At 41.8% G+C, this 67,924-nt stretch overlaps 7 protein-coding genes and 1 pseudogene across 8 annotated transcripts; all 8 read right to left on the bottom strand.

Moving 5' to 3' along the window:
- Window positions 1-1,628: 1,628 nt before the first annotated feature.
- On the bottom strand, window positions 1,629-4,579 carry PCDHB8 (protocadherin beta 8). Its single transcript, XM_059174836.1, has one exon. It carries the CDS (start codon window positions 4,137-4,139, stop codon window positions 1,758-1,760), a length of 2,382 nt encoding a protein of 793 aa, XP_059030819.1. The 5' UTR covers window positions 4,140-4,579; the 3' UTR covers window positions 1,629-1,757.
- A 729-nt stretch (window positions 4,580-5,308) lies between these two features.
- Window positions 5,309-9,984, bottom strand: PCDHB7 (protocadherin beta 7). Its single transcript, XM_059174835.1, has one exon. The coding sequence runs from the start codon at window positions 9,775-9,777 to the stop codon at window positions 7,390-7,392; it is 2,388 nt and encodes a 795-aa protein (XP_059030818.1). The 5' UTR covers window positions 9,778-9,984; the 3' UTR covers window positions 5,309-7,389.
- A 2,773-nt stretch (window positions 9,985-12,757) lies between these two features.
- Window positions 12,758-21,347, bottom strand: PCDHB6 (protocadherin beta 6). Of its 2 annotated transcripts, XM_059174831.1 has the most exons (2): window positions 20,744-21,347; window positions 12,758-15,633 (listed from the first exon to the last, which is right to left on the bottom strand). In XM_059174831.1, the coding sequence occupies exons 1-2, from the start codon at window positions 21,167-21,169 to the stop codon at window positions 13,609-13,611; spliced, it is 2,451 nt and encodes an 816-aa protein (XP_059030814.1). In that variant the 5' UTR covers window positions 21,170-21,347; the 3' UTR covers window positions 12,758-13,608. The 2 variants fall into 2 exon arrangements, with proteins under 2 accessions (XP_059030814.1, XP_059030813.1); XM_059174830.1 differs by lacking the exon at window positions 12,758-15,633 and having other exon boundaries at window positions 18,034-21,340.
- Window positions 21,348-32,588: 11,241 nt separating this feature from the next.
- PCDHB5 (protocadherin beta 5) lies at window positions 32,589-35,561 on the bottom strand. The gene is given in 2 exon segments (XM_059174829.1): window positions 32,589-34,031; window positions 34,034-35,561. Coding segments are annotated over 2 exon segments (2,394 nt in total). The 5' UTR covers window positions 35,348-35,561; the 3' UTR covers window positions 32,589-32,951.
- A 560-nt stretch (window positions 35,562-36,121) lies between these two features.
- Window positions 36,122-37,979, bottom strand: LOC131831146 (small ribosomal subunit protein eS21-like; annotated as a pseudogene).
- A 4,821-nt stretch (window positions 37,980-42,800) lies between these two features.
- On the bottom strand, window positions 42,801-47,644 carry LOC131832165 (protocadherin beta-4). Its single transcript, XM_059174828.1, has one exon. The coding sequence runs from the start codon at window positions 47,444-47,446 to the stop codon at window positions 45,059-45,061; it is 2,388 nt and encodes a 795-aa protein (XP_059030811.1). The 5' UTR covers window positions 47,447-47,644; the 3' UTR covers window positions 42,801-45,058.
- A 4,335-nt stretch (window positions 47,645-51,979) lies between these two features.
- LOC131832164 (protocadherin beta-3) lies at window positions 51,980-60,547 on the bottom strand. Its single transcript, XM_059174827.1, has one exon. It carries the CDS (start codon window positions 60,359-60,361, stop codon window positions 58,019-58,021), a length of 2,343 nt encoding a protein of 780 aa, XP_059030810.1. The 5' UTR covers window positions 60,362-60,547; the 3' UTR covers window positions 51,980-58,018.
- A 2,099-nt stretch (window positions 60,548-62,646) lies between these two features.
- Window positions 62,647-66,417, bottom strand: PCDHB2 (protocadherin beta 2). The gene has a single exon (XM_059174826.1). The coding sequence runs from the start codon at window positions 66,219-66,221 to the stop codon at window positions 63,828-63,830; it is 2,394 nt and encodes a 797-aa protein (XP_059030809.1). The 5' UTR covers window positions 66,222-66,417; the 3' UTR covers window positions 62,647-63,827.
- Between the last annotated feature and the right edge of the window lie 1,507 nt (window positions 66,418-67,924).

Genomic DNA, 67,924 nt, shown 5'->3' with positions numbered 1-67,924 from the left:
GCATTCATATCTGCAATAATGAATGTGATATGCTGAAAAGATAAAAGAAAATGATCAGACTGTTTTGCTCCTAATGAAGATTAATTGTGTTGTCTGACCCAGCATATTTAAGTCAGTGCTTCTATAAGAAGTTTGGATCGACTGGTCCAGAGTAATGTTTTGCTCTAGAGTAAAGGAACAAGTACAAATTGTGCACTCAAAGTTACATTTCTGCATAGGAGTTCAGTTCATGGAATAGATGAATTTCATTTTCCTTAGTTAAAAAGACAATGCTACCTGCCTGCCATTATAACACATGAATTAAGAACTGAAGCGTTATATAAAAATAGAACATATTTCAATTTTTTCCTGTCATTACTTTAGAATTGTTAGCAAGTTACTAATCTTTCTAAACTTCACTTTTCTCATGTGTAAAAGAGGGTACTATGCCAACTCCCCTGGCATAGAATTAAATAATGAAAGTAAAGCACTGTACTCTACTACTTTTTCTGTACTCTACTTTTAACTAATTTAGAAACCAAGAACAAGAGCTTGAAATGATCAGTTTTATCAAACTATACACTTAATATCTGTGGATTTTACTATATTGAATAACATTTTAATTAAAAACCTTACTGTTAAAGCTTTAGGATTGGAATCCACTGGAGGTAGCTCAAAATCTAAAATGATGGTGGGTTAATGAGATAGAAGTTCCTTTATTTCTCAAGTAAAAAAAAAAAAAAAAAGCTCAGAAGTACGTACTCAGGGATGATATGATGACTCCATAATACCAGAGATCCTCAACTCTTTTAAGTTTATTCTATACTGACTTGTCTTTGTACATTATTTCCATCCTTAGTATTGCTTTATGGTCCAATAAGGTTAATTGTGTTCCAGCTACGACTTACACATTCCTGGCTATAAGGGGCAGCTAGAGAAAGACTTCTCTAATTGAATAGCCTTCTTGGAAGTCTCCTACAACATATGTATATACATTCCATTGGCAATAAACTAGTCAAATACTCCATTCCACTGTCAAGGTAAGAAAATGTATTCTTTTGAATAAACATAATAATGCCCTACATGAAATTTGGGACCTGTTATTAAGGAAGAAAGATCAATGGATTTGGGTGGCCACTGCATTTTCTTTCACACATGCTCAATATTTCACAGAAAAAATCAATTTTACTACTATGCTATTTCATGTCACTGGATAAATATAATGTAGATACTTGTCCTATTAACAGCAACGGCACTAAATGGAAAGCAATAAAATAATTACATTAACACTAGTATATTAATAAAAGGAAGCACAATTAGTATATTTTAAAAGAAAACAATTATCAGAGTGAAGAGCTATGAGAGCAGAATAAAGCAAGAACCAGATTCTCACTGTACCAGGTATTTCCTTGCCCATTAGGCACACTTCGTGTTAGTGTCTTACTGCTCTTATTTACCTAACGATTTAAAATAAAAATTTAAGGAAATACAATTGATCACATAGAATTAATTTTCCGCTGCTTTCCTAATCTATTCCAAAGCTATTCCACAAGAATTTGTACAACTACTGACTTCATTAGTGTTTTGAGAGCAAAATTAGGACCATGCATCTTCTTATACTAATGAAAAAAGGATACTTTTTTTTTTTTCAAAAACAAAGGGGTAATATAAGAAAATTTGCAGGCAGTGAGATTTAAAAATTCTTAATAGGTTGCCAGAAAATTCATACCTTGAATTTACCAATTTTAAATATCTGTAATAGGAAAAAAAAAATACAGTCACTGAATACTAAAACCAAAGTTGGGGTTTTCTTCTGCTGGCCCAGGGGAGTGGCTCTGGAAATTGGGCATGATCGGCTTGAGGAACTTGAATTCACCGGTCCCAGAGCCTCCCCTCAGACACACCTCATACTGGTAGCTGTGGGACAGGGTCCCCGCGCCGCTGACGTCCACCAGGTGGCCCGGAAACGGACCCTCGGGCACCGAGCAGCCGCCCCCCGACGCCGCCCGCCTCCTCCTGCACAGCCGCACCGCCACGAACACCAGCACCGAGAACAGGAAGAGCGACGACACGGACGCCAAGGCCACCACCAGGTAGACGGTGAGCGGGTCGGCGCGGGCCTCGGCCGCCGCCGCGTCCGGCAGCGGCAGGTAGGGCTGCGAGAAGCCGTCCACCAGCAGCACGTGCAGCGTGACGCTGGCCGACAGCGGCGGCTCGCCGTGGTCCCGGACCAGCACCAGCAGCCTGTGCTTGACGGCGTCGCGCTCGCTCAGCGGCCGCGCCGTGCGCACCTCGCCGTTGTGCGCCCACACGCCGAACAGCCCGGGCTCCGTGGCCTTGAGCAGCTGGTACGACAGCCAGGCGTTCTGGCCCGAGTCGCCGTCCACCGCCACCACCTTGGCCACCAGGTAGCCCGCCTCGGCCGCCCGCGGCACCAGCTCGGTGCAGGGCGCCGAGCCGTTCTGCAGCGGGTACAGCACGAACGGCGCGTTGTCGTTGGCGTCCGCCACCAGCACGCGCACCAGCGCCTGGCTGCTGAGCGCCGGCGAGCCGCGGTCGGCCGCGCCCACGCGGAACTCGAACGCCTGCAGTGCCTCGAAATCCAGCGACCTGAGCGCGAACAGCTGCCCGTTGTCCGCGTTGATGGACACCAGCGAGCCCAGCGGCAGCTGCGGGTCGTGGGGCGGCAGCAGCGAGTAGGTGACCTGGGCGTTGGCGCCCGAGTCTCTGTCGGTGGCGCTCACGCTGCCGATGTGCAGGGCGGGGCTGTTGTTCTCGCGGACGCGCAGGGTGTAGGTCGTCTGGCTGAAGGTCGGGGCGTTGTCGTTGACGTCGGACACGGTCACCGTGAGGTTGAGCTGGGTTTTCAGCCTGGGGGTCCCCAAGTCAGTGAACGTAATGGTGATGTTGTATTCTGCTCTGCTCTCTCTGTCCAGCGGTCCCTCTGTTACTAGTGTGTAAAAATTTTCCAAGGAAGATTTCAGTAGAAAGGGTAGATCGTCCTGAATAGAGCAATTTATTTTCCCATTTTCTTCTGAATCAAGGTCTGAAACACTGAGAACTGCAACGACAGCTTCAGGAGAGTTCTCAGGTATGTGTCTAGTAAACGCAGACAGGGTGACTTCTGGGACATTGTCGTTCACATCCGTAACTTGAATCAGAACGGTGCATTTTCCAGAAAGGCTGCCGCCATCTCTGGCTTCTATATGGACCTCATAGAACTGTATTCTTTCGAAATCAAGTTGTTTTTTCAATCGAATTTCTCCTGTCTCAGGGTGGATCTCAAAGGTTTCGCAAATCTCCTCAGAAGCTTGGAAAAGTGAATAGAAAATTTCTCCATTGACTCCTGTGTCTACATCTGTAGCAGAGACTGTGACAATCAGGAAGCCAATGGGACTGTCCTCAGGAATCTGCACCCTGTATAGAGGCTGCTCAAATTCAGGGGCATTATCGTTGATGTCCACGACTTCGATGTAGATCTGAGCGATGCCAGACCTGGGTGGAGAGCCACCATCCTGAGCAGTAAGGGTTAACCTGAGCTCAGGTTCCTGCTCCCGATCTAGCACTTTGTCCAGCACCAGTTCAGGATATTTGCTGCCATCGCTGCGATTGCGGGTAAGGACCCGAAAGTAGGAATTGGGGCTAATTACATAGTTCTTAATATTATTTCGGCCCACGTCCACATCCTGAGCGTTCTTCAGTGGAAATGTAGTTCCAGGTAGACTGCTCTCTGGTATTTTTAGCAACATATCTCTGTCTATGAATACTGGGGAATGGTCATTGATATCTATTACTTGTAACTCAGCTTGAAAAAACTCTAAGGGATTTTCTAGCAATACCTGGAAACGCAGCACACACGGGTCTGTGTGACCACACAATTCCTCCCGGTCCAGTTTTTCACCTAGCAACAAATCTCCAGTTTCCAGATCAAGAAGCAAATGTAGTTTGTTCCCTTTGGAAATGACCCTAGCTCCCCGCTTGGAGAGATCCCTCTGACCCAGACCCAGGTCCTTTGCTAAATTGGTTACAAATGACCGCCCTTCAGTTTCCTCCACCACAGAATAGCGCCTAGGTTCCAAACCCGCCTGAGATAAGCCCAAAAGGAGAAAGAATAAAAGGACTTGCCTTTGTCTGCAAATGAACTTCCCGCTGGTCTCCATTGTTCTTGTCCTGTAAAGCCTCCCAGGAGGGTGGTTCTGCAGAACTGTAAAGACTTCAGAATCCAAGATTGTGGCTCTTTCCCAAGATACCTCGGAAATATTCCAGGGAGTGGTCCTATCAGAGGACTCAGTCCTGCCAGCCCTCCTCCCGTGGCCTCCAAGCTTCCCGTGGATTTCCAGGTTCCGCTGCGTAGTTTTGCCTGTTAATGGAGCTTGCAGCTGCAGTGCTGGTTTGTACCTTCTTATCCTGCAGCGCCACCAGGCGTCGTCATAGGATCTTACATTTTCTGGGATGAAAACGGATGCAGTATTCCTAACTCTTGCCTGTGTATATTATATGGAGCCTTACCTTTACTATCCCCATACGTTATGGTGTAGACAATTGTCTGAGGGCCACACAAGAGAAAAAAGCACTACTAGGGACTTTCTACTTTTCTCCTTTCAGCAAAAAGAAAATATCTATGTAACAGCCTACCTGAGAGAATATTTTCAGAAAATTCTTTAAAATATACAGTTAGAGTCATATAAAAAACTTCCAGAGTTACATACTTTTATTGCCATGAACTATGGGAATAATTAGTAGCTATGAACTTTGGACAAATTTTTTAACCTCCGTCTCAATTTCCTTATCTGTAAGGTGGACATATCCACCACATTAGGCTACAGTGAGTTTCCCCACCTTACAGATGAGGAACAGAGACAGATATTAACCTTGCACACACACACACACACACACACACACACACACACACACACACACCAGGCATGTATATTTGATGCCCTCAGGTAGCAGAGTTTACGTGCATCCATTGCCATGACTAGAACACCCAAGATTCATGTGGTAGAATGCATGGGCAGGATTATTCAGATAGAAGTTATCATGTCAAATGATGAAACAAGGAAAGGTTGGAGAGTTTTTTAATAGAGCTATCACCTCTAACTGCAGTGGTGATTCTGTATCTCAGAAGGACGTCCTAATTTTGTTTACTCCTCTTCTTACAGTGTCATTTTAAAAAAATTGTTATTATGAGAAATCCAAAAGAAGAATAGTATGATGAATCTCCAGATACTCATAACTAGCTTCAACAATTACCAATATTATGCCATAATTGCCCACTTTATCTGTCCATCATTTTCCCAACTCAAACTAAGTTTTCACCCATAAATACTTCATTATACATCTCCAACTTTTAATGATTTAAAATCCCAACTACAATGTCATTCCCCAAACCAAGAAATTAGGTTAACATTATTTAATATCCACCTAGATTCAAATTTCTCCAGTTCTTTCAAAGTTGTTATGGTTGTTTGAATAAAGACCCAAACAAGAACCACCAAGCATTGCATTTGCTTAGTATGTGTCTTAATTTCTTTCATCGTGTAAAATTCCCTCCTCACTTTTCCCCTTTCATTGATTTATTGGAAAAACTGGATAATTTTATCTTGACACTATGAAAACAATTTAAGATTTTACTTTAAGATTTTACTATGAGGGTTTTTTCTTTTGCCCTGAGACTATATCCCAATAGTAATTCACAGTAGTAGTACTATTTTAAGAGTTACCAGTACTTTACTTATAATACATTCAGAATACAGTTATATAAAAACTATTTGGATAACTGTTAAAGAAAAAGCAGTGACAGATTATTATAACAAACAAAGCTTCTCCTTAACTCTTCAGAATCTCTAAGCAATTTGATAATTTGTTTCTTTAATATGACATATTTAAACTATTCTTTTCTTATACCTTCCTGATTCAGCACTGCAGTATATTGAATAGGAAAGTTTTTAAAGATAAACTTTACAATTAAGGAAGGAAAGTATATTTTAATAGTAGGTAGGGTCCACTGTAGAATTACTGCAATGTGAGAAAAAAATAAACTAATAAAGCAATCAAAATTATGTATTGTTTCTAATAAGGACCATTAAATTTTCTGTGAAATGAAGGTCATGTGTTCATATAACAAGGAGAAAGCACAGATTGATCTTCCAATAGCTTCTTACTTTAGTTTTGGTCAGATCACAGATTTAATACTAATAGTTGAATAATGGATCCAGAAAAGGTGGGTTGTTGGTTTATAATAACATATAACTACAGACCACTATATACATTATTATTTCAAAAGCAGGAAAGACTGAGCAGGAATATTAACGTGATAAGATTTCCTCTCCTTAATCAGGAAGAAACTTGCCAGGTAATATCTAATGACAGAAAACAATATAGCATCATAGCAAGTTCTCAGAGTCAGACAGATCTAGGAGAGTTGCTTAGCTCTACCATTTATTAGTTGGTGACCCTAATGAATTCACTGGACCTCTCCATAGAAGTCTATTTGTTCATTTCTTTTTTTTTCTTTTTTATTTTTTTTTAAAGATTTTATTTATTTACTTGACAGACAGAGATCACAAGTAGGCAGAGAGGCAGGCAGAGAGAGAGGGAGAGAGGAGGAAGCAGGCTCCCCGATGAGCAGAGAGCCCGATGTGGGGCTTGATTCCAGGACCCTGGGATCATTACCTGGGCTGAAGGCAGAGGTTTTAACCCACTCAGCCACCCAGGTGCCCCTATTTGCTTGTTTCTAAAAATACCCCATAGGTTTACTTCTAGGATTAAAAGAGTTAACAGTGTATGATGCACAAAAGTGCTTTTTAAAAAGCTTTAAAAGCTTTAAAAGATACTTTACAAACTATACTTCTATTTTTAAAAGATTTTTTAAAAATTATTTGTCTGGGAACTCAAGCAGGGGAAACGGCAGGCAGAGAGAGAAGCAGGCTCCCCACTAAGCAAGGAGCCCAATTCCAGGCTCAATTCCAGGACCCTGGGATCATGACCTGAGCCAAAGGCAAACGCTTAACCAACTGAGCCACCCAGGCATCCTAACAACCTATGGTTCTAAAAACTAAGAATAGGTATAGTACAGCATTCCAACTAAAAAAAAAAAAAAAAAAAAAAATGAGTAGCAATAAACTTTAAAGACAAAACCAACTTAAAAGATCTCAAACAATATTTATCATGTAATACATTGCAAACAATGCATAACTGTTTGAGATAAACTACAAAGCATACATTCCATGCTTTGTGGAAGCTTCCTAGGGCTAAGGCAGGATCCGTTTCTCTGCGAAAAAAACTGTTCTAGGGCTTTAACGATGTTAGAAATAATATGAAAGCAATTCTGTACAGGTAACTCAGGATGAATTTCATAATTAAAATATACTTAAAGACACAATACGGGCATTTATTTTTCATCCTTTATCAGAAACCCAAATCATTCTGACGTGACGGATATTCTTCCACTTCCCTTCCTATGCTCTGAAACTGCAGATTAGGGATAATGGGTTTGAGGAACTTGAATTCACCGGTCCCAGAGCCTCCCCTCAGACACACCTCATACTGGTAGCTGTGGGACAGGGTCCCCGCGCCGCTGACGTCCACCAGGTGGCCCGGAAACGGACCCTCGGGCACCGAGCAGCCGCCCCCCGACGCCGCCCGCCTCCTCCTGCACAGCCGCACCGCCACGAACACCAGCACCGAGAACAGGAAGAGCGACGACACGGACGCCAAGGCCACCACCAGGTAGACGGTGAGCGGGTCGGCGCGGGCCTCGGCCGCCGCCGCGTCCGGCAGCGGCAGGTAGGGCTGCGAGAAGCCGTCCACCAGCAGCACGTGCAGCGTGACGCTGGCCGACAGCGGCGGCTCGCCGTGGTCCCGGACCAGCACCAGCAGCCTGTGCTTGACGGCGTCGCGCTCGCTCAGCGGCCGCGCCGTGCGCACCTCGCCGTTGTGCGCCCACACGCCGAACAGCCCGGGCTCCGTGGCCTTGAGCAGCTGGTACGACAGCCAGGCGTTCTGGCCCGAGTCGCCGTCCACCGCCACCACCTTGGCCACCAGGTAGCCCGCCTCGGCCGCCCGCGGCACCAGCTCGGTGCAGGGCGCCGAGCCGTTCTGCAGCGGGTACAGCACGAACGGCGCGTTGTCGTTGGCGTCCGCCACCAGCACGCGCACCAGCGCCTGGCTGCTGAGCGCCGGCGAGCCGCGGTCCGCCGCGCCCACGCGGAACTCGAACGCCTGCAGCGCCTCGAAATCCAGCGACCTGAGCGCAAACAGCTGCCCGTTGTCCGCGTTGATGGACACCAGCGAGCCCAGCGGCAGCTGCGGGTCGTGGGGCGGCAGCAGCGAGTAGGTGACCTGGGCGTTGGCGCCCGAGTCTCTGTCGGTGGCGCTCACGCTGCCGATGTGCAGGGCGGGGCTGTTGTTCTCGCGGACGCGCAGGGTGTAGGTCGTCTGGCTGAAGGTCGGGGCGTTGTCGTTGACGTCGGACACGGTCACCGTGAGGTTGTGCTGGGTTTTCAGCCTGGGGGTCCCCAGGTCGGTGACGGTGATGGTGATGTTGTACTCGGCCTGGCTCTCTCTGTCGAGGGGTCTCTCTGTTACCAAGGTGTAGAAATTCTCTACTGATGGCTTCAGGACAAAGGGGAGATGGTCTTGGATGGAGCACACCATCTTTGCATTGTTCCCTGAATCTCTGTCTCTAATCCTAAAAACAGCGACTACTGTCTCTGGTGAGTTTTCTGCGATTGGGCTAGTAAGTGATGACATGAGCAGTTCTGGTGGATTATCGTTTATATCTGTTACATGGACCACCACAGTACATTTTCCAGAAAGCCCTCCACCATCTTTGGCCTGAATAGTTAATGTATAAGTTTGTATTGCCTCATAGTTCAATTCGGCTTTAAGATGAAGATTGCCAGATGTTGAATTGATTCGAAACGTTTTGAGAGTCCTTTCAGTAGCATAAAAAAATGCATAGACGATTTCTCCATTACTTCCAGTATCTAAATCTCTAGCTGACACAGTGACAATCAGGGAACCAACAGGGCTGTTCTCAGGCACCTGGACCTTGTAAAGCGACTCTACAAATTCAGGGATGTTGTCATTTATGTCCAAAACCAGGATGTGTATGAGGGTGGTTCCGGATCTGGGCGGAGAGCCGCCATCCAAGGCGGTGAGGGTTAAACGCAGCTCAGGAACCTCTTCACGATCCAGCACTTTATCCAGTACCAATTCGGAATAAACATTCCCTTCCCCATCATCATGGACATTAATATGGAAATAAACATTGGAGCTGACGGTGTAGTTTCTCAGGTTGTTGATTCCAACATCTGAATCCTGTGCACTTTCTAGGAGAAATGTTGCCCCTGGAGTGGTACTTTCTAATATGTTCAAGGTAATCTCTCTATCTAGAAATACTGGAGAATGATCGTTGATGTCTCTGACCCATAGTTCAGCACGGAAAATCTGAAAAGGCTTTTCAAGTAACAACTGGAAAGGCAACACACATGGCTCTGTGGGGCCACACAGTTCCTCCCGGTCTAATTTCTCATTTAGAAGTAAATCACCAGTAAGCGGATTGAGGAGTAAAAATCCTGTGGTCTCATCTGAAACAATTCTAGATCCCCGAGCTGACAGTTCCCCTGCCCCTAACCCCAGATCAATTGCTAGGTTGGCCAGAAAGGTCCCTCTCTCCGTTTCCTCTGCCACAAAATACCGAAGAGGTTCTGCGCCAGCCCAAGACACTCCCAGAAACACACAAAGAAGTAACACTTGCCTTTTCTGCAATGCGTGCACCACTCTGGCCTCCATTCTTTGTTTAAGCAATCTTTCAAAACCACGTTCACTCGGCCTCAAGCAGCTCTCAGAAATGGCAGAAACCGAATCCTTAGAAATGAGCTGGATAATAGCAATGGTGGTGGGGAGGAGTCCCACTTTTTCCTAACCCCATCACCAGCGTCTCCTTTCCTCTACTTTTCTCGTCTGGCCAGCTTTTCCTCTGAACATTGTAATTTGTAACGTTCTTTGTGCGGGTGTTTCCCCCTCTTTTTAGCCAGCAGTGCCACCTTGCGTTTTGTGGGTGTTATTCACGTTTTCAAGAATAGAACAAAAAGATGGCCGGTTAAAGGAATTGCAACAGGAGTGATTTTTTTTTTTCTTACCCCCAAGGGTCTTTGCTGTTTTATTACATCTTTTCCCTCAAATGGTCAAGGTAATGTTAGTAGTTTACATTGGTTTTTCCCTCTGAATATTTCACTGCTGCATATTATACAAAGATCCTCTCCATTTTAAGGGATACCCCAGGGCTACACCCACCCACCCACCCACACACACACATATACACACATTTATAAATGTTTATACAGTATATATTAAGAAACATAAAGATGCTCTCTCTCCCCAACTCCAGGAAAATATATAGAAGCCCCCCTGATGTCAAGTAGAGCAAAAGAAAAAGAAAAGATGTCTAAGAAACTGTAGCTACAGATTGGTCCTCATGTGTGTTTACATTTTCGATATGCATATGTTGAGTTGTGAGAAACATCAACCTTAGTTTGCAGTGGTTCCCTACTAATTTATAGCAATTCAAGGGTCCTAGCTGAAACCAATGAAAATACATTATGAAGAATGAAACAAGCAACCTAGGCTTTGAGGACATCCTACAAATAAAAGTTCAAGGGCAGTCAACCATATGAGTCACACAAAGAAACAAAGATAACATGCACGAGAATAATACAGCAGAAACAAACCCACACAAACTTCAGCTTTTAAAACTTCAGATTTAAAAACCAATTATGTTTACCATACATAATTAAATAAATGACATACTTAAACACTTGCATAAACAGACTGAAAAGGTACACTGACTTTAAAACGTAAAAGGTCTAGGGGCTCAGTCCGGTAAGTGTCTGCCTACAGCTAGGGTCATGATCCTGGGATCTTGGGATGGAGCACCCTGTAGGGCTCCCTGCTCAGTGAGGAGCCTGCTTCTCCTTCCCTCTTCCTCTGCCGCTCCCCCTGCTTGTGCTGTCTCTCTCTCAAATTAATAAAAACTTTACAAAAATAAAAGGTCTAAACAATTATGAGGATTATCCTTTAAAATACACTGTAAATACTATAAACATTGATAAAGTATTATATATAACAAAAAGCATAAAGTGAGGTGAAGAGAGGATGGAGGATGTCTAAGAATGTTTCTTTCCTCATTTTTAAAAAAGATTTTTATTTATTTGACAGAGAGAGAGAGATTACAAGTAGGCAGAGAGAGTGGGGGAAGCAGGCTCCCCAGTGAGCAGAGAGCCCAATGCGATGGGGGACTCAATTCCAGAGCTCAATCCCAGGACCCTGAGATCATGACTGGAGCTGAAGGCAGAGGCTTAATCCACTGGGTCACCCAGGGGCCCCTCTTTGCTCATTTTTAAGCAAGCAGTTAACTGATGCTAATATCTTAATATGCATCAATTCTTGTTTTTTTTTTTTTACCTTATAGGAATTATTTATCTAAGCTTAAGCAAGATCTATAGTTTCATATAATTTTGCTTTACTACATTCAAGTAAAACATGACAGTTTTAACTATGAATCTACCAATTTATTACAGATTCATTTTATGAAATCATTTTTCACTTATTAACTTATTCTTGTGGGGCGCCTGGGTGGCTCAGTGGGTTAAGCCGCTGCCTTCGGCTCAGGTCATGATCTCAGGGTCCTGGGATCGAGTCCCGCATCGGGCTCTCTGCTCAGCGGGGAGCCTGCTTCCTCCTCTCTCTCTCTCTGCCTGCCTCTCTGCCTACTTGTAATCTCTGTCAAATAAATAAATAAATCTTTAACTTATTCTTGTATGCATTCATAGAAATATTTTAAGGATATTGACTTAAAAATTATTTGAGTGCTGAAATACTGATGTTAATTTCCCATGTTTTCCAGTATGGAGTTTCCTCAAAAAGTTAAAAATAGAACTACCCTTGGGTCCACCACTGCACTACTGGCATTTACCCAAAGCATACAAAAATATAGTTTTGAAGAGGTACATGCCTGCAGTGTTTGTATCATCAATAGGCAAATTATGGAATGAGCCCAAATGTGCATCAGCTGATGAATGGATAAAGAAGATGTAGGCTATATTTAGAGTGGACTATTACTCAGTCATCAAAAAGAATGAATTCTTGCCATTTGCAACGATGTGGATGGAGCTAGAGTGTATTATTCTAAGTGAAATAAGTCAGAAAAAGACAAATACCATATGATTTCTCTCATATATGGAATTTAAGAAACAAAACAGATGAACATATGAGAGGGGGAAAAGAGAGGGAAACAAACCATAAAAGTCTCGTCATGATAGAGGAGGTGGGTGAGGGATAGGCTAAATGGGAGATGGGCATTAAGGATGGCACTTGTTATGATGAGCACTGGGTGTTATATGTAAGTGATGAATCACTAAATTCTTCAAAAAACAATATTGTATGTTAATTAACTAGACTTAATTTTTTTAAGATTGTATTTATTTATTTGACACAGAGAGAGATCACATGTAGGCAGAGCAGCAGGCAGAGATAGAGGAGGAAGCAGGCTTCCCACTGAGCAAAGAGCCTAATGTAGGGTCTGAGATCATGACCTGAACTGAAGGCAAAGGCTTAACCCACTGAGCCATCCAGGCTCCCCAACTAACTAGACTTTAAATAAAAATTTGAAAAAGAAAAAAAATACTTTGTTTTCTGTTCACATTGAATGTATTTGAATCATGTGACTATATTATATATATATATATATATATATATTAAAAGGATGAGAATCGTAATTTACATACCCAAGCCATTTGTTATGAAAAAGTAATCACCAGTCTACTAATATCTTTTCTACTTTTTCTATTTAACAGGGATTGAATTCTTTTTTTTAATTTTTGAGCACTCCTGAAATGAAACTTTATTTTTTTAAGATTTTATTTTATTTATTTGACAGAGAGAGATCACAAGTAGGCAGAGAGGCAGGCAGAGAGGGGGAAGCAGGCTCCCCACTGAGAAGAGAGCCTGATGTGGGGCTCGATCCTAGGACCCTGAGATCATGACCTGACCCGAAGGCAGAGGCTTAACCGACTGAGCCTCGCAGGCGCCCCTCAAAGATACTAATTTTTAAAGAAAATACTCAACTTAGAAAACATCCACATAAAATACTAGTTCCTTTGAGGAAAGATTATAGTGTTCTCAAAACAACATTAGAGAAATCCAACCATTTCCAAGGTAACAAAAATTGTTGTATAAATGAGAAGTATTTTAAAAACTGAAAGCCACCAGTTACAGGAAATTATGCTGATAATAAAAAAATACAATTCTTGTGGTCCTAAGAAGCTATCAGTGAACAAGCTCAAACATCAGGAATCTGAAAATATTTCCTGACCCCCTAAACTGAGAAACACCATTTCTCCACTATTGTATGAACATGCAAAATGTGACTTGGCTAAAAACTACTACAGCAAAAACAACAAACACCTGGAGATTCAGAATGTAAAATACTTCAACAAGCTGAAATAACTGTAAATACAATAATTATTAATGTATGAAAATGTAGCTCTTTATGTGAATGAACCAGTTAGGAACTAATAATGCATTAGTTAATATTACCATTTATCTCCTCTTAAAGTCAGATGCCTAACTGAACCCAAAATGATTTCTCAAGTGAGAGTTTTCCTCCGTGCCCCTATCAGCCCCTTCACCCACGAAGTTGGGGAAAATGGGTTTGAGGAACTTGAACTCATTGGTCCCAGATCCTCCCCTCAGACACACCTCATACTGGTAGCTGTGGGACAGGGTCCCCGCGCCGCTGACGTCCACCAGGTGGCCCGGAAACGGACCCTCGGGCACCGAGCAGCCGCCCCCCGACGCCGCCCGCCTCCTCCTGCACAGCCGCACCGCCACGAACACCAGCACCGAGAACAGGAAGAGCGACGACACGGACGCCAAGGCCACCACCAGGTAGACGGTGAGCGGGTCGGCGCGGGCCTCGGCCGCCGCCGCGTCCGGCAGCGGCAGGTAGGGCTGCGAGAAGCCGTCCACCAGCAGCACGTGCAGCGTGACGCTGGCCGACAGCGGCGGCTCGCCGTGGTCCCGGACCAGCACCAGCAGCCTGTGCTTGACGGCGTCGCGCTCGCTCAGCGGCCGCGCCGTGCGCACCTCGCCGTTGTGCGCCCACACGCCGAACAGCCCGGGCTCCGTGGCCTTGAGCAGCTGGTACGACAGCCAGGCGTTCTGGCCCGAGTCGCCGTCCACCGCCACCACCTTGGCCACCAGGTAGCCCGCCTCGGCCGCCCGCGGCACCAGCTCGGTGCAGGGCGCCGAGCCGTTCTGCAGCGGGTACAGCACGAACGGCGCGTTGTCGTTGGCGTCCGCCACCAGCACGCGCACCAGCGCCTGGCTGCTGAGCGCCGGCGAGCCGCGGTCGGCCGCGCCCACGCGGAACTCGAACGCCTGCAGCGCCTCGAAATCCAGCGACCTGAGCGCGAACAGCTGCCCGTTGTCCGCGTTGATGGACACCAGCGAGCCCAGCGGCAGCTGCGGGTCGTGGGGCGGCAGCAGCGAGTAGGTGACCTGGGCGTTGGCGCCCGAGTCTCTGTCGGTGGCGCTCACGCTGCCGATGTGCAGGGCGGGGCTGTTGTTCTCGCGGACGCGCAGGGTGTAGGTCGTCTGGCTGAAGGTCGGGGCGTTGTCGTTGACGTCGGACACGGTCACCGTGAGGTTGTGCTGGGTTTTCAGCCTGGGGGTCCCCAGGTCGGTGACGGTGATGGTGATGTTGTACTCGGCCTGGCTCTCTCTATCCAGCGTTCCTTCAGTTACCAAGGTGTAGAAGTTTTCTACAGTAAGTTTCAGAAGGAAGGGGAGATGGTCTTGGATGGAACACTTCGTTTTGCCATTTTCCCCAGAGTCTGGATCTGAAATTCCAAAAATAGCCACCACCATGTCAGGGGTGTTTTCTGGGATATCACTGGTGAATACTGACATAGTCAGTTCCGGAGTGTTGTCGTTTACATCCATCACTTCTAAGACTATAGAGCATTTTCCTGATAGTCCCCCGCCATCTGATGCCTCAATTTCCATATGATAAGATTGAATTTCTTCAAAATCCAACATTTTTTTCAATCGAATTTCCCCTGTGACTGAGTTTATTTCAAAGGCCTGAATCACTTGATTTGAGGATTGGAAAAATGAGTAGGAGAGTTCTCCGTGGGTCCCAGCATCTAAATCTCTAGCAGTCACAGTGATGACAAGGGAGCCTATAGGGCTGTTTTCTGGCAATTGCACCTCATAGAGCAGCTGGGCAAATTCAGGAGCATTATCATTTATGTCCAAGATTAGGATGAGAACCTGAGAAGTCCCAGTCCTAGGCGGTGACCCACCATCCATGGCCGTGAGCGTTAACCTGAGCTCTGACTGCTCCTCCCGGTCCAGCGCTTTGTCCAGCACCAGCTCAGGGTATCTCCTGCCATCGCTGTGATTTCGAGTGAAAAGGTGAAAATGGGAGTTGGTGCTAATGGTGTAGTTCTGAACTGTGTTACTGCCCACGTCTAAATCTTGAGCTATTTTCAAAGGAAATGCAGTCCCTGGATGACTGCTTTCTGAGATTTTCAGGAGGATTTCATTTTCCAGGAATTCTGGAGCATGGTCATTGACATCTTGCAGCTGTAGTTCACCTTGAATAAACTGCACTGGGCTTTTTAGTAATACCTGGAAATGCAGTATACATGGATCTGTGTCACCGCACAACTCTTCCCGGTCCAATTTTTCTTTTAACAGCAAATTCCCACTCTTCTGCTCCAGCTGCAAATACTGTTGATTCCCTTTGGAAAGAATTCGAGCACCCCGCGCGGCCAGCTCCCCTAAGCTAAGCCCCAGATCTTTAGCGAGGTTGGTCACAAAGGAGCCGCTTTCCCTCTCCTCTAGAACTGAATACTTAATGGTCGTACTCCCCACTTCCCACAGTATTAACAGTATTAGGATAATAATGGCGGTCACTTGCCTTTTCTGTGGCGCTTTGGGTAGCGGTGACTCCATTGTTCCTCGGGGTCCAAAAGATGCAGTAGTTAATCACAAAATAATTACTGTGCAGCCAATTCTGCTATCTTGATTCAATAATCTTGAGTTAGCTCCTAACATTGACGGACATGGAGATAGTGGCCTCCCTGTAACCTACTATCCCCCAATAGTGTAAAACGTTTCCTTTTCAAGTAGCTAGAAACCGCTGTTAACCAAGTCTGCAGAGATAGTTTTTCACTTTCTTAGCCTGCAGCGCCACCAAGCGTCCTGCCTTACAACTTCAGTTTTTGTTTTTTTGGTTGGGGGTTTGGTTTTTCATTTCAAAGCATCAAGCAACAGTTAAAACAAATAGAAAGCCTTTTGGATTGTAAACTCTCTTCCACTCCATTGTGCAGTATTCTTCAGGTAACTAACAATATTTGTGAGAGCAACAGTAATACTTACCTATCCATATCTATATTCATCTTCCTTAAAGGTACAAGTTCAGTAAACAAAACTCTGCCCAAGACAAATTCATTTATTCATTTAATCAGTATATCTCTATGCAGGCATTTTTCCAGCTTCTGGGGATAAAATGGTAAGTTAACTAAAATTTCTTGCTCTTGCGTCCCTACACTGAATTACAAAAATACTAATTTGCTGTACTGTGTTAGAAACTAAGAATTTTAAAATCCACTTTCTACTCCCAAATTGCCCATGTGCCTGTAACTCCTGAAAAAAACTTAAAATGTGATTTTTTTGGTCTCTGGGCTAGATAGTCTTTGGCAATTTTTTCTTCATAAGTTCACTCTGTACCATGCTCAGTAAAACTAAGAGGAAATGGCCATTTGTTTGTTAGAAATCAATGTAAGTTCAGAATTCAGACAGTGTCTTTTCTACAAACGTAGAAGATAAAAAATGTACTCAAGATATACTTTCTTGGGAAGGGTTCTACCTCTCAACATTGGACAGTGGCCCATCCTAGTGTACATCTGGCACTATGGAAATGGATATATTGAAAAACACCACAGAACTGACTGAAGTCAAGTGGTTGCAATGACACTAGCAGGAAAATTAGTTTCCCCCAAAGAAGAATGCTTTTCCAAGGTGGGGGTGGGGGGATAAGTATCTAAGAATAAAAAACAGTAAGTAAGTGTCCTCTCTACTCATTATACCAACTGGTAATCATTTATGACAGTTCACTTATTTGGACACAAACCTCAGCCAAATATAATTTAGTTAAGCCTAGTTCCATTTTAATGAAGGATAAAAATAAAACATTCACTCAGCTATCAGTTTATTATAAACTGCCCAACTGATGGAGAGTTGAAATGAGAAATTTTTCTTAAAGTACTACAAATAAAACCAACACAAGACAAATATAACCTAAACTGTGAAAGTGAATGATTTTATGATTAATTTAGTTGATACTTATACAACACTCTATGTTGTTACCTAATAACCTGCCATTAATTACTTACATAGTTCTTGGCAGGTATCACACATGTAAAAGCTTGAGAAACTAGGAGGAAGAGTTTGAAAAAACTGATTTGGATTTTATTAAATAATGCATTTTAAGGACACCTGGGTGGCTCATCTGTTAAGTGTCTGCCTTCAGCTCAGGTCCTAATCACAGGGTACTGGGATCAAAACCTATAGCCTACTTCTCCCTTTCCCTCTTGTTGCTTCTCTCTCGCCCTCTGCCTGCCACTCCCCCCTGCTTGTGCTCTCTCTCCCTCTCAAATAAATAAATAAAATCTTTAAAAAGATACATTTGAATTTTCAGATTGGTAGACAAAGACAAGGAGATAAAATGTACTCTCAACATTTTATATTCTGTAATAGTTTATGATGTGTGAAGGGTAGTTTGTTTAGAAAGAAAGTAAAAGAATGATTTTAATTACACTTATTAACAAAGGTACTCCATTGTGAAGAGAATATTAACATTTTTCTGTATTCCTTGAAAATTAATTTTTAAAATTCACCGTTGAATGTTATTAACATTCATAAAATATTATGCATTTATATTTGGCTAGGAATTATTAAAAATACTATCATACACTTACATGAAGCTCACAAACTGGATTTTAATTTACTGACACTTTGCAAAGTTTATATGTATAGAAAAATGTATTGACTACTGTGGTATATTGAAATACACATACATATAAATGGTTATCTTAGCATTTAGCCTTCTTTAGTATTTTTAACTATTCACATTGTAGCCATTCCCCTAAAATGAGATTTACACTGCAGATTACATAATATCAAACACTCCCATTTTATTCTTTTTTTTTTTTTTTAAGTAGGCTGTATGCCTAGTATGGGGCTTGAATTCACCAATGAGATCAAGAGTCACATTCTCTACCAACTGAGATAGCCAGGCACCCCAAAAATACTCACACTTTAAGAATTTCCCTTCATAGTAATAGTGCTGACAGTTGTCACCAATAGTTAGATACACAATCTTATTTAAGGGCTTTGTATTACAATTTTTCTAAAATGAATAGATGATTGAATTTCAAAATTTTTAAATTATGCAAATAAAATTTACTTTTTATTCAGATTGTCAAATATAGTTGACAGTAATACAAATCTACTAGGCATGATATAGGGAAAGCACTGTGTATAACGAGTATCTGATTTTTTTCAACTTAAAGTGTAGTAAAATAATTAAAGAACTATCATAACATGTAACTAAGTTAAAAGAGATTTTCAAGCTTATTAAGTAAGGCTTAATAGGATAATCCAATACTTAACTGAATAGGAAACTATCCCGAACTGTGGGATTTTCCACCATTTCCTTTCCAGTGCCCTGGAGAGGGAAGTTGGGGATGATGGGCTTGAGGAACTTGAACTCGCCGGTCCCAGATCCTCCCCTCAGACACACCTCATACTGGTAGCTGTGGGACAGGGTCCCCGCGCCGCTGACGTCCACCAGGTGGCCCGGAAACGGACCCTCGGGCACCGAGCAGCCGCCCCCCGACGCCGCCCGCCTCCTCCTGCACAGCCGCACCGCCACGAACACCAGCACCGAGAACAGGAAGAGCGACGACACGGACGCCAAGGCCACCACCAGGTAGACGGTGAGCGGGTCGGCGCGGGCCTCGGCCGCCGCCGCGTCCGGCAGCGGCAGGTAGGGCTGCGAGAAGCCGTCCACCAGCAGCACGTGCAGCGTGACGCTGGCCGACAGCGGCGGCTCGCCGTGGTCCCGGACCAGCACCAGCAGCCTGTGCTTGACGGCGTCGCGCTCGCTCAGCGGCCGCGCCGTGCGCACCTCGCCGTTGTGCGCCCACACGCCGAACAGCCCGGGCTCCGTGGCCTTGAGCAGCTGGTACGACAGCCAGGCGTTCTGGCCCGAGTCGCCGTCCACCGCCACCACCTTGGCCACCAGGTAGCCCGCCTCGGCCGCCCGCGGCACCAGCTCGGTGCAGGGCGCCGAGCCGTTCTGCAGCGGGTACAGCACGAACGGCGCGTTGTCGTTGGCGTCCGCCACCAGCACGCGCACCAGCGCCTGGCTGCTGAGCGCCGGCGAGCCGCGGTCGGCCGCGCCCACGCGGAACTCGAACGCCTGCAGCGCCTCGAAATCCAGCGACCTGAGCGCGAACAGCTGCCCGTTGTCCGCGTTGATGGACACCAGCGAGCCCAGCGGCAGCTGCGGGTCGTGGGGCGGCAGCAGCGAGTAGGTGACCTGGGCGTTGGCGCCCGAGTCTCTGTCGGTGGCGCTCACGCTGCCGATGTGCAGGGCGGGGCTGTTGTTCTCGCGGACGCGCAGGGTGTAGGTCGTCTGGCTGAAGGTCGGGGCGTTGTCGTTGACGTCGGACACGGTCACCGTGAGGTTGTGCTGGGTTTTCAGCCTGGGGGTCCCCAGGTCGGTGACGGTGATGGTGATGTTGTACTCGGCCTGGCTCTCTCTATCCAGCGCTCCTTCAGTTACCAAGGTGTAGAAGTTTTCGACTGATGGTCTTAGAAGAAAGGGCAGATTGTCATCTATAGAACAAATAACCTGCTGATTTTGTCCGGAATCTGCATCTGACACACTGAAAACTGCTACTATGATTTCTGGCAGGTTTTCAGGAATGGGACTAATGAGTGAGGACATGGTCAGTTGAGGAGGGTTGTCATTTACGTCCAGAACCTTGATGACTAAAGAACATTTTCCTGATAGTCCCCCGCCATCTGTAGCCTCAATATCCAAATGATAAGATTGAAATTCCTCAAAATCCAGAGTCTTTCTCAGTCGAATTTCTCCTGTAATTGCGTTTATTTCGAAGGGTTGATTAATGTCATCTACCTGAAATAGGGCATAAGATACCTCCCCAAAGGATCCTGCATCTAAATCTCTTGCTGAGACGGTGATAATCAGAGAGCCCAGGGAATTGTTTTCAGGGATTTGTGCCTCATAGAGCTCCTGAGCAAACTCTGGAGCGTTGTCATTGATGTCCAAGACCAGGATGTGAATCTCCGTGGTCCCAGACCGGGGCGGAGACCCACCATCCAGCGCTGTGAGGGTAAGCCTAAACTCAGGCTGCTCCTCGCGGTCTAGGGCTTTGTCTAGCACCAGCTCCGGGAACTTCCTGCCGTCGCTGCGATTGCGAGTGAGAACGTGGAAATGAGGATTGGAGCTGATTATGTAGCTCTGAAGACTGTTGCTACCCACGTCTAAATCCTGTGCCATTTTCAAAGGAAATAGCTTTCCTGGTGCAGTAATTTCTGATATTTTTAGTAGCATTTCTCTGGCTGGGAACTCTGGGGCGTGGTCATTTATATCTGTGACTCGTAAAGCAGCCTGAAAAAACTGCAAGGGATTTTCCAGTAACACTTGGAAAGGTAGCATGCATGGCTCAGTGGAGCTGCACAGCTCTTCCCGGTCCAGTTTCTCATTTAGCCGTAAATCATAGGTCTTTGGGTCAAGCTGCAAGTACTGTCTGTTCCCCTTGAAAACAACCTGGGCACCCCGTGCAGCCAGTTCTCCTCTCCTGAGTCCCAGGTCCTTTGTCAAATTGGCCACAAATGTGCCAGTTTCTGACTCCTCCAATACAGAATATTGAATCGATTCTGAACCGGCTTCCCACAAAAGCATCCACATAATGAAAATTGCCACTTGCCTTTTCTTGCGATGTACTTTTGTTTGCGCCATCCCCATTATGTCTGATCCCAGAGAAGAAAATCCTTTTCCAGTCCCCATCAGCACGTCCACCATCGACCCTCCAAAATGTCTTTGCTGTTGAATTTCGAATTTGTCCTATAACTTGTGTGGTGACGAGTGCCTTCCTGAATACTTCTGCCTTAGCTTTAGCTGTAAATGTTTTCTTTATTGGGGGGTGGGAGGCTTCTGTGTAAAATGGAGTCCACCGAATCTGCAGAGCTCTTATTCACTCTCTTAGCCTGCACTGCCACCACACGTTCAAATTAGTAACTTCAGGAGGTGCATACAGGCAATACCAGTTTCGAAATCTGAGCCTTAAAAAAGACTTTCAGGTGAAGTCAGTGTTTCTCAAATTGTAGTATGTGAACTATATGCGTAAGTAATTACTTGGGAGTCATGAGTTGTTTTTCAAGGTTGATTCCTGGGTTTCCCTCCAGACCTTGACTGAAATTCTATGGTGGAGCTAAAGGCTGAAAATCTGCACTTGAATCTAAGTGATTCTCATGCATACGAATGTTTAAGAATCATACCCTCAGGTAATGTAAACTTGCTATAATCAATTTTTATTCTTTGGCAGTGAAATTTATCTCTGTTGAGTAGCGTGATTTGTGAATCCAAGAAGTACCCTGTTTAATTGTCCCAGCAAGTCAATAAACTATACAAAATGTAAAATTTGGTTAGCAATACCAATTATAAACAATTACTTCTGTAAGTTATATGGCTCATAAAATGGCATCAACAACAGACTTAATTTATTTTGTGGTTATACCTGCACAGTAAGGGAACAATAAGGCTATTAGGAAGAAATTTGAAGCCAACAAATACTTGTAAGTATCTTATCAGTTACGTTATTTAAAAGAGGAACTAGTGGGGCACCTGGGTGATGCAGTCGGCTAAGCCTGGGACTCAGTTTCAGCTCATGTTATGATCTCGAGGTTGTAAGACAGAGCCCTGAGATGGCTCTGAGCTCCCTGTGAGTCTGCTTAAGACTCTTTCCCTCTTCCACTGTCCCTCACTGCTGCACTCTCTCTCAAATAAATGTGTCTTTTAAAAAAGATTTTTGACAGACAAAGATCACAAGTAGACAGAGAGGCAGGCAGAGGGGGCAGGAGATACAGGCTCCCTGCTCTGCAAGCCCCATGCGGGGCTTGATCCCAGGACCCCAAGATCACCACCTGAGAGGAAGGCAGAGGCTTTAACCCTCTGAGCCACCCAGGCGCCCCATCAAATAAATAAATCTTTAAAAAATAGGAACTAGCAACAATCCATCTGTCATAAGTAGGCATTTTAGGATTTTACTTCATTTAGTATGGGTAGAACTGGTCATGATTTTATTAGGTTCATTTTATTATAACTTTTAAGTCAAATTTCCCTCCTATATTAATCAAGTCCTAAATACATTATTATGTTGTAAAGACATAATGAAATGCAGAGAACATTCAAGAATCACCTCTACTACCCTCTCACAACAAGGTTGACACTAGTTGCTCTAAATAAACACCAAATAGGGTAGTGAATTACATTTGATGGAATTCCACAGAATTCAGTGATGGTTCATCATGGCTACATTCATTTCCATCACCACTTTCTGCTCAGATAAATAGGAAAATATGTCTTTAAATATCAGAATACATGAAATGGGTCAGTGCACAGATAAGAACACAAAATATGCCAAACATAATCTCACTTCAGATTTATTTCATATTTCTTGAAAGGTGAAATCAATTGAATTCAACCAAAGTTCACTTTAGGTAAAAGCCCAAATGGTGGAAGATTAAAAATGAAGATTTTTTAAAAAGACTTTATTTATTTGAGAGAGAGAGAGAGACAGCAAAAGAGAGCAGGAATAGGGGTAGAGGGAGAAGCAGGCTCCCTGCCCAGCTTGATCCCAGGACCCTGAGATCATGACCCCAGCTGAAGGCAGATGCTTAACCAACAGAGCCACCTAGGCTCCCCTAAAAATGAAGATTTTTTCAAGATGTTTCAACTCTAGGTAAAACAAGTAAAGCTAAATAAAGTCTAAACTCTGAACAGGTGAAATAATTTTGCAGTTAAAAAACATCTCTATCAACCCAGAAGGATAAGAATAAGATCACTGTGACCAGCCTGCATGGTTCACTTGATAAATGTTATTGAGAATAGACTTCCTTAAGAGTATAACAAAAATAAACTGATGAAGTAAAACCAGCAATCGTAAACATATTAGATGGATTTAGTTTCTTCTTTGAAACAAAGGTATTTCCAACTCAATCCTAAGTGCTTCCTTCCTTCCGTGGGCATTCCCATTCCCGCTTGATGGCATCCCTGGCATCTGTGTAGTCCTTTGTGCATTCTCTTTGCCTGCAGGGCCACCAGGCATCTTCACATATAGCTTACTGAATTATTTTTCATTTTAAAGCAAATTTTACTAGCAGTACTGTATCGGTGAAACTCAATTTAGATCATTGAAATTTCTTTGAGAACATTGTTTATTATGAGAGAAAAAAAATGATATCTTAATGTATCATCCAAGTATTATTAGTTGGTATGTGAAGACACTGCCTTTGTATGGAAATGGATTACCTTAGATTCTTTCAGGAGAATGCTTCTCTGTTTTATTCTCTTTTGCTTTCCTTTGCTAGAATAGAATTGAATTGACATTTATGAACTTGTCTCACAGGTAATAACTCACTAACATTTGTGGGAAAAGTTCAACACATTCAAAGCAAACAGCGTAAATTCCATGTACACATTACCCAGCTTCATATCTTGCCTTTTTTCATCTATACCTTCCCCTCCACTCTCCACTTCCCACTCAATGTTTGTTTTTGTATAGGTCTTTTCTTAAGGTAATGTTTACACAAATTGAAATGTGCCAATCTTAATAGTACAAATGGATCCATCCATGTAACCCACACCTATTTCAAGATATAGAATATTTCCATCATTCACTGGGAATCTTTAATCATATTTTCCAACTTAATTTTAATAATTAGGTGGCAAAATCTTGGTGTCCTTTGGATACAACATGGAAGGGTAAACAATGTAAAAAAAAAAAAAAAACCCACCATGCCTTATGCTCATTATGCTCATGTATGCTTATGTGAAGTGACAGCTCATTAAGATTAATTTAACTGATTATTATCAGTGAGCTGAAATAATACTTTGATGAAACATTGTAAAGTATATTAACCTCAATTTTATTTAGTTACCTTAAATTATTGCATAGCTGATCAAGCTGGTTCCCATTTTTATGCTACAAATGTTTGTTTTCTTTACATTCCATTATAAATTTTTAAAATTCTTCAAGTTCTGAATGTGAGAATCCATCAAAATCCTAGAGGAGAATACAGGAGGACCTCTTGGACCTCAGCTGCAACAATTTCTTGCAAGACATGTCTCCAACGGTAAGGGAAACAAAAGCAAACTATTGGAACTTCTTCAAGATAAAAAAAACTTTTGCATAGGAAAGGAAATAGTCGACAAAACCAAAAGACAGCCTACACAATGGGAGAAGAAATTTGCAAAGTCTTATCAGATAAAGGGTTAGTATCCAACATCTATAAGGAACTTATCAAACTCAACACCCAAAAAATAAATAATGCAGTCAAGAAATGGGCAGAAGACATGAACAGACATTTATCCAAAGAAAACATACAAATGGCCACCAAACACATAAAAAAATGTTCAACATCCCTCAGCATCAGGGAAATACAGATCAAAACCACAATGAGACACCACATCACACCAGTCAGAATGGCTAAAATTAACAAGTCAGGAAATGACAGATGCTGGCGAGGATGTGAAGAAAGGGGAACCTTTTTACACTGTTGGTGAAAATGCAAGCTGGAGCAGTCACTCTGGAGAACAGTATGGAGGTTCCTCAAAAAGTTGAAAATAGAGCTACCCTATGACACAGCAATTGCACTATCAGGTATTTACCCTGAAGGGGTATCTGCACCCCAAAGTTTATAGCAGCAATGTCCATAACAGCCAAAACTATGGAACATAACAGCCAAATGTCCATAACAGCCAAACTATGGAACTATGGAAAGAGACCAGATGTCCATCGACAAATGAATGGAAGATGTAGAATATATATATATATATATATATATATATATATATATATATATATAATGGAATATTACTCAGCCATCAAAAAATGAAATCTTACCATTTACAATGACGCAAATGGAATTAGAGGGCATTATGCTAAGTGAAATCAGTCAAATTAGAGAAAGAAACTTTCATATGACTTTACTCATATGTGAAATTTAAGAAATAAAACAGAGGATCAATCATAAGGAAGGGAGAGAAAGATAAGATAAAGACAAAATCAGAGAGGGACACGAACCATACAAAACTTTTAACTACAGGAAACAAACTGAGGGTTGCAGATAGGGAGGAGGGTGGGGAGATGGGGTACTAGGTGATGGACATTAAGGAGGGCACATGATGTAATGAGCACTGGGTGTTATAGGCAACTGATAAATAACTGAACTCTACCTATGATACTAATAATACACTACAAGTTAATTAATTGAATTTAAATAAAATAAAATTTAAAACAAAAATGAAAAACATAAAAATTCTTCAAGTTTACTAAAAATGAAAAAGACTAATCTTCAAGAGTAATCTCCCAAATCTTTAATTTTGTTATGCATCTCTTTAAAACCTTATTTAATTTAGCTGTATCCAAAGAAAAACACTAATTCAGGACCAAGATGGAAATATGTAAGGAATCACTTAAAGAACCCTCTGAATTGATGGGAGAAATGATGCAGAAAAGTTTGAAAATATAAAGGATTTGAGGGGCTTCTAGTTGGCTCAGGTAGTTAAGCTTCCAACTCTTGATTTCAGTTGAGCTCATGGACTCAGGGTTGTGAGATCACTGAGCCCTGTGGCTCTGTGCTGGGCATGTAGCCTGCTTAAGATTCTCTCTCTCTCTTTCTCTCTTTCCCCCTCTAAAAAAAAACAACAAAGAACCAGCTTTTTATTTCATTGATTTTCTCTATTTTTATTTTTATTTTGGATTTTGTTGGTTTCTTCTATTATTTTTATTTATTTCCTTCCTTTCTCCTGTTTCCCCTGCTTATTTTGGGTGTATTTTACTGTTCTTTTTCTAGATTTTTGAGGTGGGAGACTAGATAATTGATTTGAGGCTTTTCCTCTTTTCTAATGTATTCATTTAGTGTTATAGATATATAACACTCATAACCCTCTCTGCACTGCTTTAGCTTTGTTGTCTTTTCCTTTTCTTCTCTTAAAAAAAAGATTTTATTTATTTGACAGAGAGCACAAGCAGGGGAGTGGCAGGCAGAGGGAGAGGGAGAAGTAGGCTCCCTACTGAGCAGGAAGCCTGATGTGGGGGCTCAATCCCAGGACTCCAGGATCATGACCTGAGCCAAAGGCGGACACTTAACCACTTAAGCGACTGAGCCACACAGGCGATCCTGTCCTTTCATTTTCTATTCAGCTTGATATAGTTTTTATATCTTTTGAGACTTTGTCTTTGATCCAGGGATTAATTAGAAGTGTGTTGTTTAGTTTCACGTGTTTGAAGATTTTCCTGTATTTTTATGTTATTGCTTTTTTTTAGTTTGATTCCATTATGACTGGAGAACTCACACTGTATGATTTTAATTCTTTTAAATTGGTTGAAGTTTGTGTTATGGCCCTGCTTATGTAGTTTATCTTGTATATTTTCTGGAAGCATTTGGAAAGAATGCACATTCTAGTGTTTTTGGCTAGGAATTTCATAAATACACATTAGATTCTCTTGGTTGATGGTGTTGTTTAGTTGTGAGTTCTTGCTGATTTTCTGTCTAAGTTGTTCTGTCACTTGTTAAGAGAGGGTGCTGAAATATCCAACTTTGATTGTAGATCTATTTTTCCTTCCACTTCTGCCAATTTTTGCTTCACAAAATTTGCAGCTTTGTTACTTGGTGTATACATACTAAATATATATGGAATACCTAGGAATGCTCTGTCTTCTTCTATTGTTATATAATGTCCTAGTTTGTCACTTTCTGGTAATTTTCTTCCCTCTCATGTTTACTTTATCTGACATTATTATGGTCACTCTTGATATATTTTTATTAAGCTTTGCATTATACATTTCCCACCTTTCTCATTCAATCTGCCTATATCATACTTGAAGTGAAGTTTCTTGTAGACAGCATACAGTTGGACAATTTTTAATCAATCTCTTTGCTTTAATTGGTGTGTTTACACCATTTACCTGTAATGTAATAACTGGTGTTAGAGCATAAGCCTAACATTTTTTTTTGTTTTCTATTTGTTCTTTAGGAATTTTTTTGTTTCTCTCTTTTCTTTTTCCTAACTTCCTGTGTGTTATTAGAACATTTTTAGAGTTCCACTTTGATATATCTGTAGTGTTTTTTAAAACTGTTATCACATTGTATAGTTTTTATTGTGGTTGCTCCATACATAACTTATTACAGTTTACTAGTATTGTCAATTTACCAGTTCAAGAGCAGGGTGGAAAACTTACCTCCCTTTACATCCCTTTATCATCCCCATTTATAACTGTCTTAAAATTTTCCTCTCTATATACTTAGAACTATATCAGACATAATCAGATATAATTTGGGATTCAACCATAAAAAGACATAATTTAGAAACTCAAGAGAAGGAAAGCCTATCATATTTACCCCTATTTTTGTTTATTGTGTTTTTCTTCTTTACTGATGTCCCAAGATTCCTTTTTTTTAAAAAGTGGGCTCCATGTCCAACATGGGGTCGAACTTAAAACCCTGAAATCAAGAGTCACATGCTCTCATTGAGTCCCAAGATTCTCTTCATTTTAATTGATTCCTTCCATTTTGAGAACTTCCATCAGCCATTCTTTTAGGGTAGGTGTACTGGAAACAAATTCTCTTCCTGAAGGATATTTCACTGGATATAGGATTCTGAGTTAACATTTCTTTTCTTTCAGCACTTGAAAAATATGTATCCTTCTTTCTGACATCTATGGTTTTTGATGAGAAGTCTACTGTCCTTCAAATTGTTATTGCTCTGTGAATGTGTCATTTCTCTTTCACTGTTTTCAAGATTTTTTCCTTGCCTTTAGTTTTCAAGAACTTTGACTATGATGTCTTTCGATGTGGATTACCAATTACGATGCCATGAGATTTTCCCCCAGGTTTTCAGCATGTTGCTCCTCTGCTGTGAAGTTGCCAGGATCTCCCTGATTCCTGTAGCAACATATATCAACACTTCTCCTAGGGAAGAAATATAAATACTCAAAATAAAGTGAGGCACTCACTTTAAAAAAGGATGGAGAAGAAAACCAAAGATATAAAACAAAAAATTAATATAAGAAACATAGAGAAATAATTGAGAATATTCAATATCTGACAAAGTCACAGAGGAAAAAACAGACAAAATTAGGAATACAGTTATTAAGGCAATAATAGTAGAGATGAAATAGCTCCAGATATGAAAAAGCATAAATTGTTAGAACATAAAAGACATTAAATGACATATAATATAGAACATATCAATGAAGTGTAAGAGAAAACTAAATGCATTTTCAGACATATAGAGACAAGAGTTTATTTTTCATGTACTGTCTCAGGAATCCACTTGAGGATCTACTGTAGCAAAGAGAGGGACTTTTTTTTTAAGGAGATAAGTAATCTATCAATGGACTTAACTAGGAGAGGTATGACAACAAGATGATAGTTTTGTTCACACTTAAGAGATCATTTAGCCCAGGAAGAACCAGAAAGATAGGGGGCTTTAGATAAGAACGATGGGAACCTGAATTATTGATTTAAAGATATTTGAAGATCGGGGCGCCTGGGTGGCTCAGTGGGTAAGCCTCTGCCTTCAGCTCAGGTCATGATCTCAGGGTCCTGGGATCGAGCCCCGCATCAGGCCCTCTGCTCAGTGAAAAACCTGCTGTCTCCTCTCTCTCTGCCTGCTTCTCTGTCTACTTGTAATCTCTGTCTGTCAAATAAATAAATAAATAAGTAAATCTTCAAAAAATATATTTGAAGATATGGTAAAACCAACTGATGGAGTCTGAAATGGTGACTCTATTTGATCTTGATTCTAGGAACACTCTATTTTCAGTGACACAGGAAACACGAGAATAGATCAAAGGAGCAAAAAACACAGTCTTTACCACTAAGTAATATGGTTCTGCAATGAATAATGTATGTTAAAAATATAACATAAAATTTAACATCATAACCATTGTTCAGTGTACAGGTCAGCAGTGTTAAGTATATTCACACTGCTGTGAAACAGATCTTCAGAACGTTTTCATTTTGCAAATCTGAAACTCTATAGCCACTAAACAAAACTCCCGTTTTCCTCCTCCCCCTATCCCTGGTAACCACCATTCTACTTTCTGTTTGTATGAATTTAACAACTTTAGAAACATGATTTAAGTGGAATCATATAGTATTTCCTTTTTGTGACTATCTTATTTCACTTAGAATATTGTCCTCGAAGTTCATCCATGCTATCGCATGTGATAGGCTCGCCTTCCTTTTTTAAGGCTGAATAATAGTCCAATCTTTACACACACACACACACACACACACACACACACACACACAAAATCACATTTTGTTTATTCATTCATCCATATGTGGGTATTTGGGTTGCTTCCATCTCTTATCAGTTGTGAATACTGCTGCTATGAATATGGGTGCACGAATATCTCTTTGAGACCCTGCTTTCAATTCCTGTAGATAAACACCCAGGAATGAAATTGCTGGATCATATAGAAGTTCTCTTTTAAATGTTTTGTCCTGGCTTATTATGAGTGAATACTGGTTTAAAAAAAATATTTACAGGGGTACCTGGGTGGCTCAGTGGGTTAAAGCCTCTGCCCTGGGCTCAGGTCATGATTCCAGGGTCCTGGGATTGAGCCCTACATCAGGCTCTCTGCTCCGCAGGGAGCCTGCTTCCCTTCCTCTCACTCTGCCTGCCTCTCTGCCTGCTTGTGATCTCTGTCTATCAAATAAATAAATAAAATCTTTAAAAAAGTATTTACAGGGGCGCCTGGGTGGCTCAGTGGGTTAAGCTGCTGCCTTCGGCTCAGGTCATGATCCCAGGATCCTGGGGTCGAGCCCCGCATCGGGCTCTCTGCTCAGCGGGGAGCCTGCTTCCTCCTCTCTCTCTGCCTGCTTGTCATCTCTCTCTGTCAAATAAATAAATAAATAAATAATCTTTAAAAAAAAAAAAAAAAAAAAAATAAAAAAGTATTTACAGCTTTAACCTCACTTTCTTTTTCTCATCTCCTAAATAAAATTCAGTAAGAGCTCTAAATGGAATTACTGCCATTCACCAAAAGTATCCAATCCAGGGCTAATTCCTTGAACCCTATGCAAAATCACCTAACACAAGCCCAAAATCTATAACTCCTTAAAAAAAAAAGATTTTAGGGCCACCTGGGTGGCTCAGTGGGTTAAGCCTCTGCCTTCGGCTCAGGTCATGATCTCAGGGTCCTGGGATTGAGCCCCACATCAGGCTCTCTGCTCCATGGGGAGCCTGCTTCCCCATCTCTCTCTGCCTGCCTCTCTGCCTACTTGTGATCTCTCCCTGTCAAATAAATAAATAAAATCTTTGTTAGAAAAAAAGATTAAAAAGATTTTATTTATTCATTTGACAGAAAGAGAAAGAGATTCAGTGAGAGAGGGAACTCAAGCAGGGGGAGTGGGAGAGGGAGAAGAAGTAGGCTTCCCACTGAGCAGGGAGTCCAATGCAGGGCTCTATTCTAGGACCCTGAGAACCAGGACCTGAGCCAAAGGCAGAGGCTTAAAGACTGAGCCACCCAGGTGCCCCTCTATAGCTCCTTTTTAAGGTGCTATTCCTAGGGTGACTCATGCTTTCCCAGAATGTGTAGTTTCCCTCATTACCAGTCAATAAACCCAACTTTGTTCTGAATCAGTGTGTCCCTGGTGATTTCATAATTTATGTGTCATTAAAGGTGAATTTTTTAATGTTGATTTTCAGTAAACAGGTGTACAGACAAAAGGGGGAATTCTTAGCTATGGCTATGGAGTAAAAAATGTCATCAACCTTGACAAAAGTAAAATTTAATCTGACAGAGATCTGAAAGTGCAAGGGAGAAAGAAGGTAAGAGAGAAAAAATAAGAATTATATTCTTCTGTCATACAAATAAATGCAAAGGAACTGTTGTTAGTGGAACAATAAATGTTAGTGGAATAATAAATAAAAGGTTTCAGTTTGTGCAGGGAAGTACTGGAAAACAGTGACACAGCCATATGTGAAGAATGGGTGAGAGAAGTTTTAAATGTGCTAGGTACTAAACAACAGCAGGAAACTGAGGAAATTTTTAAAAGTTTATGAAAAAGTTACAAACACATTCTTTAATAATATAGAAATGAATATAAAAAGAACTAGAAATAAAAGGTTTAAAAGTACTTTCAATGGGATAAAATGAAAAACAAATAATACCAAGCATTGGCAAAAATGTGGAGGAATTGGTACATCCAGACTGTACTGACAGCAGTGTAAACTGGTAGAATCAGTTTGGAAAACTATTTGGAAGTATCTACTAAATGTGACCATGTACTTTGTAAATAAGCAGGAATTTCACTCCTGAGTATATACCAACAGAAAGGCATATACATGTTGGCCAAAGGACATGTATGAGAATGTTCAAAGCATTATTATCCAAACAGTCAAATGTTGCACCAACCCAAATATCCATCTACAGAAGGATGGACAATAAATTGTGGAATATTCACATAATGGAATACTATAGAGAAATGAGAATAAAAAACTAAAATTAAAAGCAGTATCATAGACAAATATAATAAACATAATGTTCAGTGAAAGCAGACAGACACACAAACGGTTCATACTCTACTATTCCATTGATATAAATTCAAAATAGGCAAAAACTAAAACATACTTTTGGCAGTCAGCATATTTGTTATACTTGGGCTGGTAGTGACTTTAAGAGGTGATTTGTGTGACACCTGAAATGCCAGCAATGTTTCATTTCTTCATCAAGATACTAGTACCAAGTATGCTCACTTTCTGAAAACACACTGAGCTGATGTTAGGGTTTGTTCCCTTTTCTGTATGTATAAATCAATAAAAAATGTTTTTTTTTTTTAAGTTTGCCAGTGTGGATCAGAGCTCTGAAAGAAAAGTAGAAGATTGTTGCCTTTAAAAAAAAAAAAAAACATTTACTTACTTAATTTGAGAGAGAGAGAGCAGGTGGGTGGGAAGGGCAGAGAGAGAGAGAGAGAGAATTTCAGGTTGACTCCCTGTTGAGCCCAGAGCCCCACACAGGAGGATTCCTACCCAGAGATCAAGACCTGAGCCAAAATCAAGAGTCTGAATTCTTAACCATAGGAGCTACACAGGTGCCCAGGATATTGTTGCCTTTTGTCAGGTGTTAGAAAACCTGACACATTACACATTCTAACACATTACATTTGTTATCATCTGCATTTATTCCTTTGAAAACAAAATAAAATTATGCAAAAACTTTTATTTTTGCTATTTAGCATCAAAAACACTGGGAGTGTGATGAAACAATGGATAGAATACAGAGAAAAACAATATTTGATTTCATTAAAATAGCGCACCCTGACAAATACCATAAGGAGCAAAAATCTGAGAGAAAAGCATGCATAGATTTCAGGTGGCACTGTGTAAATAGATGCAATGACATGGAATTCAGCTTTTCAAAAACAGACAAGATAAAGTTCAAAGAATAAATTCATTACAAAAGGGAAATCATACCTGAAGGAGGGGTTTTTCTCCATGACGGGCTCAAACTCGGCCTTTGGGGACATTAGAGATAAATGACAAAACACAAGGCATTATGATCACATCCCTAAGTGAATCCAAAGCTATTCCGGAAGGTGGCGTTTCCTTCTATTTCTTCCCCAGCGCCATTCGATGTAAATTTGGGAATAATTGGCTTCAAGAACTTGAAGTCGCTGGTCTCAGATCCTCCTCTCAGACACACCTCATACTGGTAGCTCTGGGACAGGGTCCCCGCGCCGCTGACGTCCACCAGGTGGCCCGGAAACGGACCCTCGGGCACCGAGCAGCCGCCCCCCGACGCCGCCCGCCTCCTCCTGCACAGCCGCACCGCCACGAACACCAGCACCGAGAACAGGAAGAGCGACGACACGGACGCCAAGGCCACCACCAGGTAGACGGTGAGCGGGTCGGCGCGGGCCTCGGCCGCCGCCGCGTCCGGCAGCGGCAGGTAGGGCTGCGAGAAGCCGTCCACCAGCAGCACGTGCAGCGTGACGCTGGCCGACAGCGGCGGCTCGCCGTGGTCCCGGACCAGCACCAGCAGCCTGTGCTTGACGGCGTCGCGCTCGCTCAGCGGCCGCGCCGTGCGCACCTCGCCGTTGTGCGCCCACACGCCGAACAGCCCGGGCTCCGTGGCCTTGAGCAGCTGGTACGACAGCCAGGCGTTCTGGCCCGAGTCGCCGTCCACCGCCACCACCTTGGCCACCAGGTAGCCCGCCTCGGCCGCCCGCGGCACCAGCTCGGTGCAGGGCGCCGAGCCGTTCTGCAGCGGGTACAGCACGAACGGCGCGTTGTCGTTGGCGTCCGCCACCAGCACGCGCACCAGCGCCTGGCTGCTGAGCGCCGGCGAGCCGCGGTCGGCCGCGCCCACGCGGAACTCGAACGCCTGCAGCGCCTCGAAATCCAGCGACCTGAGCGCGAACAGCTGCCCGTTGTCCGCGTTGATGGACACCAGCGAGCCCAGCGGCAGCTGCGGGTCGTGGGGCGGCAGCAGCGAGTAGGTGACCTGGGCGTTGGCGCCCGAGTCTCTGTCGGTGGCGCTCACGCTGCCGATGTGCAGGGCGGGGCTGTTGTTCTCGCGGACGCGCAGGGTGTAGGTCGTCTGGCTGAAGGTCGGGGCGTTGTCGTTGACGTCGTTGGTGTCGTTGACGTCACCGTGAGGTTGTGCTGGGTTTTCAGCCTGGGGGTCCCCAGGTCGGTGACGGTGATGGTGATGTTGTATTCGGCCTGGCTCTCTCTGTCCAGTGGTCTTTCCGTAACTAGTGTGTAGAAGTTCTTGAACGTAGGTTTCAGGAGAAAGGGGAGATCGTTCTGGATGGAGCAAACCACCCTACCGTTGTCCCCCGAGTCTGGATCAGAAACACTGAAAACAGCCACTATGGTCTCTGGTGAGTTTTCTGGGGTAGAGCTTGAGAGCGTCGACATGGTAAGTTCAGGGGCATTGTCATTCACATCCACAACCTCTATAGCTACAGTACACTTTCCTGAAAGCCCCCCGCCATCTGTGCCTGCAATTTCCACAGTATAGTATCGAGTTGCCTCGAAATCCAATGCCTTTTTCAAACGAATTTCTCCTGTAATTTCATCTATTACAAATGGTTGAGTAACTTCATCGCCTTGGAAGAGAGTGTAGACTACATTCCCATATGTTCCTGCATCTAAATCTTGGGCAGAGACAGCGACAACCAAGGAGTTTAGGGGGCTGTTTTCGGGGACCTGTACCTCATAGAGCGACTGTAAAAACTGAGGGGCATTATCATTGATGTCCACGACTTCAATACGGACTGCAGTGGTCCCGGACCTGGGCGGAGTCCCACCATCCAGCGCTGTGAGAGTTAAACTGAGCTCAGACTGCTCCTCCCGATCCAGGGATTTGTCCAGCACGAGCTCTGGGTATTTTCGGCCATCTCCGAGATTACGACTGACAACGTGAAAATGGGAGTTGGGGCTGATTGTGTAGTTCTGCACAGTGTTGATACCTATGTCCAAGTCCTGAGCTATTTTCAAAGGAAATATGGTCCCTGGTTGAACACTTTCCGGGATTTTTAGGAGCATTTCCTTGTCTAGGAATTCTGGGGAATGGTCATTTATATCCGTAAGCTGCAGCTCAGCCTGAAAAAACTGCACTGGGTTTTCCAGTAATAACTGGAAATAGAGTATACACGGATCTGTCACCCCACACAGCACCTCCCGGTCTAGTTTTTCATACAGCAGCAAATTCCCGGTTTCTATATCCAGCTGCAAGACCTGTTTGTTTCCTTTGTAATGGATTCGCGCACCCCGAGTAGCTAGCTCCCCAGCCCTGAGCCCCAGGTCTTTTGCCAAGTTGGCCACAAAGGAGCCACTTTCTGTTTCTTCTGGCATGGAATACCTAACTGCATCAGAACCAGACTCCCACAAAAGCAACAATATAGCAAGAAAGATAACTTGCCTTTTCTGTGGCGTTTTTGCTAGCGCAATCTCCATTGTTCAGATCCAATTCAAGAAGGTGCAGTTTCTTCAGCTCTGTATACAGTCAACCCAGATGATTTGGTTGAATAATCTCGATTTATTTACTTCTGACTTGCCCTAGAATAATGTCCTCTCTGAAAATATCTGCCCCTAGATCTTACTAAAATGCTTCCTTCTTTTAGGAAGCACTTATTGTTCTGATTCCCAGCTTAATGGCGTCCGGGATATCCACAGAGCCTTTCATTCATAGCGCTAGCCTGCAGCGCCACCAGGCGTCCTTATTTACTATAGCTATAGTATTTGCCATTTCATTCCAAATTATAACTGGTATACTATCAAAGCCCTTTTAAGTCCTTTTAAGTGCGCCAAATGGTATCTCCAGTTCTCAGGTATTGGAAATTTTTTAAAAGATTTTATTCATTTATTACACACACACACACACACATACACACACACACACACACCCCACAAAGTAGGCAGAGAGGCAGAAAGAGAGAGGGGGAAGCAGGCTCCGCGTGGAGCAGAGAGCCTGATACGGCCCGGATCCTAGGACCGGGAGATCATGACTGGAGCCGAAGGAAGAGGCTAAACCCACTGAGCCACCCAGGTGCCTCAGGTATTGGAAATTCTAAAGAAACATTTGTTAACACTCAGCGCAATAGTACTTTTCAGAATAAACTAAATGACATATTAGTGTTCTTCATAAAATACATTTTAAGAAACTTTCTCTTGCTGTGTTTCTTATTTGATTACATTCAAGAAATAAGTGATAACTGATGTTTAGAAAAGTACAATTTTACAGAAGTTGTTTTTATTTTGAAATATATCAGAAAGGGTACAAGTGATAAGTGTACAACTCAATACATTTTTCAGGAAGTGAACACACTCCTATAAGTAGAAACTAAACTAAAACTAAAATGTTACCAAACCCCTAGAAGCTCCTTTTTCTCTTTGCTTGGTCATTGCTCTCTCCCCTAAAGGTGAGCACGCTTCTATTATCATAGATTTTCCCCCTTTTTTGAACTTTTATACAAATACTTATGTAGTATTTCTCTTTTATTTTTGGCTTCTTTTACTCAACATTATATTTTAAAAATCCATCTGTTATATATTGTCCTAATTTCTCAGTGCTCTATATTTTTCTATTGTTTGGACTACTATTCATCTGCTTTCCAGCTGATGCACATTGGGGTTTTCCAGTTTGGGGATATTTTGGTTAGTGCTGCTACCAACATTCTTGTACATGTCTTTTTGTGTCTATGTGAGCATTTATGTTGACTATATTCCCAGAAGGTAGACTTCTGTGTGTGAAGATGTGCACATATATTTAGCTTTAATAGATTTTGCAAAAAGTTTACAAATGTGGTTTTACTGAAACCAGCAAAAAATGACAGTTCTAGTTGCTCCATGTCCTTGTCAACATTTAATACTGTCTTTTAATTTTAACCACTCTGATGAGTGTGTAATGGTACCATACTGTAACTTTAATTAGCATCTCCCTGATTAGTCAACTTGAGCACTTTTTTCACATGTTTAATGGCCATTAAGGTACATTCTTGTGAAGTACTTGTCTTTTGTCTCTTTCTATTTATGGCATTTGCCTTTTTTCTTATCAATCATTAGAAGTTCCTTATATATTCTGAGTGTAAGTACTTTTTCAGAAGTATGTATTGCAAATATCTTCTCCCATTCTATGGTTTGTTTTTCAGCTCCTTGTGCTATCTTTGATGAACAAAACTTCTATTAGTCTAATTTAACAATATTTTTCATTTATGGTTAGGACTTGTGTTCCCTTTAAACTTTTGCATATATCCCAAGATCATGAAAATATTCTTGTATATTTTTTAAAATCAACTGCTTTATTTTTCACATTTAGAGAAATAATCTTCCTGAATTTGATTTTTTTTCATATAAATGAGATTAGGGTTACATATTTTTTTCAGAAAAATAGCCAAATGGCTTTGCACTATCTATTGAAAAGAAGATCTATTCCCTACTGTTTCTGAAGTGTCATTTTGTTATAAATCAGGTGACCATAGGTCTGTTCAAGACTCTTTCCATTTTTCTCTTCATTTGTCCTGCAATACCATATTATCTTAATAACTGTATCTTTATAATAAGGTTATTATCTGAAAGGTAAATCTTCCACTTTACGAATACTCCACATCTGTGATCCTCTCCAGCCAGAAGTTCTTTGAAACAATGTTGGCCTTGGATGGGGGACGGAGGATGGGGTCATCTGGCTCACACATCCTGCGAATGGCTCCACAGTGTAGGTTTTAAACTGGCTGTTGAACCTGCCAGTCACCTTCTCAACCTGGCCTCATCCATCTGCGTAAACACGTGGTCCTTGGCACCCATGATGCAGTTGCTGGCGGAGCATTTCCACCGTACACACAGGTCCACAAACTTGCCGGCGTCGTTCTGCACGTTGAGAGCAGGCCAGTTGCCACCGCCAGGGGAATGAGCACAGAAAGAAGTCCTCCACTTTTTCTTCAGGTTGGTTTTGGTTCTTATTGTCCCTTTGTATTTCTATATAAACTTTAGATTTGACTTGTCAATTTTCACAAAGAAATCTTCAGAAATTTTGCTTAGGATTTTATGCCATCTATAGATTGCTTAAGGAGAATTGACATATTACCAACATGAGTCTTCCAATTATTGAAAATTATATATCCCTCTACTTTAGATCTTTAACTTTTCTCAATGTTTTATAGCTTTTCAGTATATAAGTCTTGCGTTGTGAGATTTGTTTCTAGATATTTGGTATTTTTAAGCTATTGTAAATGATACTAAAAATCTTAAATTTTATGATCTTTTGTTATCAGAAATACAACTTATATTTGTATGCTACCTTATATCCAGTGGAATTGCCAACTTAATTTATTAATCCTAATCATCAATAGATTATTTGTGACTTTTTATATATACAATCATGTCATTCCAAAAAAAAGACATTCTGAATATTTCTCCCCTTTCAATCATTGTGCCTTTTATTATTTCTTGCCTCATTCCACTGGTAAGGACCTATGGTATAATACTGAAGTGAAATAGTAAGGGCGGGTATCCTTGTCTGATTCTTCTTTTTTTAAGATTTTATTTATTTGACAGACAGTGATCACAAGTAGTCAGAGAGGCAGGCAGAGGGCGAGGGAGAAGCAGGCTCCCTGCTGAGCAGAGAGCTGGATGTGGGGCTTGATCCCAGGACCCTGAGATCATGAACTGAGCCAAAGGCAGAGGCTTAACCCACTGAGCCACCCAGACGCCCTTCCTTGTCTCATTCTTGATAACTAAGGGAAACTCCAATAATTTACCATTAAAGATAATTTTTCCTCTAGGTTTTAAAGTACAGTGTGAATGCTCCCTTCTATTTTCAGTTTGCTAAATACTTTACCATGAATGTGTGCTAAATTTTATCAAAGGACTTTTTCTGTATTCACTGAGATTATCATATTTTTCTTCATCTGTTCATGTGACTAATTATATTAATTTTCAAATATTAAATTGGATTTGCATCCTTAAAATAACATTTTTCTCATAATTATTTCCCTTTTATATATTTCAGAATTTTATTGCTGATATATTTTTAAATTTTTTAAAAATTAATTTATTTTCACCATAACAGTATTCATTATTTTTTCACCACACCCAGTGCTCCATGCAATCCACACCCTCTATAATACCCACCACCTGGTACCCCAACTTCCCACCCCCCCGCCACTTCAAACCCCTCAGATTTTCAGAGTCCATAGTCTCTTATGATTCATCTCCCCTTCCAATTTACCCCAACCCCCTTCTCCTAACACCCCTTATCCTCCATGATATTTGTTATGCTCCACAAATAAATGAAACCATATGATAATTGACTCTCTCTGCTTGACTTATTTGCCGATATTTTGTTTAGAATTTTCCTATCTATATTTATAAATGAGATTGGCCTCTGCTTTTCCTCTCTTATATGTCTTATTCAGGTTTGGATGTTATACCCCTTGAATTTATGCTAGCACCCAAATGCTCTGAGGAACATTTCCAGAATCCTCTGAAAGAGTCTACAAAAACTCGTGCTAGTTCTTCCATAAGTATTTTGGAAGAATTCACTAATGTGAATTGGAGTGTCAAGGTTTCCTTAATAACAAGTTTAATTTACTTAATAGATATGCCTAATCAGTTTTTATATTTCATCTTTTTTCATTTTTAGTATATTGTTTTTTCAAAGATGCTTTCCATTTTATATAAATTGTCAAATTTATTGGCATAAAGTTATTCATAATTTCCCTTTTTATCTTTTTAATGTCTGTGGGACTGGTAGTGACGTTCCTTTTTCATTCCTGATATTGGTAGTTAGTATTTTTTCCCTTCTCGATTAGTTTTACCCAGAGGTCTTGAAATTTATTTATTTATTTATTTTTGAGAGAGAGGGAGGAGGAGAGAGCGAAGGGGCAGAGGGAGAAAGAGAGAAAGAATCTGAAGCAGACTTGAGGCTGAGCACAATGATCCCAAGATCATGACTTGAGCCAAAACCAAGAGTTCGACACTTAACTGACTGAGCCACCCAGGTGCTCTGTAACCGTTTTTAATTGTGTTAATTATTATAAAGAGTCAACTTTCAAGTCTATTGATTTTGTTTTATTTGTCATCTATTTATGTTTATCAATGCTTTCTTCCTCCTTTATTTGTATTTGATTTGTTCTTTTTCTAGCTTCTTCAGAGGAAATCTTGGATTAGTGATTTTTAACCTTTCTTTTCTAACTTGTGCATTTAAAGGTTTTAAATTTCTAAATCATCTTCTGATGTAGCAAATCTTTATTTTTACCTAGTTCAAAATATATGGAAATGTTTGCTATGATATCTTCTTTGACCCATGGATTATATTATCTACTTTTGAAGCATTTGGGAATTTCTTCTTATATTTTTAGTTTAAATTTCATTTTATTTTAAGTAGGCTCTACATCCAGCATGGATCCCAACACAAGGCTTGAACTTACGACTGTGAGATAGAGACCTGAGCTAAGATTGAGTTGGACACTTAATGGACTGAGCCACCCAGGCACCCATATATATATATTTGACAGAGAGAGAGAGAGATCACAAGTAGGCAGAGAAGTAGGCTCCCCGCCAAGCAGAGAGCCCTATGTGGGGCTGGATCCCAGGACCCTGAGATCATGACCTGAGCCGAAGGCAGAGGCTTAACCCACTGAGCCACCCAGCCACCCCCTAGTTATATTTTTATTTTGTCTTAATTCCACTGTCAAAAAGCATACTATGAGGGGTGCCTGGGTGGCTCAGTCATTAAGCATCTGCCTTCAGCTCAGTTCATGATCCCAGAGGCTCAGGTGATGTTCCCAGGATCCTGGGATCAAGCCCACACCAGGCTCCCTGCTCCTAGGGGAGCCTGATTCTCCCTCCCTTGTATTCCCTCTCTCGCCATGTCTCTGTCTCAAATAAATAACTAAAATCTTTTTTAAAAATAGTGTACTATGAATCATTTCAATTCTTATATGAGTACAGCTACACTAGGTTTCTTTCAGCTAGTGTCTGTATTATATCATTTCTTATTTTTTTAACTGTCAACTTTTTGTTGTAGCTCACACAAACACATTTATATGATAGCATATGCAATAGTTGAACTTTTCTTACACATAGTCTGAAAATTTTTGGTTGTTTAAATTTAATGGGATCATTTAGTCTAACTACAATTAAAGTAATATTTGATAATGATCCATTTATATTTACCATCTTTTTTTACTTGTCCCTAAAGTTTCATTCTTTTTTGGATTACTCAGATACTTGTTATTTTTCATTTCCCTTCAATTAATGTTTTAATTAATCCTATAATTATCCTACAGATTAAAGCATCTTTGAGCTATAAGAATCTAACACAAAGTTTTTAATTTTACTACTTCCACGATAATGCTTACAATTCATTAATTGTATTTATACCATCTTCCTTTTACATTATTATTGTCATGAACTTAAATTTTATATACATTTGAGGGGCGCCTCTGTGGCACATTTGTTAAGCGTCTGTCTTCGGCTCAGGTCATGATCCCAGGATCCTGGGACTGAGCCTCACATCAAGCTCCACATCAAGCCCCACATCAGGCTCCTTGCTTGGAGGGAAGCCTGCTTCTCCCTCTTCCACCCCCCTGCTTGTGTTCCTGCTCTTGCTATCTCTCTCTGTTAAATAAATAGAGAAAATTTAAAAATCTTAAAAAAAATTTTATACACATTTTAAATCCTTCAAGAAACTGTTTTTGCCTTCTATAGTCAATATTAATTTATATTTACCCTTCCTGTTGCTCATTTCTTCCTGCAAGCCTGATTCCTTTAGGATTGTTTCCCCTCTGCCCAATGAATTCCACTAAAAGTATTTCTTGTAGTGCAGATGTGACTGTAATTAATGCTTTGGGTTTTTATTTGATTGAAAATTGTATTTTTGAAATATATATTTCCTGGTAATATAAGAATGCTAGTCTGTTTTTCCCCCATCATTTCTTTGTCTTTTGGTTTCATGATTTATGTGAAAGTCAGCTCTTCGTTTTATTGTTCCTTTACTGTTCCTTTAAGAGTAATGTGCCATTTTTGGTAGTTGCTTTTAAGGTTTTCTCTTTGACTCTGGTCTTCAGCATCTTTCCTATGATATTTCTAGGTGTACTTTGTATTTTTATTTTTCTTGATTGGGTTTCCCCAAGCATCTTGAGTGGTAAAGGATTTTCATAAATTTTGGAAAATTCTTGGTCATTATCTCTTCAAATGTTGCTTCTTCCCTGGAATGTCCCTGAGTTTGACAAGTATCTTTAGGGGAAAAATTGGCCATGAGCTTGAATCTTCCAGTCTGCCAAAGGCCACGGAAGTTGCTCTAGACCATGGCAGGAGCCTTTTGCCTGTTCTAAGACTTAACAAAGTTCTGCAAGGGAAACTGACTGAAGAAGTCAGTTCAGAACTACAAGAAATCTTAGCCCTTTGAGTTCTTGTTGTATCATCAGCTGTCTGTTGCTTCAAACAGGTAATTTCTGAATTTTAACAAGTTTTTAGGGTTGTTTCTTCTGTTAGGTAATCCATCCATTCTATCTGAAGTAGGCTTCCACCAAATAACTGCATAACTTTTAACCTCAGCCTGCTTAAAATCTGTATTTTGTAACTTTCAGTAGTAAAGGAAGAGGCAGGTTTTGAAGTGATATGGGCCTTATGGTGCCTTCAGTAAAAGTTCTGCCCCCCCCAAACAGCATATGTAAAACTCACTAAGTGTGCCTATAATAATAAAGGAATTGTAAAAAATGTACAGATAAGATGGTTGTTAGCTATACCTATTGTGTATGGTAGTCATTTCACAATATATGTAATTCAAAGCATCATGCTGTACTTCTTAAATTTACAGTGATATATTTCTATTATTTTTCACTAAAATTGGGAAATAAATTGTACGTATAACAGAAGCATGTGAGAAAACATAGGATTGAAATGAGCATTATTATCAAGATAGTTGGCTTCAATTCTTTATTTTTGTTTGGTAACAATAGAACTGGCTTATTTTTCTTAAGGTATGCATTTTGTGGAAGTTATTTGGATCACATTTACTACTAAATTCTAATTATTGAACTTCAAAATATTGATCCATTCTACACCAAAGTCTGGTATACAGAATGATCCATGCATTATGGTAAGGGATGATCTGTGCTTTATGAATACACACAGTAATCAATAAAATAATGCACAAAGTAATTCACAAATTTACACAGAAATTCATAAAGGTGGGTTTGGGTGTTTATTTCGCCAGTCTCATTTGGGCAGTTATACAAATTGGACTTTTCTGACATAAACAACAAAAAAGGGGAACTTGGAAATGTTGAAGTATATTGGTGAAAATTTCAATCATATTTCTCATCATAGATAAAAGCTATTCATTTAAACAGCTAGGAAGTGAAGTAGTCAGTAAGGTTGACTACCATATTTATATCTATATATACTTGTATTTAATTTTGTTCTCATTTTTATCACTTTCTCATTTCAATTTTTAGACTGGATGAAGGCTGAAAGTTATGTTTCAAGTCTAACTTACCCAGTAATTTTCCTTTTTAATGTATTATTATATCCTTAGGGGAAAAAAGTAATTCAGGGATAAGTACAAGTAATTAAATCCAGTAGGATGGCCCTTGAGATTTAAAAATAAAATTTTAGGGGCGCCTGAGTGGCTCAGTGGGTTAAAGCCTCTGCCTTCAGCTCAGATCATGATCTCAGGGTCCTGAGATCCAGCCTGTTTAGGATTTGGGCTCTCTGCTCCGCAGGGAGCCTGCTTCCTCCCTCTCTCTGCCTGCTTCAGGGCCTACTTGTGATCTCTGTCTGTCAAATAAATAAATAAAATATTTTTTAAAATAAAATTTTAGATTATAAAATTTTAATTGCTCACATTATGCCAAAAGTTCAACTAAGAGGTTTTAAACTTATATCCATATAAGTTTAGCTGGAAACCACATGATCAGCTTACTTGCTTAAATGAACACAACATAAAACAACTGTAATTCAGATAAGTTCACTTCTTATTTACTTCCTATTTCTATTCTATTGTCCAAAATGACAAAATAATGCTTATTTCTTATAAATGAAAATTTCACATAATTGATAAAGTAAATTTGCATAAAATGCCTCAAAGCTATACTGAACAGAAGATAACTGGGACATCAAAAATAAAACATTATTTTGTTGATGCAGGATGTTCATGTCTGCAAAGTAATTTAAAGTGAAAATCTCCTATCACCCAATAACCTTGAAAAGGCCTGAATAGAATAGTCAAAACTCAGAAAAAATTTTCTGACTCTTTTGAGAGGTGGGAAGAAGCTGAAAGAAAACCAGAACAAACGTATACACTAAATTTCACTTGAACTTCTATTTATAGAGCAAAATCAAGGAAAAGGAAGATATGATTTTCTTCATATCTTGAATCCTATGAAATGATTTAAGGTTTATTTAAGGTTCCGAAATTGTTTCAAAGGAATTTACCAAGCAGTGACTTAGTTTTTGTTACTGAGCGTGGTGCCAAATTATAGAAGATTTTCAGAAAATTATTACTTATAAATGATAATAATTTTAAATTTAGTATTAGTATTTACAGAACACATACAGTGTGCTAGGTAAGTAGCAATCAAATAAATTTTTAAAATCCTAGCACGTATGTTGTTCCCAATAGGAAGTCACAATTTTGGTGTTTTAATATCTTACTCAAAGTGCATGTTTATGTACAGTTTCAGAGAAACAAGTAAGTTAAGTTATATGCTCATGGCTTTTCAGGGGGCATAGCCTGGAGAACAGTAAAAAAGGCCTAGGTAGCTAAAAGAATTTCAAACACTCTAAAGACAAAGCTAATGTTAAAAACAAATACCACAAATATATAGAAATGCACAATTTTCTTTAAGACAGTAAGGAGTTGATTTAAATAAAAAATTCTTCTTAAACTATTTGAGTTAATTCATAGTCATGGAAAGATTAATCACTCAGAGAAAGTTAAATATGGAGAATATACATACTCCATAACCAGAATAACTGAAAATGCTAAGTTCAATAAATATTAATAAAAGGAGGAAGGAAGATTTAGTACAATCAGGGACATGATTAGTTTGGAGTAGAGATATTATACAAATTTAGACAACAAAATTTCTTAGAAGAAAGGCATTGCAATGGAAGTTAGGTTTGCCAAAATTAAGGAGAGTCTGACTTGACCAAATACACTCATTAACTGAATTCAAAGCTATTCCTGCAGTTGGGGTTGTCTTGAATTTCTCTCTCAGTGTCCTCAATCAAGAGGTTGGGAAATATTGGCTTCAAGAATTTGAACTCACCGGTCCCAGAGCCTCCCCTCAGACACACCTCATACTGGTAGCTGTGGGACAGGGTCCCCGCGCCGCTGACGTCCACCAGGTGGCCCGGAAACGGACCCTCGGGCACCGAGCAGCCGCCCCCCGACGCCGCCCGCCTCCTCCTGCACAGCCGCACCGCCACGAACACCAGCACCGAGAACAGGAAGAGCGACGACACGGACGCCAAGGCCACCACCAGGTAGACGGTGAGCGGGTCGGCGCGGGCCTCGGCCGCCGCCGCGTCCGGCAGCGGCAGGTAGGGCTGCGAGAAGCCGTCCACCAGCAGCACGTGCAGCGTGACGCTGGCCGACAGCGGCGGCTCGCCGTGGTCCCGGACCAGCACCAGCAGCCTGTGCTTGACGGCGTCGCGCTCGCTCAGCGGCCGCGCCGTGCGCACCTCGCCGTTGTGCGCCCACACGCCGAACAGCCCGGGCTCCGTGGCCTTGAGCAGCTGGTACGACAGCCAGGCGTTCTGGCCCGAGTCGCCGTCCACCGCCACCACCTTGGCCACCAGGTAGCCCGCCTCGGCCGCCCGCGGCACCAGCTCGGTGCAGGGCGCCGAGCCGTTCTGCAGCGGGTACAGCACAAACGGCGCGTTGTCGTTGGCGTCCGCCACCAGCACGCGCACCAGCGCCTGGCTGCTGAGCGCCGGCGAGCCGCGGTCGGCCGCGCCCACGCGGAACTCGAACGCCTGCAGCGCCTCGAAATCCAGCGACCTGAGCGCGAACAGCTGCCCGTTATCCGCGTTGATGGACACCAGCGAGCCCAGCGGCAGCTGCGGGTCGTGGGGCGGCAGCAGCGAGTAGGTGACCTGGGCGTTGGCGCCCGAGTCTCTGTCGGTGGCGCTCACGCTGCCGATGTGCAGGGCGGGGCTGTTGTTCTCGCGGACGCGCAGGGTGTAGGTCGTCTGGCTGAAGGTCGGGGCGTTGTCGTTGACGTCGGACACGGTCACCGTGAGGTTGTGCTGGGTTTTCAGCCTGGGGGTCCCCAGGTCGGTGACGGTGATGGTGATGTTGTATTCGGCCTGGCTCTCTCTGTCGAGGGGACTCTCTGTTACTAGGGTGTAGAAATTCTTGAAAGTCGGTTTCAGAAGGAACGGCAGATCATCTGGAATAGAGCAAATCATCTTCCCATTGTCTCCAGAGTCTCGATCCCGAATTCGGAAGACAGAGACTACAGTCTCAGGCGCATTTTCTGGGACGGAGTTGGTGAGTGAAGTTATGGTAAGTTCAGGGGCGTTGTCGTTCACATCCAACACGTCTATGACTACAGAGCCTTTTCCAGAAAGGCCTCCTCCGTCTATAGCCTCAATTTCCACGTGGTAAGATTTAATTTGTTCAAAATCCAGTTTCTTTGTCAATCGGATTTCTCCTGTGACTTCATTTATTGAGAAAGTTTGTTTAATTTCATCTGATGCTTGGAACAAGCTATATGAAACACTTCCGAAGTTTCCAGCATCTATATCTCTAGCTGAGACACTAAGTACTGGGGAGCCTAGGGGGCTGTTTTCCAAGACCTGCACCTTATATGGGGTGTGAACAAACTCTGGAGCATTGTCATTGACATCTATGATCACAATTCGCACTGTCATGGTGCCAGACTTAGGCGGAGACCCACCATCCAGTGCCATGAGGGTTAAGCTGAACTCAGACTGCTCCTCGCGATCCAGTGCTTTGTCCTGCACCAAATCTGGGTATTTCTTCCCCTCACTATGATTTCGAGTTAGTACATGAAAATGAGAATTGGGGCTGAGAGTGTATTTTTGAAGACTATTGCTGCCCACATCCAAATCCTGAGCTGGTTTCAAGGGAAACAGAGTACCTGGCTGGCTGTTTTCAAGTATTTTCAAGAGCATTTCCCTAGTCGGGAACACTGGGGAGTGGTCATTTACGTCCTGGATTGATAACTCTCCTTCAAAAAACTGAACCGGCGTTTCTAGGAACACTTGGAAATGCAGTACACACGGTTCAACAGGGCCACATAGCTCTTCCCGGTCTAGTTTCTCCCTCAAAAGCAAATCTCCAGTCTGACGATCCAGCTGCAAGCGCTGCTTGTCATCATCAGACACCACCCGGGCCGACCGGGCAGCCAGTTCCCCAATTCCCAGGCCCAGATCCATGGTCAGATGGGCTACAAAGGAGCCACTCTCTGTTTCTTCCATCACAGAATAACGCATAGGCTCAGCGCGAGCCTGAGACAATAACACCATCAAAATAAAGGCCATCACTTGCCTGTTTGGTTGAATTCTCTCTAGCGTCTCCATGTTGGAGACCCGGTGCTTACATCCAATCCCTCCTAGGAACCACGAAGACTGGAGATACTAAATTCTGACTTCTTGTTTGGTGGAGGCCGCACAAAGTTGCCTTTAATCTTAAATTCGTTTAGTATATTGCATCCCAAACTCGCTGGTAACCCAGCACGGCTGGCAAAGCCTCTCGCGTGTATTTTTTATTCCTTTTTGTAACAAAGGAACACGGGAGCTTTTTAGGGCTCTTTATTCACAATCTTAGCCTGCAGCGCCACCCTGCGTCTTGATTGAGGAATTAATATTCTCTAGTCAAAGCTTATTTTGGAAGTGTCCAAATGCAAGTTATTTTTTAAAGTGTATAGAACTTTACAAACTTTTTTTCCCATTAAATTGCATAATTTGTAAGGTTACATATTATATTGAATGAGCTAGAGTATTTGTGAGCACAAAACAAGAGGATACCCTGGTCTCCCCACACTCTAATCAGTGAACTTCAAAGAACTCTACTCCCCCTTTATGTAATCTAACCAGGGGAGATAAATTCTTATAAAATTATAATTCATAATAGTTAATCCTTGCTTATTTCCAAGAATGTGGGGAATTTATGATCATGCAAAAGTTTGTTAGGGTGTATGGTGTCACGTGGTCTTAGGGAGACCTTATTTTTCTTTTTTTTTTTTTAAAGATTTTATTTATTTATTTGTCAGAGAGAGATCACAGGTAGGTAGAGAGGCTGGCACAGAGAGAGAGAGAGAGAGGGAAGCAGGCTCCCCGCCGAGCAGAGAGCCCGATGTGGGACTCGATCCCAGGACCCCCAGATCACGACCCGAGCCGAAGGCAGCGGCTTAACCCACTGAGCCACCCAGGCGCCCCAATGACCTTATTTTTCAAAGGAAAGTTTCTATGTCCCTATGCTGCTGTAAAAATGGTATAGGTGAAGAGGCATCTTGCTTTGTTGAGTCCTTTCACAGTGTGAACCCACATTAAATTTAAAAGGAAATCAAACAGTATTAGAGTCAGAATCTTAGGCCTGGATAAGAAATGAAAGGGGTTTTACAGATAAGGAAACTGAAGCTCAGAGGGTGACAGGACTTGATTACTTGACTATTATCAGGATAATATAGAGACAAAATCAAGTGAGTAAAAAAATAAAAAAAATTTGTTATGGTAAAGGATTTAAGCTTAAACCTATTTAGCTAGATAGATATCTCTATTCTATAATTAATTTACTTCTTACTACATTCCTCCTTTGTATCCCAAATACCATATTCTTCCACCAGCTGATTTGGGCCAAATTAAGAAGCCCTGATTTAAAGCATTTTAATCTTTGAGCAAGGGGTGCTCATAAAGAGGAGAGACTTATTTATAAAAAGAATTCCAGCACAGTGTGCTGCTCTTGTGAGTTCCCTGATATAGTAAGTTAACTGAGATACACTTAAGCAGTTTATTGGTTACAATTAGTATACAGAGTGGAGTACCATTTATCTTGGCATGTACGGGGTTTTCCCTCCATAAATATCTTGCCATTTTATTTAATTACTTAATTAATTCAATAAATTAGAATTCATGTTGAATGAATTATTTTAAAAGCATGTTAATACTTAAGTTCTGAGAGTGACAGAAAGGATTAGAAAAAATTCTTGAAAGGAGCTTAGATTATGGTACTCATTCAAAAATGTCAAATGAATAAATAAATTAATCCATTCTAATGATCATGTTTCCATTTCTATAATAAGATTATTCCCAGATCATATTTTCAGGCATAAACATGTCTGAAAATAGACAAAGAATTCTCAGAGAGTATGACACATGCCAAGTACTATGCAATTAAATTTACTTTGATTCTAGTTCTAGCAATGGCAATAGTAACACTAATACACTTTAGAATTCTTTTAATTTAAGGCAAATCAGAGGAGAATATGATATATATGACTAGTAAATGAAATTTTAAAATTACAAAAGAAAAAGGCAAAAATATTATTTTAGATATAAATGGAAAACAAATACCCTGGACAAAACAAGGAGCAACTGTTTACAATATAATAACCAAGCTCTAGTTAGATTCAAGTTAAAGTGTTCAGAACAAAACTCAAGCTATATTTTGTTTACTTATTCCTGTATGTTGACATTGAAATAGTGTTGCATATCAGCTCTTTTCAGTTCTTTGTCAATCCAAAGCAAATGAAATTTAGATAATATTAACACATAGTGCAACTACATGCTAATTATTTTAAGCATTTACACATATTAATTCATTTTATCCCTCAACAATCCTACATGGTGGACACTCTTATTAGCCACATTTTATAGATGAAGAAATTGAGGCATAGAGAGTTTAAATCACCAGCCCATAATCACTCACCATATGAAATGGCAGAGCTATGATTCACACTGTTACAGTTTGGCTCCAGAATCTATTCTCTTATCCACATAAGTGGAACTGGGGAAGTGATAATTTTTTAGATAATTTAGATAATTTTTATGAGACCAGTGCTCTAACCCCTGAGCTACAGAGCCAATAATTTAGATAATTTTTAGATAATTTAGATTTTTTAAGATAATTTAGATCCAAACTTCAGCCTTGTCTTGGTTCCAGAGATATCATAGGTGATGTATTTGTGTTCAAGTTTGCAATTAATATAAGAATCTTTAAAATGGTCTGTCTTCCTTTAGCAATAGATGCCAGCAAAAAAAGGTGCTTACAAAACTTAGAAAGTAGAAGGGAAAATAGTAGTGTTTTGTTGAGATCATTAATTGGCAAAAAAAAAAAAAAAAAAAGAGTGACATATGCTATGAATTCCCTGTAGTCTTGATTATTGGAGAAAAAGATATCTATGTATTAGATCTTTTGAAATGTTATTAGGGTATAAAGTTAAAAGCAAGAAAGACAACCTAAGAGGGAAGTCTTACCTCATGAATTATTCCCCCTCCAAAACTGCTAAACTTAGAAAAAAATCTATTATGTTTTATCTGCATGGAGGAGGAGTTAATGATATCAAGGATAATCACCTGAAAAACCAGCCTATTCCAGTCAGGAGAGTTGCATTATTCATTCTGAAGGATTCATATTACAACAATTTACACAATTTTCACCAGAGCTGAAACACGACATTTAAAATGTTCTTTCCATGTTGAATATACAAAAAGAAAGAAGAAGTTTTGATTCCTCCCTGGTAGAGTACAGAACTTTAAATTTCCTTGAAGAAAAGATAAAAATCATTTTAAAGGAATTTGAATACAAGTAGGCCGAAAGTTCAAAATACAAAATCCATACTCTGAAGTTTGGAATACTCTCACTTGTTTAGAAAAAAGTGAGGGAATCTTTTTTTAAAACTTCATGATGACTTGAGAGCTGTTTTGTTCTTAACGTGAAAGAGGAGAGTAGAAGGAATTAAACATTAATTGTTGAGAGAGATTAATTGGTAAAATAGGAATTAGATTTTTTTTAAAGATTTTATTTATTTATTTGACAGAGAGAGATCACAAGTAGTCGGAGAGGCAGGCAGAGAGAGAGAGAGAGGGAAGCAGGCTCCCTGCTGAGCATAGAGCCCGATGCGGGACTCGATTCCAGGACCCCGAGATCATGACCTGAGCTGAAGGCAGCAGCTTAACCCACTGAGCTACCCAGGCGCCCCAATAGGAATTAGATTTTAACTAGTATTTTTAGTTCCTTGAATCACACTTCAGTAGTATTATCTCAAAATATTAAGCTAACACTAATAATTGGTTACTATTATGGTTTATGGATTTTGTTAGAAATTCTTACACATTTTGAGATCTTCTACTGTCGGGAGCCAGTACAGGAGGCCTACTATAAGAGCTGTAAGGGACTGAATATGATTGGCTGTTCATTTAGGTCCACTCACGCGGGAGGTGCATGAGCACTGCGGTGATTGGCTAGGCAGGCTAAGCTGCCGGTGTATATATGCTTGAATGTACTTGTAGAGCGGGCCCGCTGGGAGCCAGGCCTCGCCCCGCCCGCCGGAGGGGGCCGCAGCCGGGACCATGGCGGCGGGCGCCGAGGGGCGGCGCGCGGCCGGCGGCGGCGGCGGTGGCGGCACCCGAGCGGGGCGGCGGGAGCTGCGTGCTGTGCTGCGCCAGAGGGGGAAGAAGATAAAAAGAAGCCATTAAAGAAGTTTGCCTCCACGCGTGTCTCCGTGTCGTTCTTGCTGGCGAGAGCGACATTCTACTAGATAGATAAATTAGGTACTTCAGGCTGGCCATTTGAGTGAAATAACTATAAAGCAAACAATACTGCTCACTAGTAAAAGCAAACAAAAATTTAATATCGGTTAAAATTCCAAACTAAACCTTGAAGATATTTTTAAAAATCACATTTACTGGGGCACATGGGTGGCTCAGTTGGTAAGCATCCAACTCTTGATTTTGGCTCCTGTCCTGATCTCAGGGTCCGAGATTGAGCCCAGCACTGGGCTCCATGCTGAGTGTGCAGCCTGCTTAAGATTCTCTCCACCCCCTTCTTCTCTCCCTCTGCCCTTCCCCCATCACAGTCACGTGCTCATGCTCTCTCTCAAATAAATAAGCAAATAAAATCACATTTATTTTTATTTTTTTTAAAGATTTTATTTATTTATTTGTCATAGAGAGAGAAGCGAGAGCAAGCACAGGCAGACAGAGTGGCAGGCAGAGGCAGAGGGAGAAGCAGGCTCCCTGCCAAGCAAGGAGCCCTATGCGGGAATCGATCCCAGGACGCTGGGATCATGACCTGAGCCAAAGGCAGCCGCTCAACCAACTGAGCCACCCAGGCGTCCCTAAAATCACATTTATTGAAATGTAATTTTTGAAAGGAGATAATCTGAATAATGAGAATTTGGCTTGAGAAATTTATGATGGAATCTAAGATAATTTCTGTTAATTCCTTTTAGTGTGTACTAAATAAAAAGATAGTATTTGTATGTTTAATGTATCAAATTGTTCAAAATTTAATGTCTAACTTATAATACATCTTTCAACTCAGGAAGTATGAGTCTTCTAACTCTATAGTCCTTTTTCAAGATTGTTTTTGCTCTTCAGAGTCCCTTGCATTTCCATATGAATTTTAAGGTCAATTTACCAATTTCTGTAAAACAACAACAACAACAACAACAACGCAAAAAGCCTGCTGGGATTCTGATAAGGATTGCATTGAACCAGTAGACCAATTTGGGAGGCATCACCATCTTAGCAATAGTGAGTCTTCCAATCCATGAACACTTCCCATTTACTTAGGTCTTCTTTATTTTTTTTCAGTGCTGTTTTGTTGTGCTAAGTGTAAAGTCTTGCACTTATTTTGTTAATTGTTTTCCTAAGCATTTTATTATTTTTGATGCTATAATAAATGGAATTGTTTTCATTTCAATTTTGCATTTGCCAATGCTAATGTATAGAAATATAATTGATTTGTGAAGATTATTTATTTATTTAGAGAGAGTGTGCATAAGCAGGGATAGGGGTGGGAGAGGGGTGGAGGGAGAGAAAGAGAGGAAGCAAGAGTCTCCACTGAGCCAGGAGCCCTATGTGGGCTGTATCCCAGGACCCTGAGATCACCACCTGAGCTGAAATCAAGAGTTGGATGTCAACCAACTGAGACACCCAGGCACCCTCCTTAGGATTTTCTTTATGTAAGATGTTGTCATCCACAAATATACTTTAACTTCTTCATTTCCAATTTGAATTATTTTCTTTTTCTCATCTAATTGCCCTGGCTACATTTTTAGTACAATATTAAATAAAGCAGTGAGGAGACATCCTTGGTTGTTTTTCATCTTAGGGACAAAGTCTTTCACCATTCAATATGAAGTTAGCTGTGGGTTTTTATAGTTATCTTTATCAGGCTGAGGATATTCCTTATTCTTCCTAGTTTATTGAGTGTTCTTATCATGAAAAGGTATTGGGATTTGTAAAGTGCTTTTTCTGTGGAAATTGAGATGGTAATAGGGTGTATTGCTCTAAACCAACCTTTAATTTCTGGGATGAATTCTACCTGGTCATGGTATAATCTTTTTAAAAAAATTTTATTTATTTGATTGAGAGATACAGGGAGATAGCACAAGCTGAGGGAACAGCAGGCAGTGAAAGAAGCAGGCACCCCGCTGAGCAGGGACCCTGGGATCATAACCTTAGCCAAAGGCAGATGCTTAACCAACTGAGTCACCCAGGTGTCCCTGTATAATCCTTTTTATATGCTGCTGGAGTTAGTTTGCTAATATTTTGTTGAGAATTTTTGCATCTGTATTCATAAGGGATATGTTATTTAGTTTTCTTTTCTTATATTATCTTTATCTGGTTCTAGCATCATGACAATATGGGCCCCACAGAATGAACTGGGAAATGGTCCCTGCTCCTCTTTTTATAATTGGATTTGTGAAGGACTGGTATTAATTTTTTTAAGACTTTATTTATTCATTTGACAGAGAGACACAGTGAGAGAGGGAACACAAGCAGGGCGAGTGGGAGAAGGAGAAGCAGGCTTCCCACCAAGCATGGAGCCCAATGCAGGGCTGGATCTCAGAACCCTGGGATCATGCCTTGAACTGAAGGCAGATGCTTAATGACTGAGCCACCCAGGAGTCTGTGGTGTTAATTTTTTAAAAAAAGATTTTATTTATTTGACACAGCGAGATAGAGAGAGAGAGAGAGATCCCAAGCAAGCAAAGAGGCAGGCAGAGAGAAAGGGGAAGCAGACTCCCTGCTGAGCAGAGAGCTCAGTGCAAAGCAGGGCTCAATCCCAGGACCCTGAGATCAGGACCTGAGCCGAAGGCAGAGGATTAACCCACTGAGCCACCCAGGCGCCCCTTAAACTTCAGTAGAATTCCAGTTCTGGGCCTTTAAAAGTTTTTAAAAAGTTTTCTTGGAAAGTTTTTGATTACTGATTAAATCTTGAATAAGATAAGACATTTATCATGAAAAAATCCATTTGCCCAAAGATTTAAAAAATTTAGGCAATTAAAATAACAATATTTAGACAACACAATTTTGATTTTTTTAAATAATAAACCATCAATTGTTTTAGAAGTTGAGTTTCTCATCAAAGCTCTTTCTCATAGATAATCCTTGTTAGCTGGAGATAACTGACTTCAGCAATCTGAACCCAATAGTCTCTGACATTCCAGTCAGAAACCTCTCACATTAATAGTTCTGTAATGAAGTCCAAATGATGTTGATATCCCCCAAATGCTTAAAAAAAAATGGCAGTCCACTGAGGGGTTCCTGTTCATCCTCCATATCACTGAGCAAGAGCAGAACATTGAAAGAAGAAGATGGCTGAGTCAACTCAGTGATTAAGAGAACAGAGAAACTGTCAGCTGAGAAGACATCTGTGGAGGTTCAGTGAATGACAGGTTAACCTGGGATAGGTCCTAGACCATGTCAAACAGAGGTGACATCTAGTCTTTAATAACAGCAATGGTTTGTGCCTCGTTGTGCCTATGACTTTGAAGCTTAGATATGTTTCAGTGCTCCATACTTCAAAGCTGTGGGCCCACATGCTAAACATCAAGTACCATGAAGCTTTGGATCATTGACAAAATAGTCCTGTAACTCAGATTGCCATCCAGGTTACCACCTTGTTCTGTGTGGCACCAGCTCAGTGCATAATACAAGATAGCTTTGCAGCAAATCTTCTTGGTCATCCAGTACTACCATGTGCAACACTGTCATATCTATTAATCAAGACCTTACTTTTTTTCCTGTAGGTAATCCCCATGTATCAATTACTTCAGTTACAACTCAATATTCCTCAGAACCAGCTTGTTTACTCTGCAGATTAGAAAGTAAAAAATGTCTCCATTAGCTCCCCTGTCTATAGCCTCAGCCATTAACAGGACAAACAAGAGGCAGAGGGTGACCTTCTCTATGAATTTGCCTCATGGAGCAAATGCAGAGCAGGACCATCTGAGGAAGACTGGGACACTGATCAAACGCATCATTAGGTGTTGGTCTCAAACTTCTACTTGTGTGTGACAGAGCGGAGCTAAGCTTAATTAAGGCTTAGACTTGTAGAGCCTGGGGCTGAACCCCACCCTGAAATTCCTTCTTCCGCTCTTCCACAAGACTACCAAAACCAGTACTGGTATGAGGGAAACCTCCAAAGAGGATGAGTTGTCAATAAAATATCACCAAGCAAATGAGGATGACTAACAGGATGAAAAATGGACTCAACAGATAAAAGAATGTATACATAAGAAATAGAGATTCAGAACAATATGGAAAGAACTTGAGTAAATGACATTTAATTTCCTCAAACAAAAAAGAAGGAGATAACAATTGTGAATAAAAAAACAAGTTGTTGGGCACCTGGGTGGCTCAGCGACTGCCTTTGGCTCAGGTCATGATCCAGGAGTCCCTGTATTGAGTCCTGAATTGGGCTCCCAGCTCCATGGGGAGTCTGCTTCTCCCTCTGACCTTCTCCCCCCTCTCTCTCAAATAAATAAATAAAATATTTAAAAAAAAAAAACAAGTTGTTGTGAAAGCTGACCAAATATGAGTTAAAAAAAAAATAACCTAAAGTTACTGAAACAAACAAACAAACAAAATCAATATATTGTGTAGATCTCAGGTTGGGACCTAGCAAGTACCAGAACGTCAAGAATAAAGAAAAAAAATCTAAAGCAGAGTAAAGAAGGGTCATCGGGCTGACTCAGTTGGTACTTGGGTCCCGAGTTAGAGCCTCATGCTGGGCATAGAAATTACTTTTTAAAAAATAGAGTAAAGAAGTTTACAGATAAAAAAAGAATGACAATTACACTGATTTTATACTTTTTTTTATCCACAGTGTTGAATACTAGAAGAACAGAAGGAAAATGAGTTTAAATTAAAAAAATCTATGTTCGGGGCACCTGGGTGGCTCAGTGGGTTAAGCCGCTGCCTTAGGCTCAGGTCATGATCTCAGGATCCTGGGATGGAGTCCCACATTGGGCTCTTTGCTCAGCAGGGAGCCTGCTTCCTCCTCTCTCTCTCTCTCTCTCTCTCTGCCTGCCTCTCTGCCTACTTGTGATCTCTCTCTGTCAAATAAATTTTAAAAAATCTTTAAAAAAAAAAATCTATGTTCAACCAAACTATTGGTTTAGAATATCAGCATTAGACATAAAAGTAATTCAGAATTACAACTAACAGATCTCTAGCTTTAAAATATATAGGAAACTACTCTGAAAAGCAAGTATAAATAGATAATAAAACTAGTGGGATATACAAAAACTTTGACATTTTTAAAGTCCTCATTTATAAGGAGGGGCACCTGGGTGGCTCAGTGGGTTAAGGGCTCTGCTTTTGGCTCAGGTCATGATCCCAGGATCCTGGGATCGAACCCACATCGGGCTATCTGCTCAGCAGGGAGCCTGCCTCCCTTCCTCTCTCTCTGCCTGCCTCTCTGCCTACCTGTGATCTCTATCAAATAAATAAATAAAATCTTAAAAGAAATAAAGTCCTCATTTATAAGGAAAGCCATATTTAAGGACTAAGAAAGATTTATAAAAGGTATGCTAACTTACTTCACTAGTTTTAACCACTGGTAATTGAGTAATTGACATTCACAATCTACTTTTTTTTAAAAAAGTGTTTTCCTGAAAAATTTTAAAAATGATGCTTAGGCTGGGACTCCTCGGTGGCTCAACCTGTTGAGCCCAGGACTAGGTTTCCCCTCAAGTTATGATCTCAGGGTCCTGAGATGGAGCCCCACTTCCTGCTCCCTGCTAAGCCGGAGTTTGCTTGAGATTCTCTTTCTCTCTCTTTCCTTCTGCCCCTCTCCCACTCTCTCGCTCTCAAATAAATAAAGAAATAAAATCTTTAAAATATGACCTTTGGGCTGATAACATTTATATCTCAGAATTTATAAACTAAATTGTCATCACATCAGATGCTTCACTAAACAAAGTTTTCATGCAAAATGGAAAGGCAAATCTGTTGTTCAAAATGCTCTAAACTCAATTTTTTTTCGTCAGTCATCATGAAAATACTCTAGGCAATTCCAAGAATAATTTGACTTATAGCTTATATTTTGTGTGCATTATTGTCAGTGTAAATGCATATAATTTTGAAATATTAATTGACAATGTCAAAACAGACAGTGAACTAAATATATTACTTTCACTTGACTACTATGTCCTTAAAAGCATACTGTACCTTAAAGAAGGTACATCTTAAGGAAAATAAATTTTTAACAATCCTCAAACTTCATTAACTACAAAGCTGCTTTAAGTATGCTGTAAAGAACAATGTCTGACTGTATTATACAGGGTAAATTATAAGATTACTAGTGTGCAACTCTATCTACATTGCTCTAGATATAGAATTTGAGATGAGTTCCCTAAAGCAAGCCTGTTAGAAATCTTCATTAAACCAAAATGAAAAGTATTTTTGCTCACCTATTAGAAAAAGGAAAGGAGGCAGTAAGACTGCCTTAGTAAGAAAGGAAGCAGATGAAAGAAGAATATGCAAGGATTAACAACACAAAGTAAAATCAATATATAAGCAAAATGTTATATCAGCTAGATTCTTGATTCCAAAAGAAAACAACCATCGCCAGACAAATATTTTTTTCACTATTCTGTAAATGAACCCTATTCTTAAAATTGGAGCTTTGCTGAAGTCTCATTCAGTATCTTGAACCAGACCATTGGGAAAAATGGGCTTGAGGAACTTGAACTCATTGGTCCCTGATCCTCCCGTCAGACACACCTCATACTGGTAGCTGTGGGACAGGGTCCCCGCGCCGCTGACGTCCACCAGGTGGCCCGGAAACGGACCCTCGGGCACCGAGCAGCCGCCCCCCGACGCCGCCCGCCTCCTCCTGCACAGCCGCACCGCCACGAACACCAGCACCGAGAACAGGAAGAGCGACGACACGGACGCCAAGGCCACCACCAGGTAGACGGTGAGCGGGTCGGCGCGGGCCTCGGCCGCCGCCGCGTCCGGCAGCGGCAGGTAGGGCTGCGAGAAGCCGTCCACCAGCAGCACGTGCAGCGTGACGCTGGCCGACAGCGGCGGCTCGCCGTGGTCCCGGACCAGCACCAGCAGCCTGTGCTTGACGGCGTCGCGCTCGCTCAGCGGCCGCGCCGTGCGCACCTCGCCGTTGTGCGCCCACACGCCGAACAGCCCGGGCTCCGTGGCCTTGAGCAGCTGGTACGACAGCCAGGCGTTCTGGCCCGAGTCGCCGTCCACCGCCACCACCTTGGCCACCAGGTAGCCCGCCTCGGCCGCCCGCGGCACCAGCTCGGTGCAGGGCGCCGAGCCGTTCTGCAGCGGGTACAGCACGAACGGCGCGTTGTCGTTGGCGTCCGCCACCAGCACGCGCACCAGCGCCTGGCTGCTGAGCGCCGGCGAGCCGCGGTCGGCCGCGCCCACGCGGAACTCGAACGCCTGCAGCGCCTCGAAATCCAGCGACCTGAGCGCGAACAGCTGCCCGTTGTCCGCGTTGATGGACACCAGCGAGCCCAGCGGCAGCTGCGGGTCGTGGGGCGGCAGCAGCGAGTAGGTGACCTGGGCGTTGGCGCCCGAGTCTCTGTCGGTGGCGCTCACGCTGCCGATGTGCAGGGCGGGGCTGTTGTTCTCGCGGACGCGCAGGGTGTAGGTCGTCTGGCTGAAGGTCGGGGCGTTGTCGTTGACGTCGGACACGGTCACTGTGAGGTTGTGCTGGGTTTTCAGCCTGGGGGTCCCCAGGTCGGTGACGGTGATGGTGATGTTGTATTCGGCCTGGCTCTCTCTGTCTAGTGCTCCTTTTGACAGTAGGGTGTAAAAATTCTCTACTGATGGTTTTAGGACGAAGGGGAGATTGTTCTCGATGGAGCACATAATTCTTCCATTGTCTCCAGAGTCAGGATCTGAAACACTGAAAACAGCCACCACAGTCTCTGGCGAGTTCTCAGGGATAGGGCTGGTAATTGAGGACAAGGTCAGTTCTGGTGGGTTGTCATTCACATCAACCACCTGAACTATCACTGTGGTTTTTCCTGAAAGGCCCCCCCCATCCTTGGCTTCTATGTCCACTTCATAAGTATTCATAACCTCATAATTCAAATATTTGACTAGTTGGATATCACCAGTAATTGAATTTAACTGAAAAGTTTTGCGAATTTCTTCAGAAGCGTGAAAAAATGCGTATGATACTGTCCCAAAATTTCCTGTATCTAAGTCAGAAGCTGAGACAGTAACAATAACAGAGTTAATGGGACTATTCTCTAGAATTTGAACCTCATAGAGTGACTGTGTAAATTCTGGGGCATTGTCATTTATGTCTAAGACCAGAATGTGGATCTGGGCGATCCCCGACCGGGGTGGAGAGCCCCCATCTAGCGCGGTGAGGGTCAAAACGAGCTCTGGGTGCTCCTCACGGTCTAGCGCTTTGTCCAGCACTAGTTGTGGGTACTTTCTTCCATCCCTACGATTGCGTGTGAGAACATGGAAATGGGAATTAGGAGCGATTGTGTAGTTTTGGAGACTGTTTCTTCCCACATCCAAGTCCTCAGCATTTTCCAAAGGAATTACGGTTCCTGGTGGACTGTTTTCTAAGAGTTTCAGCTGCATTTCATTTTCAAAGAATACCGGAGAGTGGTCGTTTACATCTACGACCTGAACCTCATTTGTAATAAACTGCAAAGGGTTTTGCAGTAATATCTGAAAGTGCAGTAAACATGGCTCCGTGTGGCCGCATAGCTCTTCCCGGTCCAATTTCTCATGCAGGAGCAAATCGCCGGTCTGATGGTTGAGCTGAAAATGCTGTTTGTTCCCTTTAGACACAACTTGGGCTCCCCTCACAGCCAGTTCCCCTACCTCTAGCCCTAAATCCTTTGCTAGGTTGGCTATTAAATAGCCCCTCTCTGTTTCCTCAACCACAGAGTAGCGTCTTGACTCAGACTCAGTCAGAGACCCACCCAGAAAAACAAAGAGAAATAGGACTTGCCTTTGTCTAAGAAAGCGCTCCCCTCTGGCCTCCATTCTGTTTTCGGCCACGTTCTTCCTGGAGATATTGCCAAACTAAGCGTCCGGCAGTGCTAACAAACGCAGTCTTTTGCCTTCCAACCTTTGAAGAAAGTCTAGCGAATAATCCTTTCCAAGGCTCAGATTTGCTTGCTTAAAATCTGCCCAGACTTTCAACCCCCTAGTTTACGTGCCTTACAGAGTGCGCACAATGCCCGTGGTTTAATTCGCCGTCTTAGTCAACAGCGCCACCATGCGTTCACTGGTAGCTTAAAAATTACTTAGAGAACGTGTTATGTTGGGGCAGGAGGCCCGGTGGATGGGTGTTTTGATTTTTTAATTGCTTATTCCCCTTGATAAACGGAGTAGCTCATTTGTTCTTGTGCTAAATGAGTTTTAAAAAAAACACACAACCTAGGGAAATGAAATGCGTTCTTTAAAAAGAACCCACTGTCTTTGATAAGAGTCCTCATTTACATGTTTTCGCTGATTTATATGATTTTGCTGTTAGAGCTACTCTTCCTGCCCATCTGCAGTTATTACTCATAAACTTTAAAGGATTTTGCTCTAAATTCTAAATGATGATATGCATCATATCCTACTTGCATTTTTCTCTTATTTTCCAGATTTTGTAAAGTGTCCATGAATGAGTTACATTTATAATCAGGAAAAAATGCTATGAAAATTATAATAGGTCATGTCATAGTCAGAGGCCCAAAATGCTCAGTTCCTTTCAAATCTTCACAATCACTCAAGGAACACAGATATTTCTCCTCTTCTTATTTCGCAGTAATTTTACAATTGCTGGTTTCATCTATGTAAACTATATTAACTGTTTCATCTGTATAACTGTTTTATCTGTGGAAATACGTTGAGTTTGTAAAAGTTAGGCATATAGTGGTAACAAGGCAAATCGTGTATATCTTGTAGTTTTCCATCTAATGGGGTGAACAGACTTTAAATATATGTTCAAACAAACTGTAAAAAGTGCTATATAGGAAATGTACTGAATGCACTGAAAGCATGCAGTAGGAGGACCTGACTTAATGGGTGGTTGGTGAAAAAGTTTCATCAAAGTTGTGCCACTTAATCTGGAAGATGAAGGGTAAGATGTTTGTCTTACAGGCTAAGTCTTACAGACTAAGACTAAAATGGGAAGAAAACATATATGAGAAACTGATATGTAAAGGCCTGCAACAGTATAGTATAGCTATTCTAGATAATAAAAGGACAGTGTACCCAAAACTTCCTGTCTCAAGAGTAAGTGAGAATAGAATGATGGAGAAATAAACTGTGGGCAAATAACAGATGCTTGGATTTTATTCTAAGAATAAAAGGAAGATATTTCAAGGTTTTAGGCGGAAACGTGAAATAACTCAAATATCAAGAGGTTGGCTTAGCATCTTCATAATTATCAGGAATGTAACATGGAGGGTCACCTATTAGGATTACTCTTACTACTAGTAATACTATAAGTAACAGCAATTATACTTCTGTATCTTTGTAGTACCTTACTTGATCATAATTTCAAGCTATAGAAATAGCTATTAGCATTTTGGGGGAACTGAAATTATGTGATTTACCCAAGATCCTACTAAGTATCAGCAGTGCTCCACACTGCTAATCTCAAAAGGACGACTTTAAAATTCATATTGTAATTTTAATGGTATAGCTCATGCAAATAAACATAAAATAACACAAGAATTTAAATATAGGCTGAAGAACATTAATAGCTAAACATGTGTTTTAATGTATAGATCTGAAATTGAACTGCAAGAAATAAATGAATCATTTAGGAATTATACAAGGAAATTGAAACTATAAAATCAAAACACAATTTCCCCATTCCTCTCCTGCCTTCCTTAAGCTAGAAGGCAGGAGAGGAAGCTCAAATTAGGAAGAGAGAAAGGAAAAATATATTGAAGGAAAGAGGGACTGATAACTGCATAATCTGTCAGTAACAGTGATCAGTTCAATTAATAACCAAAAATTATATATGTAATTCCTTATACATCATAGAGCATTTAATTCTAGCGAAACTTTGTTTTATGAGTATTTCAGTGTCTTTAAATATCAAAATATCACAAGATGAAATAAAGACACTTTTCTTTCAATCACTTATTCAAAACTTTTATTGAGAACCTATAATCATTCAATTACTGAGCTAATCATACAGTAAATGGGGAGTTATTGACAAACATATTCAAGACCCTAAAAAGAAAAAAAAGGCTTTGAAAAGCCTAGGGAACTGAAAAGGGAAAGACCAAAATAGTTAGTGCAAAAAAAAAAAAAATATATATATATATATATATATATATATAGCCAGAATAAGATAAATCTTTTCCACACAGGATTATTTCCAATGGAATCATAAATGCTCCAAATTTTTTGAAAAAATGCAATGCCAAACTACATTTGAAGTTTCTAAAATTTAGTCAAGGACAAATATTTATTTCCTAATATCTTTTCGATTGTAAGGATGTGCTCAAAGTTAACAGATGGTTTGTAATTGCTAAAACTGGTAACTTTTAAGGGGAACCAAAATGAGCAAAGGTTTAAAGAAAAAAAAATATATTTTATTTTTTAAAAGATTTTATTTATTTATTTGATAGACAAAGATCACAAGTAGGCAGAGAGACAGGCAGAGAGAGAGGAGGAAGCAGGCTCCCTGCTCAGCTGAGAGCCAGATGTGGAGCTGGATGCCAGGACCCTGGGATCATGACCTGAGACCAAGGCAGAGGCTTTAAGCCACTGAGCCACCCAGACGCCCTAAAGAAAAAAACTTCAATAGCATGAAGAATTGCATGGCTTTGAAAACAACCGAACATGCTATTTATGTAGCTAATTTGAGAATATTAGTGGTTGACCAAGCACTTTTGATGTGAATGGTTTGTAGAATCCAGCAGCCAAGGTTGTCACAATCTCTAAGGAATCATAATCTTCATTTATGGACACTTTAAGGAAGTACATATTTAGAAAAGTGTGGTAGGTTGCTTTGTTATTAATAAATATGCATATATTAATGGTTTTAGTCAATATGAATTAACAGAATAAAAGTTATACTAGTCTAAAAGAATATACAAACACAAATATACTGGGTTGGAAAAAGAATAAGGTTATGTAGCGATTGCAAACATTTAAAAATGTTTAAAATTTTAAGTTCTGCAAAATCACCTAGGAACTGTGGAAGGTGAGTTTGGGAAAAGGTGCTCTAACTTAAAAATTAAAGATTTCCGAAAACACAAAAATTTACCTTCACACTTTAAGTTGAATTAAGTTACAGTGAGACTAATCAACAAAAAGAAAACAAAGGAAATTTGCATTCCTTAAAGCACAAGTGAACACATTTAAAAACACCAGTAACATGCACTAAGTTGGAACAGGATAGCTGCTTACCAAATAAAAAGAACCCAAATGGACAAGGCAGTAAAAAAGAACTTCCCACAAATTAACTGAGACTAGGCTCAGTAGACCCTTATTATACTTAATTGAATTCAAAATTATCCCTGAAACTGGGGCTTGCTTCACTAATCCTCTCCTCACCCAGAGCAAGGAAACTGGGAAGAATTGGCTTGAGGAACTTGAATTCATTGGCTCCTGTGCCTCCCGTCAGACACACCTCATACTGGTAGCTGTGGGACAGGGTCCCCGCGCCGCTGACGTCCACCAGGTGGCCCGGAAACGGACCCTCGGGCACCGAGCAGCCGCCCCCCGACGCCGCCCGCCTCCTCCTGCACAGCCGCACCGCCACGAACACCAGCACCGAGAACAGGAAGAGCGACGACACGGACGCCAAGGCCACCACCAGGTAGACGGTGAGCGGGTCGGCGCGGGCCTCGGCCGCCGCCGCGTCCGGCAGCGGCAGGTAGGGCTGCGAGAAGCCGTCCACCAGCAGCACGTGCAGCGTGACGCTGGCCGACAGCGGCGGCTCGCCGTGGTCCCGGACCAGCACCAGCAGCCTGTGCTTGACGGCGTCGCGCTCGCTCAGCGGCCGCGCCGTGCGCACCTCGCCGTTGTGCGCCCACACGCCGAACAGCCCGGGCTCCGTGGCCTTGAGCAGCTGGTACGACAGCCAGGCGTTCTGGCCCGAGTCGCCGTCCACCGCCACCACCTTGGCCACCAGGTAGCCCGCCTCGGCCGCCCGCGGCACCAGCTCGGTGCAGGGCGCCGAGCCGTTCTGCAGCGGGTACAGCACGAACGGCGCGTTGTCGTTGGCGTCCGCCACCAGCACGCGCACCAGCGCCTGGCTGCTGAGCGCCGGCGAGCCGCGGTCGGCCGCGCCCACGCGGAACTCGAACGCCTGCAGCGCCTCGAAATCCAGCGACCTGAGCGCGAACAGCTGCCCGTTGTCCGCGTTGATGGACACCAGCGAGCCCAGCGGCAGCTGCGGGTCGTGGGGCGGCAGCAGCGAGTAGGTGACCTGGGCGTTGGCGCCCGAGTCTCTGTCGGTGGCGCTCACGCTGCCGATGTGCAGGGCGGGGCTGTTGTTCTCGCGGACGCGCAGGGTGTAGGTCGTCTGGCTGAAGGTCGGGGCGTTGTCGTTGACGTCGGACACGGTCACCGTGAGGTTGTGCTGGGTTTTCAGCCTGGGGGTCCCCAGGTCGGTGACGGTGATGGTGATGTTGTACTCTGCTCTTGTCTCTCGGTCCAGAGCTGTGTTTGTCACTAGGGTATAAAAATTCTCAACAGAAGGTTTAAGGAAGAAAGGGAGATCATCTGGAATGGAGCAAACCATTCTTCCATTGTCTCCAGAGTCAGGATCTGAAACCCTGAATACAGCAATTATGGTCTCCTCCAAGTTTTCTGGGATGTGATCGATAAATGTTGACATAGTCAGTTCCGGAGGGTTGTCATTCAAATCCATCACTTGGACAAACACCACGCAACTTCCAGAAAGTCCTCCACCGTCTGTAGCCTGAACATTTAATGTGTAAGTCTGAGTGGATTCGAAATCCAGTTTCTGTGTTAAAAAGAGTTCTCCTGACTTTGCATTTATTTGAAAAGTTTTGCGGATATCTTCAGAGGCTTGGGAAAATACGTAAGATATTTCTCCATAGGTCCCAATGTCCAAATCGCTAGCAGAGACTATGGCAACGGGGAATCCAATGGGGCTGTTTTCCTGAACCTGCACCTTATAAAACTGCTTTGCAAACTCGGGGGCATTATCATTGATGTCTAAGACTTCGATGCGAACCAAGGCAGTGCCTGTCCTGGGTGGAGTCCCGCCATCCAGTGCTGTGAGAGTTAACCTGATCTCAGCCTGTTCCTCGCGATCCAGAGCTTTGTCCAGTACCAGCTGTGGTAATATGCCGTCAGGACTGTCTTGTAATTTAAGATGGAAATGGGAATTGGGGCTGACTGTGTAACTTTGGAGACTGTTGCTTCCTACATCTAAATCCTGGGCACGTTCTATCAGAAAAGTAGTTCCGGGAGTGACACTTTCTGAAATTTTCAAAATTATTTCTTTATCTAGGAACACCGGGGAATGATCATTTATATCCCTAATCCGTAGCTCAGCCTGAAAAAACTGCAAGGGATTTTCAAGTAACACCTGGAAAGGTAGCACGCATGGCTCGGCAAGGCCGCACAGTTCCTCCCGGTCCAATTTCTCATTTAACAACAAATCCCCGGTCTGCCTATCAAAATGCAAACGCGTTTTTTTCCCTTTGGAAATGACTCGAGCCCCCCGTGCAGCTAGCTCATTTACCTCCAGCCCCAGGTCTTTTAACAAATTGGCCACAAAAGAGCCACTCTCCGTTTCCTCAGCCACTGAGTAGTGCTTAGGCTCAGAAGCAGCCTGAGCTATGCCCAGCAAAACAAAGAATATCAAGACTTGCCTTTGTCTCAGAAAGCGTTCTTTTCCCTCTCCGGCCTCCATCGCTTTCTGGTCTCCCAGCAAACTTGACCCAGTCTCAGCTCGCGTCGTGGCGGACTCTATCACCTAGTATCTTGCGGGTACTGTCATAAGTGGAGACGCCTAGGGCCCCGATTTCCCGATGGAAACACCTTAGAAAGCCTCCCCTTCCGGCTTGTTTCTTTAGCATAGCATCTGGGTTAAGGAGCGCCGGCTGGCAGCTTTCTCTCTTCGTTCTACTTTTAACGCTGCAGCGCCACCCCGCGTCCTTTCCGAGTGTTTATTTTATCCAAAACATTAACATCCTACTCCTTTCAGACAGAGGCCAATCTAAATGGAGTATTTTCATGTAGTGTCTCAACCTTTTATCTGTATTTCCAAAGACTTTTTCATTGCACCCATAGTGACCATGGCATTTCCATTCCAGTTTTCTCACAGATCGAAGGGGCATTTTTTAAAATTGGAAAACAACTTGAGAAACTGAAAGGGAGTAACTTCAGTCCCAGGATGAAAGAAGGCTTTGAGTAGGCAAGTTCCTGTTTTTATTTATAGAGGTTGGGTATGTGTGCGTCTCGGTGGTGGCTAGGTTACCATCTTCATGCTCAAGAGAAACAGAAAACTATACAAACTCAGGGAAAGCTCAGTATTCAAATAACTTTCTCATGGATGTGAAATATTGTTCTTACTTCTGTATCTCTCTTGCACTACTCTCTCTTAACATTTCCCTAAAATTTGACACATTTGGGCCACACAAAAATCTCCAAAAATAGTTGGAAAATTTCTTCATGTGAATGTATCAACGTTTTTATTTTATTTTCTAACAGATAAGGGCACTTTTAACATAGCCTCAAATCAGTTATCACATCTAGCAATGGTAATAATTTCATAATAGCAAATATCAAGTATTGAATTTTCCCCAATTATCTTTTTAAAATATCTTCTTAGAGATGCTTTGTTAAATCGGGTACCAAACAAGATATGTATGTTGCAATTTGTTGTTAGGTGTTTAAAATTTCTATCTTTTTGTATTTAAAATATTTGAAAAAAGAAGTGAGTTTTCAACCCAGAAAATATGCATTTAAATGCATATTGCTTAGTGAAAGAAACCAGTCTGAAAAGGCACATACTCAATCACTTGCAACTACATGACATTCTGGAAAAGGCAAAAGATAAATTAAGAAGATTAGTAGTTGCCAGATGGAAGGAGGAGGTGAATTAAGAGGTAAAACACAGGATATCTGGGAGGTATTGTTTCTCTATGATACTGCAATGGTAGATACATAGCAGTATGTGTTTGTCAAAACCCATAGAACACAAAGAATAAACTCTAACATAAACTACAGACTCTATTTAATAATAATGGATCAATATTGGTTAATTAATTATAATAAATGTACCACACTAATGCAAGGTGTTAATACTAGGGAACTCTTGTACTATCTGCTCAATTTTCTGTAAAACCCAAAACTGCTCTAAAAAATTAAGTCTATTTAACTAAATATTTGGGGAAACCTGAGTGGCTCAGTTGGTTCAGTGCCTCTTGCCTCTTGATTTATGTTCAAGTCATAATCTTAGGGTTGTGAGATCCAGACCCACATCAGGTTCCATCCTCGATGGAACTTAAGCCTGCTTAAGTTTCTCTCTCTCTCTCTCTTCCTTTGCCCCTCTTCCCCACTTGTACTCTTTCTCTCATTCTGATAAAAAAGTTCAATATTTGTATTGAGAAA

Source organism: Mustela lutreola, chromosome 5 (genome assembly GCF_030435805.1).
Source record: "Mustela lutreola isolate mMusLut2 chromosome 5, mMusLut2.pri, whole genome shotgun sequence".
Lineage (NCBI taxonomy): Eukaryota > Metazoa > Chordata > Mammalia > Carnivora > Mustelidae > Mustela > Mustela lutreola.
This window is presented reverse-complemented; position numbering and strand designations above follow the sequence as displayed.

Excerpts from the sequence above, each read along its gene's own strand:
- PCDHB8 (XM_059174836.1), bottom strand. The coding sequence starts at position 4,139 with ATGGAGACCAGCGGGAAGTTCATTTGCAGACAAAGGCAAGTCCTTTTA.
- PCDHB7 (XM_059174835.1), bottom strand. The coding sequence starts at position 9,777 with ATGGAGGCCAGAGTGGTGCACGCATTGCAGAAAAGGCAAGTGTTACTT.
- PCDHB6 (XM_059174831.1), bottom strand. The coding sequence starts at position 21,169 with ATGGTGGACGTGCTGATGGGGACTGGAAAAGGATTTTCTTCTCTGGGA. Across the intron at positions 15,634-20,743 it reads TTTTTCAGGCTGCTTTACGA|CTGCAAGATGTCAATGACCA; the intron begins GTCACAGATATA and ends GGTGAACTACAG.
- LOC131832165 (XM_059174828.1), bottom strand. The coding sequence starts at position 47,446 with ATGGAGACGCTAGAGAGAATTCAACCAAACAGGCAAGTGATGGCCTTT.
- LOC131832164 (XM_059174827.1), bottom strand. The coding sequence starts at position 60,361 with ATGGAGGCCAGAGGGGAGCGCTTTCTTAGACAAAGGCAAGTCCTATTT.
- PCDHB2 (XM_059174826.1), bottom strand. The coding sequence starts at position 66,221 with ATGGAGGCCGGAGAGGGAAAAGAACGCTTTCTGAGACAAAGGCAAGTC.